Source organism: Alexandromys fortis, unplaced genomic scaffold (assembly GCF_014885135.2).
Source record: "Alexandromys fortis isolate MF-2015 unplaced genomic scaffold, M_Fortis_MF-2015_v1.1 scaffold_11, whole genome shotgun sequence".
NCBI classification, from domain to species: Eukaryota; Metazoa; Chordata; class Mammalia; order Rodentia; family Cricetidae; genus Alexandromys; species Alexandromys fortis.
In genome coordinates, this window is record NW_026067912.1 from 12712990 (window position 1) to 12785078 (window position 72089).

Genomic DNA, 72089 nt, shown 5'->3' on the forward strand with positions numbered 1-72089 from the left:
GAGTCTGGTCTCCCGTCCTGCCTGGTCTTCTTCCCGGCCGTCACTGTTCCTGTCAGTGGGCTGTCACCATCACGAGGTGACACAGACAGGCCGCTCCACAGCTCCAGCACCACGCCGTTTGTCCTGTGGCTTCCCGACTTGTGAACCAATGAGCCTTCGGAGTACCCAGTCTCTGGTGTTTTATTACAGTAACTGGGTTAGTAAGTGGTGCTTCCTCCCCTCAATGGCAAGTTGCTTGTCTCCAACCTTTTCTCTTATTTGAGAGCCCTTCAAGAGAGGTTCTTCTTCACTATGACGTATGCGTCCCAGGGGCCCAGAGCTGATGCGAGTAGATGTTGACCTAATGAAGAAACCGCATCTCACTCACAGAGCATTTTCACGGCTTGTGAGTTCTGGTTGTCAAGAAGGTTCACAACCTGGGAAGGGCACCCCACAGGCCGTCAGATGGGACAAGGCAGTCACTGTGGAGGAGTAAGCATAGAGCAATGTGAATGCTGTCTCCATGGGAGCCAACCTCAGGTAGGCTCCTGCTTCAGGGGCATCCCAGACTCTCGCGCCCTGAGGGCTGTCTGCAGGCTGTCTGATAAGCCCACAATGCCAGTGTCTTCCTAGTATGAAGGCTGGGAAGGGGGTGAGGTCAGCCCATGCCTCAGATTGGCATCTCCTTGGCTGTAGAGCACAGGAGGAGGGAGGGAACTGCCACTCTCTGCTCAGGGAACTGGCCCAGCTTTCTGGCCTCATGCCAGGTCTTTTCCCTAAAACTAGATGACTCACTTTCCCTAAAACCAGAGCTGAAAACCAAGAAGTGGCCAAACAGAAGTCCCTTCGGGGTGAGGTATGTGGCCCAAATGATTACAAAGCACAGGAGCCAAACAGAGGGGGAAGGAGGCTTACTCCGAATGACATGTTGGGACACTAGGCCTAACAACCTAACGCAGCACATCAAACAGGGCTCCATTGGTGCTCCTCAGAGTCACGCAACACCCAGCCCCTTCACACACACACACACACACACACACACACACACACCAACAGAGCAACTTATTCTCTCTGACCTCGGGCTCTCTGGTTCCAGGAGCCCTGGAGACGGATTGTCCGAGGTTCTCATCCGCCATTGCCATCCTGAGTGAAGCCTCAAGATGAATGGTTCCCACCACCAGCCCTGCCCACGTTCCCGGGTGGAGTAGCTGTCTGCAGACGTAAAGCAAAGGGAACCTAAGCCAATATCTACCATTCCCCTGGGGTCAACATACCTTCCCCAGACCCTTCCCATCCCCCAACCCACCTGTTTGCTGATCTAGCGACAAGGATTCTTTGCTTGTCTAACTTTAGTCAGGCTCCAGAACCTTCTCTGAGGGGCCTCTGTGAAACTCCTTGTGAAGCCCAGTTTCGACAGGAAACATCCACCCTTGATGTCAGATAACCCTAGATAACCACAGATTCCTCCCCTCCCCTTCCCCATGCCACAGGTGATGTCTGTTCAGCCTGGCTTGTCTTCAGCTAGAATCCTGTCTGGTCAGTTTTTCCAGCATCTTTCTTATTCCTGATGCTGTCTGTCTCTTAGGTATTTCACAGTCACGACCCCGTCATTCTGCCCCTTGGCTATAGACAACCCATTTGCCCATGCAGTGCTGGGAGCTGAGCCCAATCTAGCTTCTTCATTACAAAAACCCCATTGCCGCGGCCTCTGAATGAAGCTCCCCTTAACTTTCCCCCAGTGGGCAGCATCTAATAATTGCTTCTTTAACATTAAGACCCCTCTGCATAGAAGTGGGTTGAGGCTGGAGTCACTTACAGCATTCCCAAGTGCATTTACACCTTCGGAACCCACGTTTCACACCTGGGGCCACGCTTGTTCACCTCTAGATGCTGCTCTCTCAGCCACAGATTGGACCTCGGTGAGAGCCACTCACCTCGGTCACCTGTGTGAACCAGACGAATGAGCTGAACTTTGAGAGTGCTGCCCCACCTTACACGGGGACATTACCCCTTCCCAGTAAGTCGACCCGGCGCTGGGAATGTTATCAGTATAGATGCCTTTTCATTTCCTCTAAGCAAGTCACCTGGCTGCTTTTTGGTTTTCTAATTTCCTGACCCAGGGTCTGTGGGGGGAATGGGAATGAGCAGAGTGGAGAGAGGTAACGTAGGCGCGGGCTTTTATAGCTAATGAACGCCTATTAGCAAGAAGCCTCCAGTATTAAAGCAATGCACCCTGAGTAGCAGAGGGGTGCCAGGCCTGGCTTTCGGCTTCCACGTTTAATAACGCTCTCTGTCCACACTTCCTCTCCTTGACCCCTTCCTTGTTCAAGTACACCCCGAGGGGGAAGAGATCCACATTACTCAGGGAGCACGATGGCCAATTAAAAAGGCTTCCATTCGTTCAGTATCTATTGACCCCAAGCTAGACATTGGACTAGACTCTGGAGATTCAGGGACGATATGAAGAACTCCTGAACCCCTGACCCCGTGGTTGTCTCACCTGAGAGCTTCCTGTACAGGTAAGGATTACATGAGGAAGGTGAGCATATGTGGTCACAGCATGACGTGAACCCAGGAAACAGATGCAAGGGACGGTGCTGGGGTCCCCACTGAGAGGGTTAGGGTTACAGTGGGAGTGGCTGCTCACCAGGCTGGGGCAGATAAACCCAAGGAGCACACCTGGGCTGAGTGAGCTGTTTCCATGGAAACGGTCAGTCAATTTGGACCGCAGTGCTGAGAATCGGGGGAAGTAAACGGACAGACTCCAGAGAGGTGTGTGGTGTGGTACGGGGCACACCGACCCCAACACAGAGTGGGCCCCCAACCTTGATTCAGAGCCACCACTCAGAGTGATGACATCTAAGACTGCTGAGCTTCAGTGACTCCCAACCAGATACGTTCCAGAGATGCTTCTAGCGTGAGGGAGCAGATGGGCAAAGAGGCATTCGCATCTACAAAGTGGATGGCTAGTATTTACCCAAGCTCTCCTCTGGGATTGTGGGAAGGGTGAACTAAGACCGCAGAATTGGAAAGGTTCTGCCAAGGGTAGTGTGGTGTCCTAAGACGCGGACTACTGTGTCATCTGATACAGCTTATGGCCAAGATGACGGCCATCTGAGGAGGCAGCTGGTAATGGACCATAGAAGACTCCACCTTAGAGGGTAACATCAGCCCACTGTCACATTGCTAAGATGACTGTCGGAAAGACTGATATTATGGGGAGAACAAATGGACCAATGTTTTTAGGTGGTCAGAAACCACAACAAGACTAGATGTACACAGTGTCAGCAAACTTTTGTGCGGTAGCAGCATCCTTCCCTGTGAGTATAGCTCTGTTTTAGAGACAAGGAAGCAAGCCCAGGCAGGGTCTGCTGTCAAGATGCTCACCTGAATCAAGTAGCATCCCAGCAACTCACATTATAGAGTGAGCCTCCATCTGATCCACATAACCAGCCTGTGAGACCGGTGCTTCCATCATATCAAAACAGATACTCAAGTAAGTCAAGCAGCTTGCCTGGCCCCACACAGGTAGTAAGTGAGGGTTATGGTTGGCATTTTTCTGTTGTCGAGGTAACCAGAAGTAATTGACCTATCTTTGTAGGAAGACAAGTGTTGTTTTGTTTATTTGGAGATAGGAAAGTGACCGCTGATGTTGGACCCAAAATATGAGAAACCAATAATGACGTCCTTCACCTGGAACTGGAAGACTATTCAAGGACTCTCTCAGTTCAAGTCGGGCCCTGGAGGACGGCATTCAGTTAGGGTTGCCATGACTCCCGAGTACTCCCCTTCCTCTCCCATTAGTTGACACCATCAATTCAAGGTTAATGCATGCCATGTCTGGGAGCTAATTATTCTACTATTCAGACATAAATCTCCCCTAGAGAATGGCTAGAGATGAGAGCTGGAGAGAGAAGGAAGGGCTGAGGAGGGACAGAGGCCACCTGATTCTTACAAATGGGATAAGAATATGACACCCTCTGGGATGGGCTTCCCACCCCTGCTGCATGCTCTCCAGGAAATTTATTGGCTTTCTAGATAAGTCTCCAAGCTGACCACCACACCACACAGCAATTCTGCCTGGATTTCTCAGCCATCGGGCTTCTATCCCCATCTGTCAGTCACGGGGATTTCTAAAAGAGCTTGCAGAAAACCCTTCATCTCCACAACGTATTTACTCCCTGGAGCATGCAAGGAAAGGGAAAGGATGAACAACTCACAGCCCCTGACTCCAAGGAGCTTTCAATACTGGGGAAGAGAAGCGTGCACCCAACGGAGGAGCACCCGGCTATGTGGTACAAAACGGGGAATCATTTGAGTTAGGAGGTTCTGGAATAAAAGAGACATTTGAGGTTTCTCAGAGAATGAGGAGTCAGGACAGCCCTTCCTGTGCTCTTTTTTTGGCGATGGGACAGCCGGCTTCAGAAGCAGCTTGAAAGGAAACCCTGAAGTTCCCAAGAAGAACCAGCGACTCCTGGCTCAACTTGTCTGTGAGCAAAGAACAGACTAGGAGAGCGGACACGGGCTACTGAAATCTCACTTCTCCACCATGGCCAACTCCTAGATGAAGCCATGGCATTCCACAGTGTCCTTCCTATGGTCTTTGTGGAGTTCTCACTTTGATTATTGTGGTAGTTTGAATGAAATTGGTCCCCATAAGTCTACAGGGAGTGGCACTATTAGGAAGTGTGGCTTTGTTGGACTAGGTATGGCCTTGTTGGAAGAAGTGTGTCACTGTGAGGGTGGGCTTTGACATCTCTTTTGCTCAATCTCCCCTCAGTGTGACACCGAGTTTACTTCCTGTTGCCTGCAAGATGTAGGACTTTCAGCTCCAGCTCCAGCACCATGTCTGCCTGCATGCCGCCATAATCCACCATGATGATAATAGGTCGAACCTTTGAACTATAAGCCACCCCAATTAAAGGTTTTCCTTATTAAGAGTTGTCATGGTCATGGTGTCTTTTCACAGCAACAGAAACCCTAAGACAAACTTCTGCATGCTTCTTCCTTCCACATTGCTCCACAACCTGCTCTCTAAAATGCAGATGGGCTCACACCATTCCCTCCCTCAAAGGCCATCCATGACTTCTCACAGCCTCTAGCAGGACATCCTGTGTTCTGTTTCATGCCACCATGGGGCTTCCATGATCTCCTCCAACTTGGCTTCCCACGCTTTCATTCTAGCGCCAGCTCATTCCCAACAAGCCCTGTACATCATACATACCAGCAGACTCTGCTGCGTTTGCCTCACTTCGTAGCTTGGTCTTGCTGCCTTCGTCCCTCGGCTACCCTCACCTTTCCATTTATTCCAGGTGCCCCCAAGAGCTCAAGGAAGCAGAACACTACGGCTGGGACTAGAATGCTGGCATCAGCATGCTCTGCAGCTGTAAAGGAGTGCCACCCCTGCAAGGTCTGTGTGGGCAGTCCTGGCTCCAGAGCTGTGAGTGCTCAGTCAGGAGAAAGAAGAGAGGTAATGATTCCCGTTACCCCTCTCCTCTGGGCCTGAGTTAGAAACTGTCAGAGCACTGGATTCCCAAGGTCAGCAAAACAATCCCTTTCTAGAGTTTCTTGACACTTCCCTGTTCAAACAGGGATTAAAGCTTCCCCCAGGAGTTGTAACCAAAAGATGATCGTGAGGATCATGAAGAAAATTCCCGTTCTTCTCAGATCAGTACAGTGGAGCGTGGAGGCTGGGATCAGAAGTGTAAATGGGGCTGTAACATGAGATAAGGGACACGCGTGGGGATGCAGGATCAAACCTGGGACTGTGGGCTGGGTTCTGGAGCACACCTCGCTGGTGAGTTCACATCAGGAGCACACGCAGGAGGTGGGTGCAGACATGTTGAGAGATATGAATGTGACTCCAGAGGAGACAAGCCAGTTTCATCTTCTTCCTTTCAAACAAATCAGAGATGAGGACACAGGTGTGCATGAATGCACACACACACACATGTTTATACATATGTGTTCGTGCATACCATGTTCTATATTCACTCTGAGTTTTGTGTCTATTCAAAATGTCTGGTTTAAAGACGAAGAAGCAGTGTGGCTCACAGGGAGAAGTCCGGCAGAATAGGGACACTTCTGCAGCCAGGAGGTCCAGGCGATCCCAAGGGGAAAGTCTGGGAAGGTGGCTGTGGAGAAGGCGGGGCGTGTTTGTCTGGGGTCTATAGCTGGGGAAGGAGACCATTTATTGAGCATCTTCCTCTAGCCTGGTAACAGATGTTTTACTTCACTTTTCTCACAATATCCCTGCGACGTATGTTTAATCAACCCCTTCTGCAAACTAGAAAACAGGTTCAGAGGCAGGGGTCACATGACTAGGAAGTAGCAGAACTGATATTCACACACTTCCCAAAGCCCAGCTTCCCTTTTGTGCACCAGGGGTCTCTAACAGTGATGGTGTCAGCATTCCTGTGGATTACAGGGTGTGACAACATCCCTGGGCTCTACCCAATAGCATTCAGTCCTGACCATGGGACAACCAAGTGTCTCCAGATATTAATTGTAACATACTTACCGGGAAAGGGAGGCTTAAGGCTACCTTAAGAACCACAGCTCTCCACCATGCCATTTGTGATTCTACAGCACTGGCAGACTGACCCGACCTGCCCTCTTCTTGTCTGCTTAACTGTGCTCCCATGAGCCTGCAAAGTGTTCAGGCTCTGAGAGTCAGGCTCAGTTAACACAGGGCTCAAGGGCTGACCCTGCTGTTTGCATCCCTCTGGGTGGAGGCCTAGACCAGTGGTGCCTGACCAAGAGTGTAAGTAGACTCACCTAGGGAATTGCTTCATCCTTTTGTTTCTTTCCTGTCTGTTCCTTTGTGGTGTTCAAAGTAAACCTAGTTTTGTCCTCCCCACCCACCAGTCCTTCTGAGGCCCAGGGCAGCAGTGGTCCAGGTTTCAAAGAAAAAAAAATAGCCTAACATGACCAGAGCTCATCAGAACCCCTCCTTCTAGTCATGAAACCAACTCCCATTCACTTGCATGCAACTCCTCTCCAGAGCTGTCTGGGTACCAGGCACCATTCTAGGGACTGGGGTCCAGAGAGAAGTTTTCGTGAAGAATGAACATCAGGAAACAGATAGAGAATGACACAGAGCAGGACCTACTTAAAGACATTTTTGTCCATGCTCCTTGGAGCATGGAGTAGGAGTGAGCAATTGCTGAGTGAGCAATTGCTGAGTGATCGGAGAGGGCACAAAGAGGGTTGTGGAGGAGTAAATAGGTGTGGCAGGAGAGGGCAGCGAAGTTTCCGTGTATGTACAGATGGGAGGGTTTAGAGGGCATGCATGGGGAAGATGGCCTGGTATATATGTTCACATACTCTGTGTCTATTACATGAGAACAGTATACATGTCCAGCATACCTTCAAGTACACATCTGTGTGAAGAACCTAGTGGGTGTCTGTGTGTCCAGGCTATATGTATTTCTGTACTATAAGTATTATAATCTGTATTATTATCTGTATTATAAGCCAAAGAGGGGTATAGAATATCTGTGTGTTTGTGCATGTGCTTCTCCAAAAGAGGCCAGCTGAGGCATACTCTTAATTTAGAAGTAGTGGGAAACGAAGGATGGGCCTTCCAAGAATAAGGAAGAGGCAGAGTGGTGCACAGGCAGAGGTGTGGTTGGACAAGGCATGGCCTGGGTATAACAGCCTCAGGGTAGAAGGGAAAAGAGAGAGAGGAGGAGTCGGAGAAGGACCATGCTGGCACATCCTGGTTCGATGTGGCCTCTTGTAGGATCCGAGGCAAGCATACCAATTATTCAGAGGTAAGAAGGGTACCCCCGTGGGGCACAGCACTGACCACATCTGAAGCAGCTGTGTGCAGATGTTCATAAAAGAATGTCACTGAAGGCATCAGAACCATGTGCTCCCAGACTGCTTGCAACTTCATCTCTATTTGGCAAAAGCAGGCCCCACTCATTTCCCCAACCTCCTGGGACTGGATGATCTTGGAGGCGTCTCCTAAAGTGTCTGCACTGCTCAAGACAAGCCTCTTGGCCTGGAAGCCCAACCCTGACCCCTCCAACCACTTGAAGCCAGGTATCTCTAACCCATTTACATCCGAACACAAGAGGCTTCTACAAGACTCCAAATCATCTCCCTGCCACCAAGTCAAACTGCCTCTTCCTCCAGCCCCCTGAGTCCACAAAACCCTGAGAAGCACCCCAGGCTGGAAGCTCAGTGTGGCAGCCAGGAACTGGGTGGAGACACAGGCTTGGCAGTCAGTCTCACTGGATTTGTGTGCTTGGGCAAAGATTTTTTTTTCTCCCGGTCCTCTATTTCCTAAGGCAGGAATTGCAAAAATCCCAACAGCACAGAGGTGCAGTGATTTGTTCAACAAAATATGCATGCAGGTTGAGTATTCTTAATTTGAAATGCTTGGGGCCAGAAGTGTTTTGAATTTCAGGTATTTTCTGTTTGTTTGTTTGTCTCCTTTTCAGATTTTGAAGCATCAGATATCTTAAGGATGATTCCCACCTCGAAACACTGCAGTCATTTAGGTTTTAGAAATAACGATACAGAAAATTGTATTTTTTTGCATACCTATGTTTTTGCACAACTGTCTTTTGGCAGTGACCCATCACATGAAGCAAGGTGTAGAATTCTCCACATGTGACATCATGCCAACACTCTGATGTAATTTTGGAGCAATCCCGATTCAGATGATCACATTAGGAATGCCCGCCCCATCTAGGTATCTATTCTGCACCAGACACTGAACACAGCAGGGAGCAAAACAGATAGAGATCTTGCCTCCAAGTATTGTGGCTTCTAGAAAGTAGACAGGTGTGTGGGAAGTACGCTTAAATGCATGGGCACCAGAGACCACTTCCTAAATATAACCCCTGCAGCACAGACCCTGAGAGCAACAATTGATAAATGGGACCCCCTGAAACTGAGAAGCTTTTGTAAAGCAAAGGACACAGTCAACAAGACAAAATGGCAGCCCACAGAATGGGAAAACGTTTTCACCAACCCCACATCAGACAGAGAGCTGATCTCCAAAATATACAAAGAACTCAAGAAACTGGTCATCAAAAGAACAATAATCAAATAAAAAAAAATGAGGTACAGACCTAAACAGAGAACTCTCAACAGAGCAATCTCAAATAGCTGAAAGACACTTAAGGAAATGCTCAACATCCTTAGCCATCAGAGAAATGCAAGTCAAAACAACTCTGAGATTCCATCTTACACTTGTCAAAATGGCCAAGATCAAAAACACTGATGGCAACTAAAGCTGGAGAGGATATGGGGTAAAGCAAACACTCCTCCATTGGTGGTGGGAGTGTAAACTGGTACAGCCACTTTGGAAATCAGTATGATGATTTCTCAGAAAATCAGGAAACAACCTACTTCAAGGCCCAGCAATACCACTTTTGGGTATATACACAAAGGATGCTCAATTATACCACAAGAACATATATATGCTCAACTATGTTCATAGCAGCATTGTTTGTCATGGCCAGAACCTGGAAACAACCTAAATATTCCTTGACTGAAGAATGGATAAAGAAAATGTGGTACATTTACACGATGGAGTATTACTCAGCGGAAAAAAATAATGAAATCTTGAAATTTGCAGGCAAATGGATAGATCTAGAAAACACCATATTGAGTGAGGTAACTAAGACACAGAAAGACAAATATCATATGCACTCACTCATAAGTGGCTTTTGGATATAAAGCAAAGAAAAACCAGCCCACAATTCACAACCCGAGAGAACCTAGACAGTGAAGAAGACCCTAAGAGAGACATACATTGATCTACACAGGAAGGTGAAAAAGACAAAATCTCCTGAGTAAACTGAGAGTGTGGGATCACAGGAGAGGACAGAAGGCGGGGAGAAGGGAGGGAGCAGAAAAAATATATAGCTCAATTAAAACAATAAAAAAGAAAGCCCACAGATGACAAACAATAAACCTAATTAGTAACTCAAATACATAGGGTGATAAAATAGTAAGAAAGAAGCATCAGGGGAAGGGGGACAAAATGGCTAGGGTAGAGGATATTGGGGTACTTGATGTAGTTAGAGAAGGAGCAAGTAGAAAGAAATGGACACGGATCTGCCGTACAGCACTTTTCCTGCAGAGGTATGAGCAAATGTCTACTCGCCCCAGACAGGGAACCAACGGCAGAACAACAACTTGGTGAATCAACGAATGTTATTGGGGTTACTTACAGGAGCATGGGGAAGGGGTTCCTTACAGGAGCAGAAATGGCTCAAAGACAGCTGCATCACCAAAGTCCACCCCAGGATGAGTGACAGCTGCTCCTGGAAGGCAGACACCTGGAGCACACGATGCAACCTGTAGGTGACTGAACAGACAGGAGAGTATCTCTCACACAACTCGGATGCCTCTTCTAGACAGCTCATCTTCAGCTCTTACAGTTTATATAACCCTGAGGAGGGTGAGGCTTAGTGGATTGGGTCAGTGACAAGGACTTCCTGCTGCTTCTGAGCTGTTTCCCTATTAAGTTTAGCAAGTTTCTCTGCCTTTAGGACATCCTGTGTCTTGATGAGTTTCCCTCTAAGATGGAATATTTTGTCTCAGGGAATTGCCACACAACTAAACCAGGCAGAGACAGTGTAGTTCAACCAGAAGTGGTGCCTGTTCACTCTATGGGCAACTTTGGCACCCAGATTCAGAGGCATACAGAACAGCCACCACCATTTGGCTCAGGCCATCAGACTGGCTTGATGTCTTAGGGACACAGTCCAGATCCCTTGAGGTCCATTCCTCCCACGAGAACCTGTCCAATATCCCCAGCCACCTGCAGCCTTCCTGATGACTACTGTCCTCGTCATTTCCTGGCGCTACCCACCAAGCACATATCGTATCAGAAATAGGTGCCTAGTTTGGCACAGCAAACTCTCCAGAGATCAACAAATCCAGGTACCACTTCCAGTTAGAACAGCAAGGAAATCGTATCCACCAGTGTCCTGGGCACCCAACATACCAGCAGGTCCAAAACTGCTGGGGATAGCAGTTAGCCTTAGGGGTTGTCCCGAATCTGAATTTTCACCTAACACCCGCCACAGAATGTATGTCCCGCTTCTTCCTGCCAAATACCCAAGACAATGGTGTTAGGAGATAAGGTCTTTGGAAAGCTTTAGATGTAGATGAGGCCATGAAAGTGAGTCACATGATGGCGTTTTGGGTGTTCCAAGAAAAGGAAGAGAGACAAGTGTGCTCACCCTCCATGCCAATGTGAGGATACAGGAGGGCATGGATCTACAAAGAAGAAAGGCCTTCATCAGGTACCAGATCAGCCAGCATCATGAGCATGGAATTCCCAGCCTCGAGAAGTTTGTCAGTCAGTTAACGCACCCAGTCTGTAATATATTTTGTATTTTTATTTAAATAGCAGCCACTACATACGATGGCCTGATAACTAAAAGGCTGCACAAACAGAAAGCACAAAGGACGAAGGAGGCTGAGAAGCAGCAGAAAGAACATTGTGTGGGAATACACAAAACTAGTAAAGTGTAAGACCTTGTACAAGTAAGCCACCTTCTTAGGAGAACACTGACTTGGCTGGTGGTTTTTGAAGTCCTAAGGATACATGAAGATGTCTGAAGGAGAGCTTAGGAGACGTATGGCTCTCCCTACATCCTGTTCAACCGGAACCAGTTCTATGCTTGTCTGTCTTACATGCTGGATTCCCTGACAAGATTTATTTTTGAAAATTAAAAAATAAAGGAGAGGGGGCTGGAGAGATGGCTCAGCGGTTAAGAGCATTGTCTGCTCTTCCAAAGGTCCTGCGTTCAATTCCCGGCAACCACATGGTGGCCCACATCCATCTGTAATGACGTCTGGTGCCCCTCTTCTGGCCTGCAAGCATGCACACAGACAGAATATTGTATACACAATAAACAAATAAATAAATAAAAATAAAAAAAAAATAAAGGAGAATGAAATGGTTTCATTCTGGTATCTACCCAATAGAATCGGAACCAAAATGGAGTAGGATACGCTATTTAGCTTAAACCAATCAAGACACATCCCTCAAACCAGCAAAGGAGCCAAACCCATTCATACCAGGCTGGAAAGGAAAGGGCCACACTCCACAAAGTCTAACCACAGATGTTCCAAGGATGAACGAGGCCCTCAGAATGCACAAAAAACCACTGTCTAGTGCACTAGAGAGTGTAGATGCTCAGGGTTGACCAACCATTATTAGATGCGCACAATATGCCTGTGAAAGCAATGGACTGGACACTAAGCTGCCCCAGAGAGCTAGGGCTGTGCCGGGAGCCTGGGCCTCTTCCTCCTCGTCCAGTACTCACTCTAATGAGTATCTGGACAGTTAGTGATATTGCTTCCCATCTGTGGGGAGCTTAAAGAAGACATATGGGCTGGCGTCAAAAGTTAATGAGCTTCGAGTATCTACATCACCGAACATGAAGCACAAGTTACAAAGATAGCCGTGGACTGGTGTTCGGAGAGCCATTCTTCACACTAGCCAAAAGAGAGAAGCAACCCCGGGGGCCAGTTTTGTATACAAATAGATAAACAGAATGTAGAGTAGACATACAAGGTACTATCGTTCAGTCTTGAAGAGGAAGGTCATTGGTACAAGTTACAGTGTAGAAAGAAATAAACCAGACACACACAGAAAAAAATACCAACAACAAATAGGTGACCCCACTGATAAGATGCACCCACAACAGTCAGATCCCTAGAGACAGGAAGTAGAAGGTGGGTGCCAGGAGTTGAGCAGAAGAAGGAGAAGCGGAGTTCCAGATGAGAAAGCTCTGGGGGTGGTGCTGACTGTCACCCAAGTGAATGGACTTCAGGATGCTGCATTATACACCTCACATGGTCAGAGGTGATAAATTTTATATTATGCATGATCCCCCCATACTGGCTAGCTTATGTCACCTGAGGGACATAAGCTAGAGTCATCTAAGAAGAGGAAACCTCATTTAGGAAAACATCTCCAGAAGACTAGGCTGTACACAGAAAAACCTAAGGACATTAGTGATTGATGGGAGAGGGCCCAGCCCATTGTAGGCAGTGCTATCCCTGGGCAAGTGGTCCTGGGTTCTATTAAAAAGCAGGCTGAGCAAACCATGGAGTGCAAGCCAGTAAGCAGCACCCCTCCATGGCCTCTGCATCAGCTCCTGCATCCGGGTTCCTGCCCTGACTTCCCTCAGTGATGGACTGTGCTGTGGAAGTGTAAGCAGAATAAACTCTTTCTTCCTCCAGTTGCTTTTGACCATGATATTTCAACAACAGTAGCCTACCTAAGACACCCTACCTCTCTGTGTCTCTGTCTCTGTCTGCCTCTCTCTCTCTCTCTCTCTCTCTCTCTCTCTCTCTCTCTCTCTCTCTCTCTCTCTCTCTCTCTCTCACACACACACAAAACACAGTGATGCACCGTTGGTGAACATGAGCCTAGCTCAGCCAGACCAAGAGCCTGTTCAGCACGTCTGGATCCCAACAAGAGGGACCCTAAGAACAATGTGGTCTTAGCACATCAAACAAACCAATGTAGAAAATGGTGACCTTCATAATGGCATCTTGACTCACATACTCTTTGTATAATATACTTTGACCCAACTTCCCACCATTACCTTCTCCTGTTCCTCCTCTTACTAGTCCCCTTTCTCTCCCCAAATATCTCCCCTCTTCCTTCATGCCATGCATATGTATGTTATGTGTATGGATACCATCATTTCTACTCCTGATAGAAAATGCTTGATATTTGTCTGAACCTGGTTTGTCTCGCTCAGCCTAATGATCCCCAGTTCCATCCATTTCCTGCAAACGGCATGATGTCATGCTTCTTTATGACCAAACTCAATTGTGTCTATAGGCCACACTTTCTGCACCCACTCACCTGGTTGAAGGACATCGAGGTAGATTTCACAGCCAGGCTGTCGTGAATCATCCCGCAGTAAACATGCATGTACAGGAACCTCCTGTGGTGTGCTGACTCACAGGGCTTTGTGTACATTGCTAGCGGTGGTCAGCTGGGTCAGATGGTGGCTTCAGTCTTAGAGTCTGATGGAAGTTTCATCCTGAATTCCACGGTAGTTGTATACGTTTGCATTCCCACTGCGGGTTTATACAAGGGTTCCCTCACACCGTCCTTGCCAGCAGGTGTTATTTATTGCCGATTTGCATTACTCTGGAGGCTGAGGATGTTGAATTGTTGTTGTTGTTCTTGTTCTCATTTTCCATAGGTTCATTGGTCATTTGACTTTATTCTTGCTGGGCAGCGGTGGCACACAACTTTAATCCCAGCACTTGGGAGGCGGAAGCAGCCGATCTCTGTGAATCTGAAGCTAGCTTCATCTACAAAGTGAGGTTTCAGGACAGTCAGGGCTACACAGAGAAACCCTGTCATGAAAAGAAAAGGGGGGCGAGAAGGAGAGAGGGAGAGATGGAGGGAGAGAGAGGGAGGGGGACTTTCTCTACTTCGTCCTTGGGATGTGTAAGTTCATTTCTTCACTGGATGGAGTGTTGATATTTAATTATTTTCAGTTGTTTAATATATTCCTGATACTAACTCCAGCAGATAAACAGCTGCCAAGGATTTTGTTCCCTTCTGTAGGCTGTCTCTTCCCTCTCTGTTTTTCTTTGATGGTAAAAAGCAGATGGATGTTAAAATTGGTCTCACATGTTCAGAACTGAGTTATGGAATCAGGATTTTTTTTTTCTTTATTTGGCAGTATCAGAGCTGGTATCAAATTTGCAGTGGTAAACAAAAGAGGAAGCGAGAACTATTTTTTCTCTAGTTTAGTTATATGCCAAACAAGAAACACACCCAGCAATGGAAACCAACACCCTAAAATTACCGGGCTGAGGTTTATGTACAATACCTTGGTGAATAAGCACTGATGGGAACTCACTGGGCTCCTCCGCCTTGACAGCTGCCTGTTGTCCCTCCCCAGAGTCTTTTGATCTTAAGGGAAGGGGAACTCCACATAGGACCCTGGGAAAGGCAAACATGCTTTAGAGATTTTCTAATCTGACCCTCTTGTCCATATAAGGGACACGTGGAGGAAGTGACTGGCCCAAGGCCACATCCTCTACTTCAGGTCACATCAGAACTTGTCTGAATCGATGTCCTAATTATCCAACTGGACTTTCTTCTTCCCATTTCTCCCATTCAAGTCATTCTTTTAGGGATTCTGTCATTTCGACAGAATTAAGTGACCCTCCCTTCTGTGTGTCCCAAAGACTTCAGTTCTTTTTTTTAAGATGTATTTATTTATTTATTATGTATACAGTGTTCTGTCTACATGTATGCCTGCAGGCCAGAAGAAGGCACCAGATCTCATTACAGGTGGTTGTGAGCCACCATGTGGTTGCTGGGAATTGAACTCAGGACCTCTTGAAGAGTCGTCAGTGCTCTTAACCTCTGAGCCATCTCTCCAGCCCCAAGACTTCAGTTCTATCATTCAAATTTCTCAACTTGTCTTTTGTTAACCTAAGGGCTCAGTGGCCTCATTTTCTCACGTCTTCCTTTCTCATGTGTCTATGGTCACAGAACTGCAGTTTTTAAAACACAGGAGGATGAAGCGGTTGTATGTATAAAACAGTTGTAGCTGACTAACTGTGGCCAGTGGTCCATGCCTGACACTGCCTGCTTTTGTCAATAAAATGTGATTGGCAAGCTGGGCGATGGTGGTGCACGCCTTTGATCCCAGCACTCGGGAGGCAGAGGCAGGCGGATCTCTGTGAGTTCGAGACCAGCCTGGTCTACAGAGCTAGTTCCAGGACAGGCTCCAAAGCCACAGAGAAACCCTGTCTCAAAAAACCAAAAAAAATAAAAAATGTGGTTGGCATTCAGTCTTGCCCATGTGTTCATGTATCACCTATGGCTGCTTTTACAATTCGATGGCAGAGTTGAGAAACTGTAAGGCCGTGTGATCCACAAAGCTGAAAAAACCACCTGACTCTTCTCAAAGAATGTTTGTTGATCTGGAAGTTCAGAGAGGTGACTGTAGGGAAAAAGGGCCAGCCCTGATCCTGAAACCAGAGCCAAAGAAACACATTTTGGCCCTGGAACCATAGCCAGTGAAAGAAATACACCCTGGCTTGAAGTTAGAGCCAAAAGGCTAAAAAGGGCCAGTGAAAGAAACACACTTTGGTCTGAAGCCAGAACCAAATCTGTCCCTGACCAGCTAAGCAGAAAATCATCCAATCCCTGAGGAGAAAACCAACCAATCCCTGAGCAACAATATCTAGCCAAACAGAGCTCAAGAGACTGAAATCTGACCAATTCTCACCCTGAGAATCTTCTTTCTGGAAAAGCTCTGCCCCTAAGAAACCCTATATTAACCCTGTGCTTGTTCAGTTTGCTGCTGTCTTCTTCCACCCTGGCAGAGGCAGCTGCTCTCCTGGATTATTCCCTCCCAATAAAGCTCTTGAATGAGGTTTGGCTGAGACTGTCTTTCACAGGAATGGAGCCAGAGCAGTAGTGGAGCAGAGGGAGCAGAACTGTTAACACTTGCACTGAGTTGTTACACTCAGGGGGACTGAAGCAGAAATGTAACAACTTTCCCCTGCCTGGGCAGAGCTATTACATTGGGGGAAACTCTCCCTGGAGCAGGGTTGTAAACCGCTAGCTGACTGTGTGTGATCTGTGGTATTCCTTGGTTCCTGATTGCCAGAAGGCTTTTTCACCTGAGCTGTAACACTTAGTATTCCTTGGCTCCCGACTGCCAGGATCCCTTTCTAGCCAAGCTGCAATGTTTACATATCTGCTTTATATGTGGACCTTAAGAGGCACCAGTAATTACTTCTGGATGAAGGAGAAGGGAGAGAGAGAAGGAGGGAGGGAGGAATAATGTCCCTCCAGCAAAATTAGATTTAAAACTGAAAGAAAGGATGGTGTGAATGCAGAACAGAGGTCTGGATGCAGGTTTACAGGAAGGTGCTGCCAGGATTGGAAGCACACACTGTCAGGATGGAGACCATTATCAGCCCCAAGTTCAGTCTCTGATGCTTGCCTGGTGTGATAATTAATCTTCACTGTCAACATGACTAAATTTGGAATCACCCAGGATACACACACCTGGGTATGTCTGTGAGGATGCTTCCGGGGAGGTTTAGCTGAAAAAGGAAGACACACCCCAAATAGGGCAGCACCTTCTCACATGCTGGAGTCCTAAATTGAATAAAAAGAAGAAAGGCTGCTGTGTGCTAGCCTTCAGGTGTGAACAAGCTCTAATGGCCACAGCTGCTACCCACTGCTGCCAACAAGCATACACCACCATGGATGGACTGTACCCTCAAAAACCAACATCCAAAATACACCCTTCCTCTAAGTTTCTTGTTGTCAGTTAACTGGCACAAGGACAGTTGCTAACACATCTGACCTCAAAAAGGAACTGTGTCTCCATATAGTTAAGAAGGGAGTAATGGCCAGGCAGTGGTGGCACACGCCTTTAATCCCAGCACTCGGGAGGCAGAGGCCAGCCTGGTCCACAAGAGCTAGTTCCAGGACAGGCTCCAAAGCCACAGAGAAACCCTGTCTCAAAAATACAAACAAGAAGGAGAAGGAGGAGGAAGAGGAGGAGGAGGAGGAGGAGGAGGAGGAGGAGGAGGAGGAGGGAGTAATGCCTCCTCTTTACCTAAAGCAGATTTTGGGAGACAATTAATTTAGGGTGGGAAAAGGAATAGAAGCTAACTTGTAGAGCCCAGAAACTCCTAATTTTTCTCTTGTCCTGGAGCACCCGGACTTGTCTGTAACCCAGCCATGCGCATATTTGTCCCCAGAGGTCTGAACCCAAGCCAGGCCTTGAGTATTCCCAGGCTCTGAGAAAGCTGTTTAGGCTGCACCTTGAAAACACTGAAAGGTTAACCACATTGCTACACACACATCACATCGAAACCAATTCCCGCCCTGAGCCAAATTCCTGCCTCTGTCAGAATGACATGCCCCGCCCCCTTGTAGACACAGCAAAGTAGAAAAATCTCCTTTGTCTTTCTGTCTATCCCAAAGGCCACTGAGGGGCTCTAAGTGTATGGTTCCCTTACAAGTGCTTGGGGCTCATCTCTGGCCTGGGTGCACCTTTCTTTAGGACCCCAACTGATCCCTTTCAGGAATTCTGACACTGTTTTGGGAGTCAATGAGCAGAACAAGTCAGCAAGAATTTATCTATCTATCCATCAATCTCTCTATCACATATGGCTTTATAAATAGATAGATAGATATGCACACATATATGTATGCATATATGTGTATGTGCATATACATATGTGTGTACATATATATGCACATTGTATTGTATATTATGTATGCTATGGAAATAAAAAGAAGAAATGAGTGTTTCTTTGATGTGGAAAGTTATAGAAACCTGTCATGTTCAAAGCGCTGAACTTGAAAATGCCAGATGACCACAACGGCTCTAGGCACATGCTCAGCTCTGTGAGTCACTAACAGTCTCTAGCAGAGGTCAGAAAATGGCAGGTGTGAACCAAAGCCTGCTCAATGCCTGGTTCAAAAGTAAAATGTAATGAAACAGCCTCTCCTATTCACTTGCATATAACCTATGTCTGTTTGTATGCTACAGCAGAGAGACCACAGGGCCCCAAAACCTGAACTATTTATTTTCTGGCCCTCAATAGCAAATATTACTGGAACTTGATTTAGAGCCATGCAGGCAAAGTCTGACCTAAGCTAAGTGTGTTCACATGATGGAAAGTACCTGAATAAATGGTCTCTGGGGTTCAGAGCATGACCAGAGACCAGAGAGCCTGGCCTCCAGGTTTCAGTCAGCATGGTAAATCAAATAAATGCCAGTTAGAAAATTCAAGTTCAATAGAGCCACACCATATATTTAAGGCCACATCTAGGAAATTCCAAGGTAATGTCTGGACTCGAGCCTTTATGATCAGGCGAAATGGCCCTGTAGGACCTTGGGTCATGGAATACTGTAGAGCCACCTGCAAGTCAGCCCTGCTGGCTTACTGGATGGCTGTTAAGTTGTGGCCAACTGGAAGTTGCAGCCAATTTCAAGTTGGCGACCTCAGAGAGACGTCTAGATTTCTAGGAGAGAGACCTGAGTCAGCTGAGAGAAGTTTAATGGTGGAGCAACTGTGTGACCTCTTCTGTGAAAGAATGTTAGGAAAGGTGACAGTAAGCATGGACCAGAAGAAAAAAAGAGAATTAACATCCAAAGGAAACTCAAAAAGGCGGTAAGGAGACAGAGCATTGAAAGAAGGGAGACAAATACTATTTTCTCACTTGTAAGATAAGCCATGCTAGACAGGGCTCAATAAGCTGATAGAGAACAAACAGAATCCAGTTCTTCCTTTTTCCATCAATTCATTCAGCACTCTGTATATAATTCTGTGCTGTGCACCAAAGATGGGTGAAATTGAGCACAAGCTGTGCATGGTATAGTTTATCCTATGACAGATACTAAGAGATGTCAACATGGTGTGTGTGTGTGTGTGTGTGTGTGTGTGTGTGTGTGTGTGTGTTCGTGCGCTTGTGTACTGGGTAACAGAACAGGAGAGATCCTGAGAGTCTTGCTGGAGCTGGCCCAGACAATAAGAGGAAGAAGATAAAGAGTATTCCTGGCAGGGGAACAGTGTGTTCAAAGGTGGCAGGTGGTGACGAAGACATAGAAGGGAGGGATGGGGAGCTTTGGAGAGGCAGGCAATCAGCAAGTGTTTATGGCTGCAGGCCCCAATGCACACATTCATGCATGCGCGCATGCATACACACACACACACACACACACACACACACACACACACGAGATAAAAGAGAAGAAAATGACCCATCAAAGGACTTTAAGGAGGAAGGAGGTCTGCTGGGAGAGTTTCAGAAAGCTTGCTGGCCAGAGGAGAAAGAGACTGAGGGAAGCAGACAGAAGCAGGACTCCACCCATGCCTTGGGGGCCTCCGATAACGCCACCTCTTCAAAGAGACTTTCTGGTTTCCACCTCTCTAACATAACACCCCACCCCCCATCTCCCACCCTTCATTAGCTTAACATTTTTCCACAGCATGTATTCTTTCCCAACACTGCATCTCTGGATTTATTATGTTTATAGCCTGTCTGTCTGCGCTCACCAGAGACCATGCTTTTGTTGCTGTGACCTCAGAAGAACATCTGACACACAGGAGAATTCCAATTCTTGTTGACAAGACCAAAAGAATAACAAAATTCCTATCTTTTTTAAGAAATGAGAGCCTGGGGATGGAGAGATGACTCAGGGATTTAGAGAACTGGTTACTCTTGCGGGGGACCCAGGTTCGATTCCTAGCACTCACATGGTGGATCACAATCACCTGTGACTCCAGTTCCAATGGACCCAACACCCTCTCTGGCTTCTGCAGGCACCAGGCATGCACATGGTGCACAGACAGACATGCAGGAAAAGTACTCATATATAAAAAATAAAATCTATCTAAGCAAAAGACAAAAAGTTAATAGGAGGCTTGGTGCTGGGCTATCATTCTGAAGTGGTGAGCGGAATGGAGTTGAGCTTCTTGCAGCAGGCACTTGGGAGTCAGTCTTTGAATTTGGTGTAGCTCACTGTAGCGGGTGGACAGAGCTCTTTTCTGGGGAGGCACGGCCAAGAGTTAGAGGGTTCACCCTCACAAGCCACTCAGTCGGTACCTTCCTTCCCCGGCCCTCTGGCTCGCTGACCACGTTTGTGATTTATGGATGGTCTGTGAGGTCTGTAGTGCAGAAGAAAATAAAAAGACACCCTGGGCAGATCCCAGGGGGAACCTGTGTGGTTTTCCAGTATTTGGTGATATTGGTATGAAAGGTTCTTTTTCTCTAGTCCCTTAAGTACATAGATTCAGAATATTTATGTTTGGTACTAAAGGTATTAACAGAAAGGTATGTATATATGTATGTACTACTATTTATTATTATTATTATTATTAATTAGAATTAGTTGTAGCTATATAGCTCGGTGGTACCATCTTGATGGCTGAGTTCAAATGAATTATCAAAAAGGGAGAAGAAAAATAAGGAGGAGGAGGGAGCAAGGAATGAATGAATAAGCAGATATTTAGATAAAAATATAAATATCAAATAATACTCTACTGTTGTCCAGGTTCACCTGCATGGCTTGACTACATTCATTCATTGCTTCACTGGCTCTGTAGACTGGTTGGGTGGGTGGGTGGGTGGGTGGGTGGTTGGTTGGTTGGTTGGTCGGTGCTACTGGGGATTGAACCCACAGCCTTGCCAGGCAAGTGTTCTACCACCGAGATACATCCCCAGTCTTAGCCTAATGGCTCACATATGGCCAAGGAGTTGACTTCAGCACGAGAGACATACCAGTTAGTAAGATGTGACTTCAAACAGCACTCAGTTTGGTAACAGAGCTGAGAAAGTAATAGAGATGGGCAAACCTGTGACTGTTGAGTTCAACCATTGCTGGCAGGAGCAATCGGTATATTCATAATGCAGTTGATTCAACCCCTAAGACCAAGTTCCAGACAGTTCTGGCTATCTCTACCAATCCCTAGCTGGGTGGCTGTGATCCACAAAATGAGAATAAAGAAATAAGCTAGGGCTGATGAAATGACTACGTGGGTAAGCCCCAAGCCACCAAGCATGCGGGCCTGAATTTAATCCACATGGTGGAAAGAGGTTGTCCTCTTACCTCCACATGCTCGCTGTAACACACATGCCACCCTGCCCCCACATGCAAAACAAATCAAAATGTAATTTGAAAGAAGGAACCAAGGCCCACGTGCCTCACAAGACTGTGACACCGCTCAAGAAAGATGTTGTGTGCAGAGTGAAAGCCCGGAGAACAGCAGCGATCCATCCGAATGCACGGTGTTCAGGTGAGTTATCAGTGTTCTGAATGCATGTGGGTACCAAGTTCACAAGATACAGGCTGACTCACCCCGCCCTTTGTTTTTCTGGGACACATTCTAGGAGGGTGTGTGGCCTCGAGGAATGGGAGGTGGGTACTGAGAACTGGAACCTGTGAGCAGTCAGTCTGCATAGCTGGCCATCCTGAAATACCACTGACCTCAGGGATCCTGAGACTGGAGGTCACAGTCTGAACTAGGTGGCTGTCAAGGGTTCTAGAGACCCAGGGACAAGGCCGCCTGTTTGGGAACACTGGAAATCAATGTAATTTCCCTGCAAGCTCCACCCATTTCTTCAGTCAATCTAAAGGAAATCCAAGGTGAAGCCGGCACTACACTGAAGCTGTTTTGAAACTGAAGATTAGATTTTATCTTGTCGCACACACTTTGTTAACTTCAAACCGGATTTTCCTTGGCTCCCAGGTAAAATCAGTTCATTAATATACTTTCTGATTATTTGCATATACACTTACAAAACTAAGCAATGAAAGCATCAATAACCTGACCGGAAGATTGGTCATTAGACAGATGATAAGCAGATAGATAATAAATGATTAGATAATAGATAGCAGGAAGATGCTAAAGATACATACACAGATACATACAAACACACATAGACAGCAGCACACATGATAAGCAGGGGTAGACAGATGTAAGCTTGAATGGATAAGAGCTAAGCAGGATGGAGTTTATCGTCAATTTGGTATAACATAGAGTCACCTGGAAAGAAGGGACATCAATTGAGGGACTGCCCAGACTAGATATTTATGAGGAGCTGTCGTTGTTATTGACTGATGGGAGAGAACCCAGCCCACTGTGGGTGGATCTCTTCCTTAGGCAGGTGGTCCTGGGCTATATAAAAAAGGCTAGGTAGGCTAGAGAAGAAGCTTATAAACATTGTTTCTCCATAGTCCATGCTCCAGCTTCCTGCTTTGACTTCCTTCAGTGGTGGACTGCAATCTGTAAACTGAGACAAACCTTTTCCTCCCCAAGTAGCTCTTGGTCATGGTGTTTACCACAGCAACAGAAGGCGAAAAAAGGCAAACACAAACGGAGAAGAAGCAGTCAGAGAAGACCAGTTTCCTGAGCACCTCATGCGCCGGGGCTTCAGAGCCCTAGACTTTCCAATGCCACACCACAGCTGTCGCTGCACAGCTCTTTCTGCAACCCCAGGGATGGACCCCACTTCCCACCTAAGATGCAGCTCCAGAGAATGAAGCAACTGTCCCAAAGCTGCTCACTAGCCCAACAGGTTATTTCATCAAACCCTTGTTCCCAGTTACCTCCCCCCGCCCCACAATGCCTCCCAGCTCTGAGCTGTCTTTGTGGTTCTCAGGCCTCTGGTTATGTGAGAACATCTTAGAAATTCTGAGAATTAGCCCCCAAACCACGGGTCATTCAGGTAGAACTTGAAATCCCTGTTCAGCCAATCCTCTTCTGGCCACCTTAAGGCTGCCAGGTGAAAGTGGGGTCACCCTGGAGATGTGAAAGGGCTTTCTCTTCAGTATCCACTCCCTCCCCGCCAGCACAGAGATGTTTGGGGGGGGGGGGGTGCTGGCCAGACTCCAGAGGAGCGATAAAGCAAGTTGGTCGAGGGCCAGAGGCATCTATGGTACATTGTACCCTAAGATCCGCCCCTTCTGCCCACTTCCTTCTGCTTCCCGCAGCACAGCACAGCTAGCTCCTGCACCCTGTGAATGCTCCTCCCTCTCTCTGTTTATCTTACCTCTCAGGACAGGGTCTGCCAAGCAGGTTGACCCAGGGTGACCTTGACATCTCCAAGAAGGAAGAAAGTACCTCTGATCATCCTGCTACAACTTCAGCTCTCCCCCTGCCCCTGCCTCTGGCTCCCAGGCCTCTGAGGGTACCAGACTGACTTCCAGAGATTTCTCCCTTGAGGACAGATCCAAAAGCGATATCCTTGACCATTGGCTACAATATGGAGAGAGACTGAGGGACAGTGAGAAAGCACGCATGCCCACAAGCTTAGCTGGCCTTGGAAGAGGAAAACCTCGGTGGTCTCTGCAAGCTCCCTAAGCAAATTTGCTAGAGACTTAAAGGATACCCTGTAAGGATTTGGGAGACAGGAAAGGAGACAAGAAAGCCCCAGAATTGTTCCCACCTCTTCTGAGCTTCACTTCCCCAATCTTTTGTAGTTTTTGTGTCTTTGCAACTAGACAGTTTGTAGAGTCTCTAACAACACAGAACCGAGTCTCTGCCAATCCCAAACAAACCCAGTCAGAGCCAGGACTATGGCTTTCAGACATGAATTGAGTTGTTTTGCAGGTGTGAACCTGGCAATCAGAATCAAGTGGAATGCCCAAGTTAAATAACTCCCATCCCTTTGCACCATAGTGAAGGGCTGTCCTCTGAAAGCAGAGCTTGTCGTAGGGGTGGGGGCCACGCACTCATCTCTCCAGGTGTCTTTCTCAGCTGAGGTTTGGATCATGGCTGAAATGTGAACTCAGAATCAAACTTCTGGGGTCCCATAGCCATCGCAAGAGCTGACTGATTCTCACAAACAACCCAGGACCAGTCAGAGTTCCACAAAGGGAGGAGCTGGAGGAGTCCCCGCCCACCTATACCTGGTTCCACAGCTCTGTCTTCTCCAGAGAGAGAGCCACTCCATCAGAGCGTGGATGCACACCTACATCTAAGGGGTCAGGGCTGAGGTGGAAAGGACCCAGGGGACCCAAAAGAGTATGCCTTGCATGCGAATCCTGCTTGGGATCCTGGAGAGCCTGCCATAACAGAGCCGCAACAGCTGTCTGGTAAGCAAACTGCTGCCCCTAGGACTTGGAGAGAGGGCAGGAAGAAGCTCCAGATGTAGGTCCTGCTGGGATGGATGGGGGCGGGGGAGACAGCCTGGAATTTTCTGAGCCCTAACTCTGCCTCAGGTCTTAAAGGATGATACTCCCTGTTAGAGTGCAGGAAGGAACTAAAACCGCCCAGGAACAAGTGAGGGGCCCAGATTAGAGCTCCCCCTGCCTGGTACTGGAGCTGCCATTGTTTTCCTCTCTGCTGCCAGGCAAGACCAACAGGCACAGTGATTTTCTTGGGGAGGACCCAGGGCACTATGACCTTTCCTCACCTCACGCGTGCCTCCCTGCCCATGACTCTAAGCATGCTGAAGTGACTGAGGGCAAAGGAGCACTGTGAGTGTGGAGGAGGCTATAAGGTGACACACTCGGGCTTCATAGTGTTCATGGAATGGAGGTGGGAATCCCCATCAGGCTCATCTCTGCTTCTCAGAGCCAGTCCAGAAAAAAATGTAATGGGCCTCCCAGGTGACACTCATGTCCTGCGTCTGACCTGTTCTTCCTGAAGAGTGCCAAGCAGGTTGCTTTCAGGGATGAGAGCAAGAGCTTCTGACAGGCATGGTTTTCATCCTGGCGATATTACTGGATCTTCAATGGAAGACATAGAACAGAGGAGGGTGGGAAGCAGGGTTTATTATTTGTGTTTATACCCCTTTGTCAGGTGAGAAAACTGAGGCTGAGAAGTTAGCTATGACTAACTTCTGTCTAACACCAAAGCCCAGACTCTCCTCTACAAACAGAGATGAGGTTTCAGCCAGGGAGGTCCAGTTACGGCAAGAGTACATAGGCTGCCCCAACTCAAGCAACTCCCACCCACTTCCTGGGTGCAACTGATGAAGGCTGGAGGGAGCCCTGCTCAGAGCCTCCAGCTGCCCCCTAATGGTCTGTGAGCACCTCTAAGTGCAGGCTCCAATATCTGTATCCAAGAGGAAGGCCTGAGCCTCCTGCAAGACAAGACGACAAATAGAGTAACTCAAAGATTGGCTCATCAGCCACAGGGGCTAGTACCCCCCACTGGACTTTCAGTACCCCATTCCCAATGTGGGTTTGATATAAGGAGCAGAATCACATGTGATCCCATTTCGTCTGGGGAACTGGGGACTTGCATCCTCATAAAGTGTGTCCAAGCGTGTCACACCCTAGCCTCCTTCCAACTCACTCCTGCTTTCTTGGGTTCGGTTCTTTCAGTGAATTCTGAGCTCTCTGTGTCAGGCTGAAATGAGCAAAGGTGTCAGCGGTGTGCACCCTCCTCCAGAACACCATGACAGTAAAGTGGAGCCAGATATGACCGTGGTCAAGATTAAAGGCTTAAGAAATGCTGGTTCAAACAGTGCCCACTTCATTGCTGTGTGATCTAAGCCGAATTTCATCGTAAATCTGAGACTCCTCTCCTGAACCAGATAGGACTGGGTGACACACGTGGCCTGTCACTGCTGTTCCATTCTGTAATGAGGCATGCTCGGCCCTAGCAGAGCCAGCAGACAGAATTCGAGTCTGGCATTCCTTGGAGGAGATTCAGAGGCCCATGATGCAAATATTGTCTTCCTAATAGAGGACTGGCCACTAGGAGAGATGGCTATTTCAAAGCAAGCTTGAAACTAAAGACTACTTGGTTCCCAGATATACTTGATCAAAGCTGGTTTCTTATAGAAGGTGGGAAAACAATGAAGAATCTCCCTAAATGAGAACAGAGCCAGTTCAGGCCACACTAGGAAAAACCTGCAGATACCAAGGCTAAGTTCGAGTGGTTTCCACTGGCCATGGGTAAACCTCCATTTCTTTAACAGCTTCTAGAGGTCACAGTCTCCAAAGTCCACACTCTGCCAGAATCAAATGAATGTCTGCCATCCCCACCCTGGCCCTGTACCATCCCCTCGAGGGGAGTCGGTGACTCACTTTCTAGTTACACCAGACATTCTGCTGCCTGGGCTCCTGATGTGGGTAGGAACAGGACAGGATTTACAACTTGCACCCTTCTGATGGAGCATGCACATTTTCTGCTGGCGCACCTCAATCCCCTCCAGGCAGGACCTCTGCTGGTCATGTGTTTGGCTTATAAGAGGAGCCCATTCACCCTTTAAAATGTTCGATAAAGGGATGGAAGGTGTGCGAGCCAGTCCATGAACCCTCTGAAACCTGATGCTGGGAGCATGGAGAGAAATAGGGACCAGAGAGGAACACTAGAGAAAGTACAAATACAGTCACAGAAATTTAATAACATTGATTTTATAGCTGGCAATTTTGGTGAGGGGGTAGATTCCAATGGTCACGAGCAAGCCTCTATTCCTTTATCAGCCTTTAGAGCCCCTGCCCCCAGCCTCCTACATTCCACAGTGAAAAGGAAGAGGAGAGTCTATAAGAACTTATATAGGCCAAAGCAGTGAGTGCCGACTTTATAACAGCAAAAACTTGGGAAGTAACTTGATATCCATAGGCAGAACACAAGGCGTGCCAATGTTTGTGTATTCAGGGTATGAGCCACCTTGTATCTTAAGGGCTGGGGAGGCGGGGCTACAGAAGCTGCCGCGGAAAGGCGTGGCCAACACAGAGACAAGCAAGTCCCATGCTGCTGTGGTTGAGGGAAGGAGTTGGGTCAGTTATTTACATTCAAGCTGACCCTAACTTGCTGTGTCATTCCTTGGTAAGTGAGAATATTCTTAATTACTTCAAACACATGTGAAGAAAGTGGAGGTGCTTATTTAGCTTAGGCAAATTAGTAGTAAGTAATCAATGGATAGCAGCTATTACACTTATATGGGGAAAACAATAGCAAAAGGACAAAAACACCCCAATTTTCCTTTTTCAATTTTTATGAAAAAAAGATGTGTGCATTTGTAAATATAGGTATATGTGGGGATAAAAACAATTAATAATGGAGACATCTGATGTATAAGACTAATAAGAAGAAACAACAGAGGGACTAAATACTTCCTTGGTTTTTTGAAATAGTTCTTTAGGGTTATAGTATGATTGAGCCCCCTACACATATACAACTACCTTGACTCAACAACCCTCACCAAAGGGCACATCTGTTCCCATCTATAAATCTGCAGGGGGCTGAGGTGGGGCTCAGTGGTTGAGAGCACTGACGGCTCTTCCAGAGGTCCTGGGCTTTATTTCCAACACCCACATGCAGCTAACAGTTAACTCCAACTCCAGTTCCAAGATAATCCCATCCCTTCTGGCCTCCATGGGCACTGTGTGCCCATGGTGCATAGACACACATGAAGACAAAACACCCCTACACTTCATAAAACTGTAAATCTGCACTGGTGTATGCTGTGACATACACTTCTGACTCAGTGAACTTCTGTCCATTTTCATTTCTCTAATAAGGGGATACTGCTTGGTAAACAGCATATTATTTAATAAATAAATGGCTGGCTCTGAGCCACAGCTCTAAATTGCTTAGGTTCTAGAAAGTGGGAAGACTCACCACGGTTAGCACTAAGTAGGTAGCCCACTCTGGGAAGGGGCCTGAACTTGAGGCAACCACTCTGCCATGTCACCAGCATGGCAGGTCCGAGGATGCTCTGCTAGCTGCCACTGAACTCTGAGAGATGTCTGACTGCAGGTGCCCCACCCGAGGAAACCAGGCCTCTGGAGCAGGCTGTCCAATAGCCCTCTTGTGAACACCGGCACAGGGAAGCTTCAGAACTCTGTGATCAGGTGTGGGAGATGATGAGGATGGTGAGCATCTTCAGGCCAAAGAAAGCATGAGCTGTTGCTAGTCTTGGAGGAAAGGGATGAAGCAGCCAGCTCCAGCTCAAACTCACCTCTGGCATTCACAAGTACTGTGTGCTTTCCCACAAAGCTGTTTCCTCATTATAAGACAGGGATAAGCCTGCCCACTATAGATGGGAAAGATTAGGTAAGAACACAACCTGCCTGAAAGGCCTGGGCCCTGAACTAAAAAGGACAGTGACTGGTTTAGCCAGCATGAATGTAGAGCTGGAGGGGTCAGGGAGGCCTGGGGCTCCTCAAATATACAGGCAAATGTGCACCCCCAGACTGGATATGGGCACTAGTTCTGAAAAACCACCTTATTAACAAGGACTCTACCTATATCTGGGGTGGATTAAAAAATATTAGTTCCCAAATGACAGTGTATCTGGATGACGCTCGAGGAGCCGGTGCTAGAAGAAAAGATGTACAAAGAGGCTGCTCCCATTTTGCTGGGAAAATACCGGGTCTGGAGACCCCTGAAGACAGTGGGACTGGAGGTAGTGAACCTTTGGACTGCCCCCTCACCTTGCTCCTTGTCTCTCCAGGTCATTCCTCCTTCAGGCTCTCTCTGTGTGTGAATAGCTCCTTCAACATGAGCCACAACTTCTACCTGGCCTTTGTGTGTCTGAGTCTCCTCTCTCAAAGGTAAGTTGTGCTACCCCAGAATGGCCCAGTGAGGGCTACTCTGATGTGGTCCTGATGGAAGGGCTTGCAGCAGTTTTTATTTAACTTACGGCAAAAACTCAGTCCCTTCATCTCCCTGAAACATCAGAACAAGAACATTTCTGTGGCTCGTTCTATTTTAGAGAACAGAAGTTTCTAAAATGGTTGCAGACCAGTGGACTTGAGTTTTGTTGTTGTTTTGTTTTGACTTGGGTTTTTCATAAGACACTTGGTGAAAGGAAGTTGGGGAAGTGGCTCAGTGGTTAACAATGCTTACTGTGTAACCATGAGGACCAGAGTCCCACAAATGCAAGTAAATTTTGGAGCTTCCAAGTGGGAAGGAGATAAGGAGATCTTTGAGGGTTTCTTGAGCCCCAAATTGAAGGAGAGACCCTGCCTCAAAGGAATAGAAAGAGAGAAACAGAGGAGACATTTGATGCACAGGTACACATGCCTGTGCATACACTCATACAACACACACAATCAATCAATAAATAAATAAAAAGGAAAAGATGCATGGAGGGTGGCCAAATTATCATGACAGTTTCATCTATAGCAAGTGGGTAAGAAAATGGAAAGGCTAACTCAATAGCTAGAAAGTAAGATTTGTCTCCTCAGGAAAGCCACCATGTGCGTGTGTGTGCACAACATATATACGTGCACAAACACAAACACGCACACAGGGGATGTCAATCAAATTCATGTCTAACTATGTTCATCAATTTTTGGACATAACCACAAAAGCAATTCTCCCTTCCAGGACGTGCATCCAGGGGAACCAGTTCAATGTGGAGGTCAGCAGAAGTGACAAGCTTTCCTTGCCTGGCTTTGAGAACCTCACCGCAGGATATAACAAATTCCTCAGGCCCAATTTTGGTGGTAGGTTCTCCTTTGTGACAAGGATATCAGTTCAAGAGGATAGGAACAGAGGCAAAATGCAGCAGCGGGCTTCAGAGGCTTTGCTGACTCCACCTCCCGACTGGTCGCTGCTTTAGGAACTGGGAAGGATGGATAAGAACACGAGCTTGTGATTTTTTTGTACTACCTCAATGAAAGCACTCTGCTCTCCACTTCGAAGTTAAAGTTGTTCTCTCTTTAGCACTGTGGGGTGAAGTGCTGGATGTAGGAGCCTCTGGCAACCTCTGCCAAACACTCTTCCTTCTCCCTACCTCTGTGGTCACTTTGCCAGGAACTCGCCATGTGCCATCAGCACCGCTCCATCTGGCCTTTCTGCCTGTAGTCTGCCACCTACAATGATCACCCCTCATTTCTATCTAAATCACCTCCTGGGCCATCTGCCTGCTAAGAACATAGGCACGTGACCCAGTAGCCTAGCCTGAAGTGCAGGCATTCCAAGCCCTTCTCTGCCTGCCTCTGTCTGCCTGTCATTTTCACCCTTCCACAGTGTCCCGTAATATGGCCCCCAAATGCCCAGTAGCATCCCTAGCCTCTGGCTTCCGTGCCAGTGCAGAGGCTGCTCATCTGCCTTGAGTTACTCCACCAACTTTCCTCTCTAGGAACACAATTTCCCATTGTGTCTCTGAGAAAGGCTGCCCTCCTCTGAAAGGCTCTCCCTGATTCCTCCACAGCCCACCCCTGAATCATTGCATTTCCTGTAATACCATAACTAGCTAATGTTATGTCCTTGTCCTTCCTGCTTCTAGCTTGTGATGGTGACAGTCTCTAGTCAGATCTAGGATCTAATAAGTCCAGTTCCACTGGTGGTCAGACACAGGCTAGGGTGCAGGGGTGGGAAACTTTGCCTTTTCAAGGTATTTGTTGGACTGCAAAGAGTGAGAGCAGCAAGAGAGAAGCCGGAAGGGCCCTCGGGCCACGAGGTGAAGAGAGAAAGGCAAGGAAGTCTAGACAGAGGTGTCTAGACAGAAGCACTGACGAAACGTGGAAGGGAGGGCCGCTGGGGAGTTCCGGAGCAAAGTCACCCAGCAGAGGAGGCCTCTCTCTGTCTCTGCTCCTGTTGGATCCTTCCTGCCTTAGCGTGCTGTTTTGCGCAGGTTTCTGGGCAGCTGACATCTATGGTACCACTTATGTGTGGGGCGTTAGAGCAAGGCTGCTGATCTGCTCTCACCACCAGGACCCTCAGGCAGTCTCGCCGGCTCAGCTGAAGATCTGGGCAATGTCTGGTCCCGTGGCTAGGCTCTGTTCTCCATGCCGAGGGTCTAGCAAGCCACCACATGCTCTGGGTTTCCAGGCTTTACCACACACTAGCAATAAGCACGTGAATCTGAAGAGCTTGCTCACATCCATTTGTCTTGCCTCCCAAATCTCAAACAACTAAGTCAGGACATTACTCTTCAAGTTTGCACAATAACGGGCCAACCAGAAGCAGGGATGTTGGGCAGGGAGGTTGTTCAGAGAACAGAGCACTGAGGATGAACTTAAGGGAGTGTGAGGCCCGGTTGCACCTTGCTTAAAAGGAGAGGAAGCACAACACGGGGGCCTAATGACTTTATGCACTCCATGTCCTCAAGGAACCTGTCCTGCTGGACACCCTGTAGGTTAGTGGATGCACCCTTGCTTCCTGATGCGCTTCTTGGCCACCATGGGTCCTTGGAAGACAAAAACCTCCATAGTACTTTCCAGGGCCTAAGCTGGGTAAAGCAAAGGTTGTCAAGGGGGCACTACAGACACTGCCCACGCCGTCTACCTTTTTCCTAGGAGAGAGGTGCCCTCTGGTGGCACAGCTCACTTGCATAGTTTCCGGACACGAAAGCAAGTTCCGGTCCATAAAACAGTCAAGACTGGCTGGGCTGCACTAGATAGCGGGGAAACTAAGCAAAACCCATGGTGGGACTAGAGCTTGTGTGTGCGCTCCACTCTGCCCTCCCCAGCGAGGCAGAGCGAGGGGACCCATCGCTTTCCTGTCCACGCTCTCCCACCCAGTCCTCTGTGCTGGCTGGCGCTTGCCTCAGCCTGTCTTGTGCAGCTATCACGTAATGCCTGGCCTTGAGCAACCTAAACAAACCCAGACTCACGGACTTAGAGAGTTCAGTATTGCGACGCCAGGGCTTTTGCCTCGGCCCTGTTGTTTTGTCATCACGTGGTAGAGGTGGGGGAAGGGTTGAGGGAGATAAGAGAGGGCTGGACACACCCTCTCCAAGCAGCACCCACCCCGCTCACGAGGCTGGAACTCTCACGGCCTAATCCCTTCTGAAAGCTCCACCTCTTAGTACTGTCACAGCCATTTCTACGTGAGTTTGGGAGGGGACAAACATTGGGAACTGTGACAGTGGGTTGCACACCATTTAACAAGGGAGGAAGCAGCACAGAGAAGTTTAGCAATGAACTTGAGGTCACACCACTGCATGACGTGCAACCATTGCTCTCTGACTCCAGACTCTTCTGGCAGCCACCTAGCACCATGCCCTGCCACTCTGTCCTCAAAGATTTCCCACCAACCATTAACCCTTACCTTTCCTTCACACTGTCTCGAAAACACCATTTCCAGTTTCCTCCCTACGTTCTGTAGCTTGGTTTTCCTGGGTTACCAACCCTTTAATTGTTAGGTTGCTTTGACTAATTCTGACCAATCAGATGATTAGATATTTTTCTAATTTCTTTAGAATTCCATCTCCTCTCTTCCTAGTTCATTGCCACAGTCCCCTGAGGCTCTCTCAGCTCTTTAATGCAAGTGAGACCTGCTTTATCCTTCATGCTGGTGAGCAAAATTGGTCCTTCCCCCAACCTTAGCTAGGATCACGGAAGAGAGCGAGAGAGATTGGGGGGACCCTACGGATGGGGCATGTGCCAAAGCACGGCAGGTATGATACCAGAAGCGGTGTGCAGGGAACCATCTCTGAGATTCTCAGAAGGAATAAGCGGGCACTTTGAATACATTCCCTCTTGCTGCCCCTGGCTAAAACACTGTCACACCTCTGATGTCGTTGAGCCTCTGTCTCTATTCTGTAACTTATCCCCAATGGCAGAGCGAGGGGAGTTCAGAGCTGAGATCTGAATTCACACAGCTCACAGTCCAGAGCCCTTCTTCCCCATCTCCATCTAAAGAGATGGGCCTGGCCTGGCCTGGTTGGCTTCCAAAAACGATGGCCCTTACACTCCAGTCTTCAGAAGAAACACGATTTTCAGCAGTGTCTTTCAGTGTCCCTAAACTCCAGGACTGAGGCTTACGTAAGATCAACCATGGTAAAACATTGTAAAACTTTAGAGCTCCAAAGAGGAAAGGAAGAAAGTGTCTGGGGTCAGCAGGAACTTGGCCGCCATCAGTCTTTGATGTCATCTTTTGGTAAATTTCCTTAATCAAAAAAAAGGAAAGTTATTTGTGTACAATCAGGCGAGCAAATCTCTGCCCCACCCTACACAACAAGCCCCCTGCAGGCGCCACAGGAAGAACCTTCCACATAAGAGTGGACAGGTGCTTTGCCATCAGCCTCTTTAAAACACACATTATGGGACAGGGAGATGGCTCGGCAGGTGAAAGTTCTTGCCACACACACAGCCTGACTCTCTGAGTTCTGTTCCTTGACTCAACATAAAAGCTGGATCTAGTGACACCCACCTGTAATCCTAACATTTTTTGGGCAAGATGGGGGGGTGGGGGTAGACGAATATGCAGGAACGTTCAGACCAGACAGCCTTAGGCTTGGTGTGCATGGCCAAAATAATGAGAGATCCTGCCTTAAAGGCAGAGGTGAACAATTCCCACAGAGTCGGTGGCACACATCACCCCCCTTCCTTCCTCTCTCTCTCTCTCTCTCTCTCTCTCTCTCTCTCTCTCTCTCTCCCTCCCTCCCTTCCCGGTCTCTCTCTCCCTTTCTCTCTCTTTCTCACACACACACACACACACCAAAATAAGTAAATTAATCTTAAAATATTTTTAAATACCCATTAATTAATAATCGTGTGGCCTCTCTTATGAATCATGATGTCCCTGTGTATTTGTGTATATTTTTCATACTGAATGGTTGCTCCTGGGAAGATAAAATTAATTTTCTTATTTTTATAGTTCAGATTATTTAAATATTTCTAATACATGAATATTGCTTTTATAATTTTTAATAGTTTTGTTTCCAACCTACGAAGTAGGGCAGGGGGTGGAAATGGGTGGTGGGAAGAAGGATTTGTGTTTGTGTTTCTATGTAAGTCTCTCTGGTTTTTCTGCATTCTCAGGTGACCCAGTTCGGATAGCACTGACTCTGGACATCGCAAGCATCTCTAGCATTTCAGAGAGCAACATGGTAATTGTTGCCCAGTGGCATCCCACCATGGGCCCTCTCCTTGCTTTCAGTGGTGATGTTAGCAGATTACTCAGAAACAGAATGGCAGATGCCAGAGTTCTGTCTCCTAAGTGAAGATGTTTCCACAGTGGGTTTTCTGGGTATCAGGAAGGAAACAGACTCAAAGGCTAGGAAGAGAGAAAATAGAAAAAGAAGTGAGTGCATTTACTGAGAAATAAAAATTGAGGAAAAGAAGAGAAAACATGGTTGAGAGACCTGGCCTTCACATGGTCTTTCAGAGAAAGGACCACTGATGAAAACTAACGATCTAATGACCAATTTGAGAGGACACCAGAAAGATAAAGCCAGGAGGAAGGCAGTTTTCCAAGAGGGCCCTTGAGGCATGATGGGTAAATCCTGGGTAACCCAGGCATTTTTCCCAATAAAGCCTTTATCAGTTTAATGCCAACTGTGTTCTTAAGCAGTGTGAGGTTTTATGTCAAGTAGGCCCAAGCCCTGAAAGTGGGCTTTGACAGTAGGAGTTATTATCTAAAATACATAATGCACTTGGTTCTTTCATTGCTGAGGATAAGCACCACACCAATAATTTAAACACACACAGAGCCATACATACATATCATATCATATAAGGGAGAGTTATATGGGTTTTTTTTCGGGGGGGGGGTCTTCCTTCCTGCTTCTTTCCTGCCCATCATTTCCGTTTCTGACTTTCCTCTTAGGACTACACAGCCACCATTTACCTCCGGCAGCGCTGGACAGACCCACGGCTAGTGTTCGAAGGCAACAAGAGCTTCACTCTAGATGCCCGTCTTGTGGAGTTCCTCTGGGTACCAGACACTTATATTGTGGAGTCCAAGAAGTCCTTCCTCCATGAAGTCACAGTGGGAAACAGGCTCATCCGCCTCTTCTCCAATGGCACAGTCCTGTACGCACTCAGGTGAGCAGGCATCGGGGACTCTGGGGTTGGAGGAAAAGACACATATATCCTGGGTACTTTGGACCAGTACCAAAGGGCCAGTCTGAACCCCCATTCATCACAAATTCCTCTGTGTTATACCCCCACACCACCATTCAGAAGGGATTCTCTCAGTATAGATGCTGGGACTAGTCACATATGAGCAACTGCTGTGTGCCAGGTCTCATGCAGTATGCTCAGGAAAATGGAGTAAGATAGACCCACTTGGGTGCCAGGACCCCAGTTGGGGAGTAGGTTAATGGTTAGGGGCAGTGATAGACTATGTTTTCATAGGGTTATGAGCTGGGCCTTTGAGAGTGAGGAAAGTTAGCAGACAAAGAAGAAAAGGGACTAGAGAGACAGCATGGGGACCGAGATCTGAATCCCAGTGCTGGTGTAAAAGCTGAGCCTAGTGGCATTCACCTAAAACCCCAGTGCTGACAGATACAGACAGGTAGATCTTAGGACTTACTAAGCACCCAGTCTGGCCCTAAGCTGCAAATTCCCAGGTTCAATGAGAGACCAATGGCTCAGAGGTTAAGAGCATTGCCTGCTCTTCCGAAGGTTGTGAGGTCAGTTCCCAGCAACCACATGGTGGCTCATAACCATCTGTAATGGGGTCTGGTGCCCTCTTCTGGCCTGCAGGCATATACACAGACAGAATATTGTATACATAATAAATAAATAAATAAATAAATAAATAAATAAATAAATAGTCCAAGTCTCAAAAGAAAAGACTAATAGGGTGAGGTCCAATGGCTTCCTGAATAAAATGCTTGCTGCCCAGGTGTAAAGATTAGAGTTCTAAGCCCTACCACTCGCTTAATAACAAGAGGGCATGGCAGGCCACCTGTGCATTTGGCCTTTGAGAGACAGAGATCTCCAGGGAAAGATGTCTGGCTACACTACCCAAATCCGTGAAGTCCAGGTTCACTAAGAAACCCCACCTCAATGTTTAAGGTGACGAGTGATTGAGGCAGTCACTCAGCCTCTGGCCTTCACGTGTACACAGCACATACAGGTGCCTGCACACCCTTTCACATGTCTACCCACGCATGTGAATATAAACATAAACAAATATACAGGTACATATATACAAATAAATAAAATTGAAAAGTCACCGAGGAAGGTATCCCAACACGAGCCCCAACATGCACACAAACACACATAGCACACACAGAGAAGGAGAGAGAATGAGGGAGAAGAGGAGGAGGGAAGGAGGGCAAGTAAGAGTAAAGACATGAACAAACAAAGAGGTCTATATAAGGAACTTGTCTTCCACAGGGTTCAGTAGAGCAGGATATCTCTACATCTGTTTGTCTGAGACATGTTTATACAAACACGCAAGGTGTGGATCCCAAAGACTACCTGCCGCTACAGGCCACCACCCCAAATTGCCAGGGCCTAAAGTTCCTTCTGTCTCATGCAGCCCTCTCAGTGACTGGAAAGGAAGAGGAATCCCTGAGTACTGAGTGAGGCAGCCTACACGGAGGTTTGCCCTGTGCAAGGGCTGTGCACACTTGGGCTCCCTGAGTGCTGCGTGAGGCAGCCTACACAGAGGTTTAGTCTGTGCAAGGGCTGTCCACACTTGGGCTCCCTGAGTTCCTGGGGAGCAGATCAAATAGTAAATATGAATAGACTAACCTTTAATCACAAGAAAGACCTGAAGTTATAAAGCAAGGCCTGGACTAAGCAATAAATAGCATTTCTGGGCATGCCTCAGCAACACTGAGTTTTACTGAGACCAGTACAAATCCTAACTCCTCTTTTAAGAAGTCTAACTCTCCATTGATTGGGAATTCTACATATTTCCATGTTTCCATGGGAACCTGTTCACACAGGTGTGTTCATATACACTTGTGTAGCTGGGGGTGTGCATCTGTTCTGTGTTACAGCATGCAGTGCCATCAGCCTGGGTAAGAATGTAAGAATTACCAATGAATCATAGTTTATGAATGATTTGCCCCTAAGCTCCTTTTTATTATTGTTTTGTTTTGCTTTTCAAGACAGGGCTTCTCTGTGTTCATTCTAATTCATTTTTTTCATACACTCTATTGTATGGCAAGCATGGCTGTCCTGGAACTCTCTCTGTAGGCCAGGCTGGCCTCAAACAAACAGAGATCCACCTGTCTCTGCCTCCCAGGTGCTGGAATTAAAGGCGTGCACCACCACCGATATCTGCTACTAGACTCTTGTCCTAAACAGCTCTGTGAACTTGAGCAAGTTACTGGCCCTCTGAGCCTCAGTTTCCTCAAAAACAAAATAAAGATAATAGCAGTTCTTATATCATAGAGCTATTCAAAGGGTTAATGTATGTGACATCCTTAGCGCAGAAACTGCCTTGCACTAAGCAACCAGTAACCAGTGGTTGTTTTTCTCTGTCTCCCTTAAGGAGATGTAAAGCTCCATTAAGTTGGATACTATGCCATGAGCAAACACATCTGCCTCCTAGGTGTACCCAGCACTGTACTTCATAAATGAGGGACCTAGTAAAAATGTGTGAATGTAAGAAAGGAAGATAAAGAGAGAGAGAACATGAAGTTGAGTGGGTAGGAAGTGAGGATTATCTGGGAACAGTTGGGGTAAAGGAAAGAATATGGTCAAAATAATTTGCATGAAAAAATAAATTAGAATTTTTAAAAGGCACCTCCAGAGGCTGGAGAGATGACTCGGCCCTTACTTAAGAGCACTGGCTGCTCTTGCAGAGGACCTGGGTTTGGTTCCCAGACCCACACAGTGACTCACCACCATTCCTGACTCCAGTTCCAAAGGACCCAATGCCCTTAAACACTTAAAAGAAGTTGAATGAAGTTTAAAATATGTTTATAAGACATCTTCAGCACACTGGAGAATGTGTCTGTTTGGTAATAGTGTGGGTGTTTGCCTCTGAGTTGCCAGCATCCCAGCTTCTTCCACTCTGGATCCAGCTTGAACTGGGTCGGATGAGTGTCACTGAGCCCAGAAAACCTCAGGAATGCTTGGGTGTAGACTACCAGCCACACACCCCCATAAGAGTCTGAGAAAAAGTCCTCTTGGAGCAGCCCTGGGGAAGAAATGCCATCTCTTCCTCATAGCACCCTTTCTGAGTCCATTTCTTTTCTTTTTCCCGTTAGGATCACAACAACCGTGACATGCAACATGGACCTGTCTAAATACCCCATGGACACACAGACCTGCAAGCTGCAGCTAGAGAGTTGTGAGTACACACCCTCGGGGCCCCAGGGGGCCTTTCCTGGAAGACCTCCATCTCTGCTTTGCAGAGCACCCCCATGTCCTTGCACCCTTCTTCCTTTATGTTGATCCACAATAGATCCACAACGGATTGAGCTATTCACCCTAACTTCCAGATAAATCCAGCTGCTTCTCAAGGGCAAACTGTGTAACGTTGTATCTTTGGGGGAAAACCATTCTATGCTAATATCAAATACCTTCACCCATGCGCAGAGAGATGGCTGAAGAAAATACTGATGTGTAGACCATGGCCAGTAAACCGGATTTATCTGCCAAGTCTGGCCCATCACCTGTTTCTGGAAGTAGTGATGTTATAGCAGAGTGATGGCCACTCACTTGCAGATTGTCTATGGTCACACTGTAATAACAGGATGGAGTATTTATGATAGAGACTGTACTGTCCACAAAGCCTAAAATAATAACACTCTCCATTGCTACAGAACTTTTAGGAGCCTCCAAGAGCTAATTCCATGAATTCCAAGGAGTGTATCCTTTCCCAGACTTATAAAACCATGGAATTGTGTTTCATGAGTATTTCTGGTTTAAAGAAAACATCTTGATGAATGTAGACCTCAGCTAGCTCCTGATACTTAGAACTTAACGTATTTTCTTCATGCCGGCACTCGGGGTACTCATCCTCAGGGGTCTGTGATTCCAGGTGAGCTCTTGGTAACCATTCCATGGCTATGATTTTTTTTTTAATTTTTTTTTATTTTATTGAGAATGGGAAAAAAAAAGTTTCCGCCTCCTCCCAGCCTCCCATTTCCCTCCCCCTCCCCCCACTCCTCTCCCCCTCCCTCTCCAATCCAAAGAGCAGTCATGGTTCCCTGCCCTGTGGAAAGTCCAAGGACCTCCCCTCTCCGTCCATGTCTAGGAAGGTGAACATTCAAACTGGCTAGGCTCACACCAAGCCGGAACATGAAGTAGGATCAAAACCCCTTGCCATTGACCTTGGCTTCTCATCATCCACACATCCACTCTTGCTCTACCAAAACCAAATCAACCCCAGATGCAGACAGCCTGGGCTTCATCAACCCCATTTGCATTTGTTACTAAACATGCCACAGGCTACCCTTTGAAGCCCAGAAGTCCTCAAAAGGTTTCTTTTTCTTTTTCCTAATAAAAATGCACTGGCTTCTAGCCAAACCTTGCTATGCAACTACAGAGGAAGGAGGCAGCTAGTTGGAAAATGACTATAGAAGGGACAGCTAACAATATGATCTCAGTCTGCCTTCGCCGTGGTCACCTTGCCCGAACCATTTTTCCATCAGCAACCATGAAAATAATAATTAATATTGGAGCTCTTTTCCTAATAAATAGTGTTGCATTCACATGCCACACACGCAGATACCTTCTAAACAACCCGTAAGTGTTGTTCTCCCCACCTTATGATGATAGAAATTGAGGTTCATCACAACTTAGCATTTTTCTAAAGGGATCTGAAAAATAGGAACAGTGGGACTGGAGCCCAGGAAGAGGGGTTGACAGTTCCTAGAGCTCTTTCACTGGCCAGAAGGCCCATGAAGATTCCCACCCAGTGGCTTGCTTGTATGTGGTCCGGGGGCTATCCACTTCTCCCTAGTATACTCTAATAAGGTTTTAAGCAAGTGTATGGGATTTCTAGGTTCTCTAGCACCAACTGATATTCACTGATTTTCCCCAAACCGAGAGACCACATCGTGCTTGTGGGATTCCCAAATCCTGCCAAATGTTACGCCGAAATCCAGCATGACTATCAGGCGGCAGTCTGAAGCTTCTTTCACGCCAGCTCTTTTCGGTTACTTAGGAGCAAGGCCAGTGTTTTTCCTTTCCCCTGCGTCTTAAGGAAAATATTTTGACTCGGTCTAATACTTCAGTTCTACATATTTTCCCACCGAAGCCTCCAGCTAGTCTGGCTGGCTGGTTGGGTTCCATCTGCCTACTCCTCAGTCAGTTCACCCATGCAACAACCACATGCCTGTTCTGTGTTAGACGCTGTGGCAAATGTTTGCGCTGCAAAAATAAAACGATTTGCCCGTCTTCGAGAGGTGGACCAGCTGACAGACAGCACAGGACTTAAAACAATTATGAAAGAATAAAAGACAAGCAATAAAAAGTTACGGCACCATGAAAGCCTGTTAAAGGGTCAGAGGTGTCCAGAGGATATTGCCACCTGAAATCAGAGGATGGACAGGTTTCAGTTGGCTAAGAGGACAAAAAAAAAAAAAAAGCAGGGCACAGTACCACAGAAACAAGAAGGAACAGAGCAAAGGTTAAAGGTTAGTAAGGAGCAAGGAGGAGTGGGGGCGTGTGGTGGGTGGGGGCACAATGCTTGCCCAGCATGGGAAAAGCCCTGGAGGAGAAAACCCAAATACTCAAATCGCTCACTGCTGTTTGTGATGCAGCTGCCTCCAACACGTAAGGGATCTTATTTGGTATATGGGAAAGTGTTGTACAGTGCTGTGGGTAACTGAGCATCTAAATTATAACCTGGGAATTTCCTAGGATGGAAAATGAGGGTTCGCTCTAAATGGATGTGGGTCAAATCAGTTCCTTGGGATGGTTAAACAATCTCCGTTGTTCCTTTGTATGCATCTCCGAACATCTCCAAATTTGGGCACCTGTGATAGGGAAATAACGCCACAGATATGAGTCATTAGGGCGTCAAAGTGGAAAATAACTGTAGACAAGCCTTGGGGACCACTGGGTACTCTGTGCTTAAGGGAACAAGTAGGCAAAGCCAGGAGAGAAGAACCATTATGAGGAGAAGCCATTTTTAGAAGTACACATTTAGTTACAGACCTAAGCAGATTAATTATCCTATTGAATCGGCACGTGAAAACCCTTCTTGAAGCAATGCAGCTGTTTGGTAGAAGAATGCAACTTGGGGTTATCAAACAGAGAAGCAATTCGAGTGTAGCACAAAAGAAATAATTGCCCTCCATGTGTCATGGCTGGGCTCATCCCAAATCCCAGGAGCAAGATTCACCAAGAAACTTCAGCACTCTGTGTACATAGACACCATCCCCGAGGGGCAGAGGAAGCTTCCACAGAATGCTTATTAGCAGGCATTCAGGTAATAAAACCTCACTCAGGTTTGGGTTTTTTCCAAATATACTATCATTAAAAAAAGGAACTGATATTATCTTAATCACCCACATTCACCCAGGGACAGAGGACGGTAGCAAATAAAAACTGTGAGCCAGCCTCTACTAGGGCTGAAACCAAGTACCCAGGTAGGAACCTGCTCTCCTCATTTTCAGAGAGAAGTCTTCTTCACTAGTTCCGATGGCCGGCTTCCACTCACTTTTGGAGGATTCCAAGGGAACACCCACAGTGTTATCTGGAGCTCAAGGAGCTCAGGCATCATAAGATGAAGCCTACTAGATATCAACTTCCATAATTATGCCTCATAGCACAATATCAGTCCTAACATCAGCACCACAGTCTCAGCAGCCTCTGAAGCAATGACAAGATTGCAACCACAGGGACTGGAATCATGGGGCAACATCACTATCTGTATGACTTTGGCTAACAAACCTCTTTGAGTCTCAGATTCCTACCCCCTTGAAATGGAAAAAGTAAGCACACCAGGCTCAATGAGTTGCCTTCTATATAAGTTGGGTTTATTGAGCTATAATGTATGAATCAGAAAATTCATCCATTTTTAAGTATGTGTTTCAAGGTGTTTGTAGCCATTGGCAGGTTGCATTGTTGGAATATTCCCATCACCTACCCCCAAAGAGATCCCCTGTCTTTATTGTCATCACCCCAATTTCCTGCCACAAACCCCCAGGTGCCTCTAGCTTACTTTCTGCGGCTGTAAATTTGTCTCTCCTGAACATTTTATATAAGTAAGAGCAATACGATCTGTTCCCTTCTGCATCTGGCTTTTTCCACAGAATGATGTGGCATGTTATCAGGACTTCATTCCTTTTGTTTGTTCAGGACTATTCTTTCCAGCTTTTCCAAAAGGTTAACACGCTTTTGGTTTAGCTTCACATCTGGTCACTGTACATAAAGCTGCCGCGGATAGTTCTATACAAGTCTTTCTGTGAGTAGCGCTTCATTCCTCTTAAGTAAATACCTCGGAATAGAATTCTGATTCAAATGATACACTTACTATTTAGGTTTTTAGTTAGTCATTTTGTTTCCAAAAGTGGTTGTATATTTGCATTCCCACCAATGAAGTTCCAGCTTGTCAATATCTTTATTGCTTTTCTCATCTCGTCCTTATTATTACTATCTTAACAAGTATGAAGCAGCGTGTGGTTTTGCTTTGTATTTTCCCAGTGACTGATGAAATTGTGTCTATTGTCTGTGTTTATTAACTATGAACACATCTTATCTGCAAGGATTGGAGGAGATGATAATGTCGCAAGGCACTTAGAAATTGCCTCCTAAGTAATAGATGCTCCATTATTATCAACACCATCTACAGACTTTGAGATTAAGCTTTCCAGAGAGAGGCACAGGGTTGGCTTTTGTCTCTTACTTACCTAAATCCTGAGACAGTTAAGATCGGGGGGAGGGGGAGGGAAATGGGAGGCAGTGGTGGGGAGGAGGCAGAAATCTTTAATAAATAAATAAATTTAAAAAAGAAAAAAAGGAAACTCTTTAGAATCTGAGTGTTTTCACATATAATTGGCGAATAATTCCTCAAGTCTAAGGTACAGTATCTAGAGAATAAGCACATTTTAGGAGAAAATGCTACTTCACCTACATAAATCAATGGTGAGATCCATCACAATTTCAGAAATGTAAAGACAAAAGTCCACCTTAAAATCAAGGAAACACAGAGATGTTTACTTCCTTGGCCTGTGAGAGCATTAAAGATATGTGTTGTGTAAAGGACAACATAAAAGGTTCATAAAAGGTAATTGTTATCACTACCATCAACTGATATTAGTAAAGCTAACATTTATCAAAAGCACATATTGACAGAGCGTCATAAGGTGGCTGGTTAAAGGATTTTTTATTTTTGCATTGATACCAGTGAGAAATATGAATAGAGAGAGTCCTTCCAAAGTCTCAGACAACATCATCCAAGCTTAGACTGCTCGGAAAAACAGAATCCGGCATGGGTCCCTTTGTGGCAGCACACTTAATAAATGCCACTCAGTAATAAAGAAAGCCATTTTTATCACCTACCAGGCTTGGACAGTCTCAACCAGTCAAACATGGACCTAGCAAAAGATTTCATTCTGCTGCACATGAGAAACCTAGCCAACTTTTGCATGGCGTACTCCTGTAGGCTTAATACCATCAGGATAGAGCTCTCGCTCACTCTGTAGCATTTCCCAAACCAGCTGCGTCTGCAGTATCCTTGCACTGACCAAGGCTCGCTTTCATTTGCCAGGGGGATATGACGGCAACGATGTGGAGTTCACCTGGCTGAGAGGAAACGATTCTGTGCGTGGACTTGAAAGCCTACGCCTTGCTCAGTACACCATCCAGCAGTATTTCACCTTGGTAACCGTATCCCAGCAGGAGACAGGTAACTCTTGTGACCCATCCCACAGAATAAAAATACTTAAGGGAAAGGTCGCAACCTGAATCCTAAGCAGCATGGCCTCCACCTCTACTCCCAGGGAGTGTAAGCATTCTGCACTGGTGTGGAGCAGGAAAAGGAAGACAGGCACAGAACCTGGGCTTCTGTGCACGCTGCACTCAGGTGGACATGCTCAACTGGAGAGCAACCCTCTGGGCCAACATTGAATTTTAGTTAGTCCCTTCCGAGGTTCTCTAATGACTGTTCAAATGCAGCACTCCCTTGTGCACGAAAAGTCACTCGTGTTTCTAGTGAGTGCACTGGTCAAAGAATGAAGTACAAAAAAGAAAGCACTCACAGGTAAAGAAGACAGTAGCAATACTACATGATCACCTCGTTAGTGCAATTATCAAATTGTCATGTACAGAACTAGATCTCTGGGAGTTGGTGGTTTTAGGGTTTTGTTGTTTTGGTTTGGTTTTGCTGTTTCAAGGTAGGGTTTCTCTGTAAAGCCTTGGCTGACCTGAAATTTGCTCTGTGGACAAACTGGCTTCAAAAGCATGTAGATCCGCTGTCTCTGCCTTTCTAGTGTTGGGACTAAAGGTGTGTGCCAACATGCCTGGCTTAAATAGGTATTTTCTAAATGATTTTACATACAAACAGTGATATTTTCTTCTCAGTTCCTTATGGTCAAGTTAGGAATGCTTTGTCTTATCAATATTTCTACTCTTTAAAACATTATCATGTGTTCTAGTTGAGTCTAGATGACTTTAAAAATTAAATGTACACCTAGAAAAAAGACAGGGAGCAAATATGGCAGCTCTCTATTGTTTATATGCCACATAGATAACATGTGTGCTTGGGTAATTCCCTAAGCATGATCCTGAAATGATACCTCTGAAATCAACAAAAAAATAAATGATTGAGCCTGAATGGACAACCCAATATGCTTACCTTGCGAGCATGAGGACTTGACTTCAATCCCCATAACTCATTGGGAGAAAAAAAAATCAGGGCATGCCACTTGTAATTCTGGTGCCAGAGAGGCAAAGACAGTGTCACTCTGAGGCTCTCTGGCTAGCACCTAGCCTGCTTTGCAAGCTTCAGGCCAATAAGAAATCCTGTCTCAAACAAAAAGGTAGATGATTCGTGAACAACAACTTCTAAGACTGCACTCTGGTCTCCACAAACATTTGCACACAAATACAGAAATACACACACACACATATGCATCTACACAAAAATTAAATTACATTTAATAGGCCTACTCTACAGTAATGTTGAAAACAATGGGCTGTCTTAAGTAATCTTCATTAGACGGGTATTTATTAACAGCTTACCATGTGAGTGCAAGGTTGAGAGATGCAGATTTTGCCCCCTTGTGGTTCACAGTCTGGTGAGCTAGAGTTTTAGAATACTGGCGGTCACAATACCGAAGCAATGCCTTGGTAAAGGAAGGCATAAAAAGAAAAACACGAGTGTGGGGGTTAGGTAAGAGCACCACTGTAAATCCCATGCCAGGCAACACTGAGGTCCTCTGTGGTAACCAGAGTGCAGTTCATAGCTGACTAAATTTTGGTAACAGAAGGCTAAACATGATTGTGGTTCATGGGGCAACTCCTCTCCTGTGTGAGCAGATGCAGTTTCTTACCTCATGTTTGCACTCTCAGGAAACTATACTCGATTGGTTTTGCAATTTGAGCTTCGGAGGAACGTCCTGTATTTCATTCTGGAAACCTACGTTCCTTCCACCTTCCTGGTGGTGCTATCCTGGGTTTCGTTTTGGATCTCTCTCGATTCTGTTCCTGCGAGAACTTGCATTGGTAAGAAGTTCCCCTGGACGAGTTCTAAGAACTAGGTGAATCAAGGGCTTTTGAAAATTCTATCTTTATGTTCACTGATGTTTGCTGAGTCATTGTAAAAGTTGGTATCTTGATAAATTCTTTTACACAGAGAGAAAAATGGGTGCAGAGATGGAGAGAAAGATAGCATCAGAAGGACTGTATTTTTTTTAATTTGTTTTATGGTGGCAGATGAGGTGAGCTTGTGTAAACAATCCACTGCCCATAACTTTATTACTGACTGTCCATCTCTAAAAGAAGACAGAAGATGACCTATTTGGAAAACTATGTCACTTACATCTGTTGGAGATGAATAAAACAACTGTATTCCAGTAGGTCACAGACTCTGAAATAGATCTGTACTGTTCATGAGTCCTGTCCTCATCTTGTGGCCTCCTGGGTGGAGTCACCCAGCCAGATGATAGAGAGGGATAGGGGTGGGTGGGGACAGCCGCATGGAACAGCTCCTACTTGTTTCCCAAGGAGTGACAACTGTGTTGTCCATGACCACACTGATGATCGGTTCCCGAACATCCCTACCCAACACCAACTGCTTCATCAAGGCCATCGATGTGTACCTGGGGATCTGCTTCAGCTTCGTGTTTGGGGCCTTGCTGGAGTACGCAGTTGCTCACTACAGCTCCTTACAGCAGATGGCAGTCAAAGATAGGGTAAGGATTTGGAGGGGGTTGTCTACCATCCATCACCCGGCCATGCACCACTCTGAAGAGGGGATCAGGGCTTAGTTCCCATCCCCAGAGTAATCCACTTTGTTCTAATGCATTGTACCCCTACCAAGGCGGGCACATTTGGAAATCATGGTGCCCCTTAACCGGTGCTGTTCTTTTCACCAGATAAAACAGGATATCAAAATTGAATTTTCTAGCAAAAAAAACTATTATTCATCTGCAACATGAAAGGGTGATCATAAGAACAAGTATCTAAAAAAAAAGCCCAATGTCAAACTAGACAGGCTTAGCTGTTCACACATTTCAGATTAATTTGTGGTTATTACTTAATTTTGATGCAATTATATATTCTTAAATTATACAAGAAACAGTTTATCCAAAAAAATGTATAGAAGAAATTGACTTGTAACAAAATTCCTGGGATTCTAACTTAAAACTTAGTTTTAACTTAACTTTGCTCCAGTGTGATACATTGTTTTCCCTTCACCCAAGGTTATTTCAAAACTAGATTTGATGGGCATTAGCACACTGATGCTCAAACAAACAAATAATAAGGATCTGATTTAGGAAAGTGGCACCCTAAGCAGTGTGCTGTCAGACCACAGGGACCTAATAGTGAGGATATGGGCAACCAGAAGAGCCAGTGCCTTCATCATTGTGTTTGGTTGTTGTGGTCAATCCAAGCACTAAAGTCAAAAGAGCATGTGTGCTCGTCAGAGGAGAATATGGATTTCATGCGTTCTCTTCCATGAAGGCTTCCCTAATAGCACACACAAATTCAGATTCCTTAGAATGATAGACGAGGGTTGGAGAATTCCCAAGGTCTTCTACTGAAGACTCCAGTGCTCACCTCCACGCCATGGACATAACAAGAGAATCACTGTGAAGTGTGTGCTGTATCCTCTACATGTCTCAGGGTATCCCAAAACTCAATGATATCAAGCCATCATCCTCCTTATTTTATTACTGAGAAATCTGCCCTCCGAGTGGTGAAGGAACTCAGCCAAGACCCCACTTTCTGTGTCATCAGCACCTTGTTGGATAGTGGAAATTCCCTGGATTTGCAGGGAGCACAGTCCTGTTCCTATGTTTGTAGCAAAGACCACAGAACACAATGGATTTATTTTCTCTCTTCACCCTAAAACAGACTAGAACTTTACCAAGTATCTACTAGATGCTTTACTCAATGTATGCCACTTAATCTTCCCTTTAGTCTCATGAAGAAACAATTCCTATCGTTACCATGTTGCAGATGAGGCAATCACATCCTAAAGGGATTTAAATCACAAGTTTCCAGTAGTAAAAGACCTGTCATTTGAGATTTAAGCCCAGGTCTGGTACCACCACAGCACCCTGCTCTTCACAATATCACCCATGTACGTTACTGTCCCTGTCTTACAAGCTAACTTATTTTCTATGAACCAGGGGACAGCAAAGGAACCAGAAGATGTCAATATCACCAACATCATCAACAGCTCCATCTCCAGCTTTAGACGGAAGATCAGCTTTGCCAGCATTGAAATTTCTGGTGACAACGTCAACTATAGCGACTTGACGATGAAAGCCAGTGACAAATTCAAGTTTGTCTTCCGAGAAAAAATTGGCAGAATTATCGATTATTTCACAATTCAAAATCCCAGCAACGTGGATCGATATTCCAAACTACTGTTTCCTTTGATTTTTATGCTAGCCAATGTATTTTACTGGGCATACTACATGTATTTTTGAGATGACATTGGACTTTTGCATGCCATGTCTTTAACAGAACGACATAATGATGTTAAAGATATTCTAGGACCTGTGTACACACTTCAGCCCGGAAAGCTACAAATGGGCTAAATAGAGATTATTCTAAGTTGTGTAGAAGTCCTAGCCTGGCAGGATCTGCTATAGAATCATTATAAAGCAAACTTTCTCTTCCTCAGTTTTGGACAGACATCCCTACGGAGCTCAAGATCACAGACCTACTTAGGGCTCTTTGCTCTTGAGGTCCCTGGTCTGCATTCACTGAATAAAAATATGTATTAAGGGATTTATCTTTTTAGAGAATTTATAGTGACATTTACTAAATCCCTGCCAATACTTATAAGATGAATGCTTGCCAATTTAGCGAACAACGTTTTCTAATTTTTGTTTTTCCTTGAAGTGAAATTTGGGTTTATGTCAGTTCACTGGTGGTCACCATACTGCACCAACTCAATACCAGAGTTACTAATACCACAGAAGAATTCTCTCCAAATTCCAGGAAGTCCTACTATTGAGAAATCAAATGTTAAAGTATAAAATTACTGGATCAATAAACTAAAACATAAATCCTTTAGTATGGTTCCCAGGCTTGAGGGGCTCCTGGGATTTATGCCACTGTTACACGCACTGTGTTATTTTATTGTTATACACCTTTAGTCCTAAACTGTATAAAAGCTTTTTTCCCTGGCTCTTTTCCCACGCCAGGGAAACAGGAGGCAGTTTTGGAACTTATTTTAGGATTCTTAATACAGAATGCTGCCATGAAGACTTGCTGGGTCAAGTTTCTCTTCTGACCACCTTTGCTCACATAATGATGAGGTGCAAAGTAGACCAGGGAGCGCTCTGTCGACCTTTCATTTGTGTTGACGTCACACTGGGGAACATTTTGTCGTGGCAGATTCCCTGTATCCTTCCTGGAGGAGCACTCATCCCCGTGCACCAGTGACCAGGCAGGAGTGAGACCAAGTAGATAAGGAGTCGTATTACCCAGATATAAGAAGCTTCTTTGCCCCAATCCTTCTAGCTGGATGATTTTTTTATTTGTTGTCCATGTATCTTTACTTGCAAATGTTCGTTGCAAAGAGTCATTGGTCTGGTTTGAGGCCTCTGGGCTCTGCTACACTGTGGATACTGAGCCCTCACTGAGCCTCCTCTTGGATATCTTGTTGCCCTGTGTTATGCAGATCCTATAGCTTTGGATCTGCAGAACCAGTTCCTTCATGTGCTCCAGGAGATCACAGACAGCCACAGATGGGGCAGATATCGGAGTGGGCCAAACCTACCCCTGGTTCTGAGTCTGGATAGTTGCAGTATTGGCCATCCGGCCAGTTCCTCACCCCTCAGCCAACTCCACCGCTATCACCACCAGGGTGAGCTCTCCAGTAGCTGGACTACTTAGTGGCTTATTTTGCATGCTCAGGAGACCACTGGCCCTGAGTCTTGAATACTCTGAGCGATGATAAGACATGTTGAACGGTCCTCATGGGTTGTGTTTTCTTAGTTCAGCCAGTGTTACCCTGACCTAGGAACTCATGTGTGCCTCTCCCTTTGCTCCTGGGGACTCAGCTTTACCTGGTTCTGGTTCAGCCTCAATTATTTCAAAGACTCTCACCATCTTCAGCCCTTTACCCCCCCCCCCTTTCTAATGAACGTGGAGCTTTAACTGTCCTTTCTCACACCAGAACTCCAGTAGGTGTTTCTTTCCACTTCCTGTACCCATGGGCTCTCCTTTGTATTGTTATGGTATTTCTCATGATTCCGTTCCTACAAGCTTGATTGCCTGGCACTTAACCAATGTTTCTTCTTTAGAACTCTCTTTGCTCACTGGAATAGACTTTGAAACTATATAGCTGCACTATTAGAGTTCTTAGTAAAATTTCTTCCTATTTTATATCTGTCATACACATCTTTAAGGGGAGGGGTTAGGAGACAGGAAATGTGGTTGAAGGACTCAATCATATTGGTAATTTTTTTTTAATAAAAATGTTTGAAATACAAGTTCACTAAGGACTCATGTCAGCTGTTGAGTAATGACATTTGTAAATATGTGAAACTATAAAATAAACGCATCATATGGACCACAGAGTGGTAATTGGAGAGCAATGTAAATGTGTCCTATGTACAAAAGATGTGTACTAGAGTGTTAACTCAGGAGCCTCACATTCCTCCATGCTCGTGGCCCCTCCCACTCCAGATAGCACATGTACATAGTCACACAGGAGGAGAAGAATTTCTATAGTACGAGGGTCCACTTTGGGAGAAAAACAACCTTTAGATTTTAGAACCACTGTGCCCTTTGGGTAGTAGGTGATAAACATTAAAATTCCTAATTAAAGCTGCTAATTCCTTGCATCTATCCCAGATATTCTGCCTGTCCTGAGTATTACCCATATGGACTTTATTCAAAATACTTAGTTTTAGATGAAAATATCAAGAAGAATTTCATCAACTATCTAGCTGAATGCTAACTAGATGGGATAAGAAATATTCTAAGTCATGGAAATCCTATCTTTTACTGTCTTGTTATTGAGAATGTCAAAAGTCTCCAAGAAGGGTGTCTGTAAATATAGGAAGGCATTCTATAGCAAGTAAATGTCATAAGGTTCATTTCAGAAGGAGGCAGGGAGAAATGAAGACACGAAACAGCAGAACAGAGTTGGAAAATGCTGCAGACCACAAGCTGGAAAGGAGTAACCTTGCAGGGGAGTCCTGGGGAGAAGAGTGTGGTGTGGGCCTTCAGTACCAGGCAAGGACTGTGACCTAGTGTCAGGGACAGTTTGATGTCTAGGGTTGAGATGTAACCTTTTTTCAATGCTAGGCATTAGTCTTTTCAGGGTTGTTCTCAGCTGCTGGTCCATAGTGAATTTTCATTAGTCCATGATATATTTTGTTGCAAAAGATCTTTAATTCTTAAAACGTACTTGTTATTGGAAGGGGGATTGTTTTGTTTTGTTTTGTTTTTGTTTTGTTTTGTTTTGTTTGTTTATTTGTTGAGACAGGGTTTCTCTGTGTAGCTTTGGAACCTGTCCTGGAACTCTCTCTGTAGACTAGACTAGCCTCAAACGCACCTGTTTCTGCCTCCCAAGTGCTGGGATTAAAGGCATGTACCACCACCGCCCAGCTAAAACATATTTTTTTTAAAATTGACTTTTAAGGTACAGGTAACATGATTGTCTTAGTTAGGGTTTTTATTGCTGTGACCTAACACTATGATCAAAAGCAAGTTGGGGAGGAAAGGGTTTGCTTGACTTACTCTTCCATATTGCCATCCATCACTGAAGGAAGTCAGGGCAGGAACTCTAACAGGGTAGGGACCTGGAGGCAGGAACTGATGCAGAGGTCATGGAAGGGTGCTGTTTACTGGCTAACTTCCCACGGCTTTCTCAGCCCGCTTTCTTATAGAACCCAGGGCCACCAGCCCAGGGATGGCATCACCCACCATTGACTGGGCCCTCCCTCACTGATCCCTTAATGAGAAAGTGCCTTACAGCTGGATCTCAAGGAGGAACTTCCTCGACTAAGGCTCCTTCCTTTGATGACTCTAGCTTGTGTCAAGTTGACACACAAAACCAGCCAGTACAATGATCCAACATATGGTTGATAGGATTTCTGCATCATACCAAGGACTTAAAAAGAAAAACTTGAAATGAATAAGTTTCATCTATTATTAATTTAAAAATGTAAATAGTAAGGAGTTGGAAATGGCTTCTCGTTGTTCTTGTTCTTGCAGAGGATTCCATTTCCACCGTCCACGTGGTGGCTCACAACTGGCTGTAAATCCCAGTCCCAGGGCATCTGATGCCTTTTCCTGGCCTCCACAAGCACTGTAGAAATGTGATGCACAGTTAAACACTCGTAAAACACCCATATACATCCAATAAAAATAATTTTAAAACCGGAAGAAGTGGCACACACCTTTAATCCCAACAATCAGGAGGCAGAGGTAGGCAGGTCTCTGAGTTTGAAGCCATCCTAGTCTACAGAGTGAGTTTCAGGACAGCCAGGGCTACACAGAGAAACACTGTCTCAATAATAATAATTTCTTTTTCTGAGACAGGTTTTTCTGTGTTGCCTTAGCTGTCCTAGAACTCTCTCTGTAGACCAGTCTGGCCTCAAACTCACAGAGAATCTGCCTGTGTCTGCCTCTGGAGTGCTGGGACTAATTGCCACCTGGCAATAATAATAATTTTTAACAATGTGTATATTAGGGTCTAAAGAGATGGTTCAGCTGTTAAGAGCACTTGCTGCTCTTGCAGGGGACCTAGGATTGGGTTCCAGCACCAAAATGGTGCCTTGTAACTGTCTGAAACTCCAGTTTCAGGGGATCTGATGCTCACTTATGACTCCTGGAAGTACCAGGCACCACATGGTACACATGGACACATGCAGGCAAAACTCTCATACACATAAAATAAAAATAAATTTTAATAAAAGCATATGCATATTAAGCCAAGCATAGTGGTGCATGCTGGATATCGGTAAGCTGGAGGCCAACCTGGTGTATATATCAAGTTCCAGGTCAACCAGGGCTGCATAATGAGACCCTGTCTCAAAAAATGGATATCCATCTTTTTGTAGAGAATATAGATATATTATATAGTGTGTATATATAAATACAATATATATATATCAGATATGTATGCATGTGTGTATCTGTGTGTTTGATTTAAAAACCATCTAAAAACTATTGAGTCCAATTCTGGCCCACACTTTTAAAAGCAATGTNTTACTAGACCTGGATGGAGGTGGGTGGTCCTTGGACTTCCCACAGGGCAGAGAACCCTGATTGCTCTTCGGGCTGATGAGGGAGGGGGACTTGATTGGGGGATGGGGAGGGAAATGGGAGGCGGTGGCAGGGAGCAGGCAGAAATCTTTAATAAATAAATAAAAATAAATAAATAATTTTTAAAAATGTATAGGACTAAGAAAAGTAAAAAAAAAAATGTCAGAGCTGATTAAAATTGTGAAAATCAAGTCCGGGGGTTTTGCCCCTTAAAATGCAAGGAGGAGTGGTTGTGTCTGTCAGGCTTGGGTTTTCTAGAGTGGTTTTGTAAGGGATAGGCTGCTCTACTGCTCGCCTGAGTCAGTGAACTAGATACAAACAAATAGGCATAAATAAATGTATGAGAAAGTCTAATTGTTTAGAAGCAAGAAAACTTGCTAGTTAGATGACAAAATACTCAGACTCGCCATCTGGAAACTTCCTTGGGAATAAACAATAAATAATAATAAACAATCGTCTCTTCCCTTTGATTTTGCCATCAGCCCGCCATAAGCAGATGGCTTACTCTACCAGGTAATCTTGGGAGGTTTGTAGATGCAGAAAGATACTTCTCGGTGATGAAGATTAAAGTCTCAAAGCATGACTAACACAGGAGCAAATACTTATTAATATTCATGGAAGCCCAAGAGGTTGAGCATCACGACTCTAGTTTATTTGGGCAGATGTAAGTGTGGTGGCATGGCTCACAGCTTTCAGTGACCATCCACCCAATCTTTATAATGGTGCCTTTCCAGAAACTGGAGAAAGGACTATTCTATTTGAAAAAATAAAAAGAATTTTTTTAAAAAGTCTATAGCTGAATGTTTGTCTACATCCCTATAACAATTAAGAGCATGTGAATTTGTAAGCATGCTGAAGAACATATAGAAGAACAGATTCATTGGCCAAGATCAAAACCACTGATGACAACTTATGCTGGAGAGGTTGTGGGGAAAAGGGAACACTCCAGCATTGCTGATGGGAATACAAGCTGGTACACCCCTTTGGATGTCAGTGTGGCAATTTCTCAGAAAATTAGGAAACAACCTTCCTCAAGACCCAGTAATACCATTTTTGGGTATATATCCAAAAGATGCTCAATCGTGCCACAAGGGCATGTGCTCAACTGTGTTCATACCAGCATTGTTTGTCATAGCCAGAACCTGGAAACAACCTAAATGCCCTTTGACTGAATAGTGGATAAGAAAAATGTGGTACATTTACCCAATGGAGTACTACACAACAGAAAAAAAATAACAACATCTTGAATTCTGTAGGCAAATGGATGGAGCTAGAAAATATCATTTTGAGTGAGGTAACCCAGACCCAGAAAGACAATTATCACATGTACTCACTCATAAGTGGTTTTTAAACATAAAGCAAAGAAAACCAGCTCACAAACACAATCCCAGAGAACCTAGACAACAATGAGGATTCTAAGAGAGACATACATAGAACTAATCTACATAGGTAGTAGAAAAAGACAAGATCTCCTGAGTAAATTGGCAGTATGGGGAACTTGGGAGAGGATTGAAGGGGAAGGGGGAGGCAGAGAGGGTAGCAGAGAAAAATGTAGAGCTCAATAAAAATCAATAAAAAAAGAACAGATTCTTCTATAAGTGAAGATAAGCCAATAGCCTAGAGGTCTTGGAGGTTGGGTGGTTCCCATCTTTTTTTTTTCGTGGCCTGCTTCCTTTTCAAATGCAGGCGGGTGGATGTTGTTATTAAGATCCTCAAGAAGGTCTGGAGAGATGTTACCATACAGACATAAGGATGCATATTCAATCCCCAGAACCCTCACAAAAGGCCTGGCATGGCCACATACTCTTATAAACCCACTTCTGTAAAGCATAGTGTAGAAATAAGAAGATTTCTGGAGCTTCCTGGCTACCAGCCAGCTCCTAGTTGAGGGAAAGACCGTGTTTCAAGGGACTAAGACAAAATGACAGCAAGATACTACACACACACACACACACACACACACACACACATGCATACACACTATACACCATACACTACAACTACACATAGACACTCACCTACATGTACACACATACACACATGACAAGAGGGATGGTTGCAATCCTAGTACTGGGCAAGGGAAGACAGAAGCCAGTCTAGCTGAATCAGCAAACTCTGGGTTTTCAGTGAGAGACCCTGTCTCAAAAAAGTAAGGTCTTGGAAAACAATTGAGGGAGACTCCCAACATTGAATCTCTGGCCGCATGTGTACACATGCAAACATATTTACACTCCCACACAAATTAATGCATATATACACATAAACATATGCACATATACACACATACAAACCAAAAAAATTCCCAAAGAAATAAGATTTCATACTTCATTGCTAGAATCTCCTTCTTCATCTAGTCTCTCTTTCTACTTTTTAAGGTTTGAATCTGAAATATACCCCTCCCCCCAAAGGCTCATGTTTTGAACATTTTTTTCCTACTTTGAGAGGCTGGGAAACCTTTAGGAAGTGGGACTTAACTGGAAGAAGTGGGTCCCTGGGGGTGGCCTTTTAAAGGTTATAATTGCCCCAAGTTGCAACCTGCTATCTACTTTTTGTTTTGGAGTTTTTTTTTTTAATGTGTTTGGATGTTTTGCGTGTGTGTGTGTGTGTGTGTGTGTGTGTGTGTGTGTGTGTGTGCACGTGCATGTACCATGGAGGCCAGAAGAGGTCATCATATCCCCCAGAAGCTGGAGTTACAGACAGTTGTGAGCTACCACAAGGATGCTGAGAATTGAGCCTAGCTCCTCCTGAAGAGCAGCCAATGTTCTCTACTGCTAAGCCATCCTCCAGCACCTGCTCTCTACCTCTTGGTACGCTGTCGTACTTGAAGCTCTGGCACATGCACTGACCACCATCACCTCTGCCTTGTCTTCTCAACCATGAGCCCTCTAAAACCATGAACAAAAATAAATCCTTTCCCTCTTAAAAGGTTTCCGTTAGTTATTATAGACTCAGCCCCACAAAAGTAACTAATATACTACCATTAGTTAACATACTTGGAAACTTTCTTTTATCTCTTTTCTATACAATTGTGTAGAAAAAAGTGTAGTAAGTTGGCCCTGCTATCCTGAGAATGCTGTTTGTAGGGCGAGCCCTTGGCTGACATTGGAGAACCTGGGTTTGGGGAAGTTTCCATCATCCTCTAGGGGATGAAGCAGTTTAAAGTACCTAAGTCATCTGCCAAAGCCATGAGTTACTCTCAGGAGACCAGAATGTTGGTGCGTGGTAGTCAGAAGCGCTATGTTCCTAACATCTGTCACAAGTCAGGGCCACTAAGTCTAATGAGCATCACAGGGGACACCATCTCCTAGTTGCCAGAATTCTTCATCAGAGAAATTAAGCAGGTACTGGCTGATTCTACTGGTGCTCCATGGTCCTGTTCCCTTTGCTGGCTTTCCTCTGAATCCTCTTGCTTTAAAAAAATTTATACCCATGCATGCAACCATATACTGAGTATTATGGGTCCTCCCTGAAAATCCTTCACCCTGGAGGTGGTGTTGAGGACTTGGGCACACATGCTTTGATGCTGTGCTTCCCAACTGTAAAAGCCCACCAGTGCAGCTTTATATGCAACAGATCCCAGATTCTTAACCTAGACATGTTGGCTCAAGACCTATATAGTTCAAAGCTTTCAGAATGTGTGTGTGTGTGTGTGTGTGTGTGTGTGTGTGTGTGTGTGTGTGTGTGTGTGTAAACCTCTGTATGAAAGGAAAACAGCTGGAAGAGAAATATTTCCAGAGAACTTTTCAGGGAAGGATCATGCAGTCTGCCTGTCACATAGAAGTGTCTAGCTGAATATATGAATAATGTATAGAGCAGGTGGGAAGCAGGGTTTTTGTTTTCCTTTGTCTCAACGAATCTTCTATGTCAGTGTCAAGAAGGAGCAGGTAAATGTCTGTTTCTGAAAAGGCAACAATCCGACAAAATGGCATCCGATGACAAAACTGTGTGAAGAGTGAGGCAGGTAGGTATACAAGGGCGCAGCCGCTGTTCATTGTGATCTCCAGTGTTTGAAAGTCAAGCAAAGGAAGGCAAACATCCCAGGTGAGCAGAAGTTAGACTCCATGCAACCAGTTTGGCTCTTACAGTGGGTGGGAACGGCAGTTAGCTAGGATACCTTGTAGATTCCTCTTGAGGAGGTCAAGTGTACAATTCCAAAGCCGCCTTTAGTGTGGCTGAGAAACATGCATCCTTCAGATCTGAGACAGACGAGGGAATCTTCGAACACTGATTCTATCCTCATTCTTATGGAGTCTGGTAGTCTGACCTCAGTTCACTCTGTACTTCACCAAAGGCAAAGGGCTCGCAGTCTGAATTGTATTGTGTAGGTCATCTTGTGAATTTAGATATTTGTTTAATTTCTCAGATATTACAGGATGCTTTCAAGCTGGTCTTTGGGGTTGAACACTTTCATAGACAACTTTAACAAACAAAAAGTATGGATCTGTCCTCATAAAATCCAGGGCTGAGGTACTGGTGATGAATAAACAGATTCTAAGAGAGAGTTCTTTGAGAAGTAGGCAGATATGCCCCTGATGGATTTTGCTTTTCAATAACAAGTTATTGAACCAATTCGCCAAAAATGTATCTTGAAGAATCAAAAAAAGCTCTCATTCATAAATCAAATCGCATCCATGGAGCAGAACAAAGGAAGCGGAGAGGATGACAGCGGAGACCAATAACCACAGGTGTCACCAATAACAGTTAGACTCGGATGCCGTGGCATTTAAAGCCACAATCTTTAGAATGCAATAATAAAGTGAATTTTCCGAAAGTAAAGAAGTCCCGGGAGAAATTATCCATTTAGAAGGATATGAGATGTGTACCTTTTCTGGATTTGTACATTGCTTACATCCTAACAAAACGTTCTAATCCATTTCACAGTGGGATTCAAAGGCAAATTCTCCACAAGGGAAATAGAAGTTTGTTTTTTATCTACTGTAGTAATTTAATATAATTTATCAAGTTATTTTTTTTCCACAAAGAATTCAGCTGCATACCCTTTCACACGTATCCCAAAAGACTAATCCAAGCCTAATTTAGTACAGAAGCCCAGAAATGAGAGTCAGGAGACCTGGACTCTGCCATTAACTTAATCTCCATTTGCCTAAGTTTCCTAATACGTCAAATGAGACGAAAGCATTCCCCGGTCCTATTTCACAGGTTTGTGGTAGGGTGAAAAACGAGATTCAAAATATGAAGGTGGTTTGGAAACGTGGCATAAATCATATAAATTGGTCCTAATTAATTGGACACGTGATCACGCACATTGTACAACTCTAGAACGTTAGACTTCAGAGATAGCTTGGACATCATGGAGTGCAGCTTACTGGCCGTATGAATAAACGAGGGTCTGAGGTCAAGAGATACATCCCAGACCAAATGCCATACAATCAGGTCAAGAAACGGTGTCACCTAAACCCAGTGTTCTTTCTATTAATTCCCATCACCTCCCCCAAACGATTCCCTGCATGCAACACATGCTCTGCCTACAAAGAACCAGGGTGGTAAGACTGGCTGCAGTAAATCAGTGTGAGGAGGAGCTACAACCCCATGGAGGCTGTGCAATTATCCATTACCTGTGGCTCCACAGTCTCTTTAAATCTGCCAGAGCCATCCTACCCCAGAAGCCAGAGATATCTCTGGACTCTTGGCCATCAAACACATCATTCTTCTTCCCAAAGGAATCTTAAAGACATTTTTTTTAGCATAGAGGATCCAGCTTTTCACCCTTTGCCTCTAAAGGAACGTGCACAGAGATCACAAAGATATCTTAAGCCTGGCTCCAAAACTACAGTTTGCAAGAACATCCTATTTCATTACCGCAGAGGGGAAAGCCTAGGAATGATCAGCACCGTGCAGGTGATTGTTTCAAAGATGTGTTTGTTGTCTGCCCAACACCAGCAATGAATCGTTTGCATTCTTAAAGGTAAGTTGCATGTTCTGACACTGCAAATGGTGGAAAAGGTATTTCAAATTATCTCCCATTTGCTTACTGTATTAAACAAGAGAGTACATAAAAGGCAATAAAGTTATATCTCTATCAGAAAAAGCATATGGTGCTTTGGCAAGCACTGTACTAACGTGCCATTGTCTGCTCAAAGTTTTATAATGTTTTCCAGATAGAACACAGGCATAAAACAACCCGGATGCAGTTTGCTGAGGGAAAATATTAAGAATGATCACCATGATGTAGTCCATCAGCGCTTTCTCATTTTGCTTCTTCTCCAATATTTTGGATAGACTTGACGTTATTAGTTACATAAAACAACAGTCCAGCGTGCAAAGGCACTAGTCAACAACAATTTTTTAAAAGTCAACCACATACCCGATGCCTCCTATCTCTTGTTCTGACTCTAACCCTCTAAGATAGACACCATTAACACATTTGGCAAACAGGGAAGCAGGAGCAGAAGGTTATATAAATCGGGAAGTGACCATGCTGGGATTAGAACCTCGTCTGTTAGGACTAGGATTCTATCCGGACGTTTATGTACCTAATTCTTGCAAGTTGTTAGAAGTCCCCCAAATATGCATCTGAGTTAGACAATAATAAGAACGAAAGGGAGGCAAACAATAGGAGCACATCTCCTCCTCCCTCTCTTTCCTTAGACATGCTCCCTGAACTTAAAGGACCCAAGCAGTAGTTCATCGGTTGACATGAAAAAACAAAGAGACTGAGAAACTCAAACCGTGGACTGGAGCCATTGATCTGAGTCCATTTGGGTTTAAGTCCGGGTCCTGCCCTTCATCAAAAAGTTGTGCGGCCTGATTTTACCTCTTTTAGCTTTATTTCCTTCTCTGTAAAGAAGGGGACACACCCTCACGGGCTTCAGTGCTACAACGCGTCTGATGTGAAATGTTTGGGACCCTCCGAACTTGCTGCTCTGAGGCTCCGAGCAGGCTGCTCCGCGGCTCCGAGCATGCTGCTGGGTGCGCGGTAAACGATGGCTCTTTTATTGGGACTTTTGCTGTATAAAAATAAAAGACACATTATGGTAAAACAAAACAAAGCTCACAGGTTCCGGTTTAACTGTTTTTTTGTTGGCATCTAAGGGCTCCACTCCTCTTAATTTAAGAGCATCTTAAAAACAAAAAGTGGGTGTCAAGCACCAGGTTCCTATTTTCAAAACCAGATGCTCCCTGTTTTTGAGGCTCAGCAAACACTAAAGTCGGTCTGACGGCTTAAAATAAAACCCATTTGTGTTCTCTTGACAGCTGAAGTAGAGAATTAGTGCCACTCACAGTGAGAAGAGTTCCCAGAATTTCTAATTAGTATGTCAGTCTCAAAACTGCACATCCCACGCCTTTGTATTTTTACATAATAATCTTTTAACCCTCATTCACAGCATTCCCAAACTCTTCTAAAACAAACAGATGACATCAACGGCAACAACAAAAGTATTTACTAGCTCTACTGAAAATAAAACAGCAGCCTCGCTACGTGCAAAGTTGAAATGGGGTCCAATTCGCGAGAACTTTTTGCCCAAGGAACTCTAGGAGACTTGTAATCTTTTTGTTTGATTTTTTGTTTTTTGAGATAGTGTCTCTTTATGAAGTCCTGACTGTCCTAGAACTTGCTATGTAGGGACTGGCTTAAACTCACAGAGATCCTCCTGCCTCTGCCTCCTAAGTGATGGGGTTAAAGACATGCTCCGCCCTATCTGTCCAATCTTTTTGCTTGCACCTCGCTGCAGGAGAAAAATGCAGATGTCCTTAGGAAGAAAGCACTTGTGTTAGTTTGGTTTTGGGTTACTGTAGTAAAATACCCAAAGCAGGCAAGCATTCTGGAGAAATGAGGTTTATAATCAAGGGTGCTGGAAGTCCAAACAGCAAGGTGAGGCTCTGGCAAGGTCCCCACCTTGTATCATGTCATGGTAGAGGGCTAGGGTGGGAGCACTTTTAAGGAACTAGATCACATCACAAAGCAGGAAGCACCAAACTGTGGTAGCACAGGGCTTTAATTCCAGCACTCAGGAGGCAGAGGCAGGAGGATATCTGTAAATTCAAGGCCAACCTGGATTACAGGGCTGGCTCCAGGACAGTCAAGTCTGTACAAAGAAATTCTATATCAAAGCAAAGCAAAGCAAAAAAAAAAAAAAATGACTTTGCTTGGCCTTACTCTTATTAAAACCTGTTCTCATTCCAGCATAAGACTCCTTACTAGTCTCCAAGAGCAGTTTCCCCAGTTTATCCAAGGACTTCCTGTCAGGCTCTTCTGTGCAAAGATCCCACCTTCCAATACAGTCACACTGAGGTCTTGCTTCCAATACATGGTCTTTATGTAGGGTCAAAGGGTCAACTGGAGCAGGGAGCCAACCAATCACTGAGCACCCTGACTCTGAACCCAGAGCCAGTGAAAGAAACACACCCTGGATCTGAGGCCTGAGCCAGTGAAAGAAACACACCCTGGATCTGAGACCTGAGCCAGGGAAAGAACCCAGGACCAAAGAAACACTCTGAAACCAGTGGCAAAGACACACACTTTTGTCCTTAGAATCAGAGCCAGTGAAAGAAATACGCCCTGGCCCTAAGATTAGAGTCAAAAGGCTAAAAAAGACCAGTGAAAGAAACAGTTTGGCCCTGAAATCAGAGCCATCTCTGCTTCTGACCAACTAAACTAACCAATTACTGAGCAGGGAAAACTAACTAATCCCTCTTCTCTCTGGGAAAACTCTACCCCTAAGAGGCCCTATATAAGCCTCCCTGTCTGTTCAGTTGGAAAAGTTTCTTATTTTGTTTTCAGGATGGTGTCTGTTCAGTTGGAGATTGTCTTTTATCCCTCTGACAGAGACAGCCACTCTCCTGGACTCATCCTTCCCAAATAAATCTCTTTCTCAAAAGAATCTTGGGTGACGAGCTTCACTTTAGTGGCCACACTTAACCCATATACAAACCATAGCACTTTAAAAACCCTGTGTAAATGAAGAAGGGATGACATTTGGGCAGGGAGGTAGGAAAAGGAAATGAGGCTGCTGGCTGACAAGAACCAATGTAAAGTTTTGCACTGAATGTTCAAACCTATAGTTTACAATAAGCCAAACAAATCGTTATGAAAGGTTTTGCTAAATATCACCTACCAAAACTGGGTCCTGAGAGAAATAGTTCTTGTTCAATTTTTCAGTTTTCAGGAAAGCCTTTTTATATGTCCTTTGCAGTTCATGTCTTCTGTTTCATAAACCACAGTGATGTAGGAGCACAAGAGAATTCTATTAGAACCACCTTGGGACTGTAATGAAACATGCTTTGGGTAGTACTGAAACACAGTCTTTCCTAAAAAATGTATTTGGGACCAGAGGTTTTTTGAATGTCTAGATACTAAAGAGATACTGACAAGTAAGTCTTTCTTAAAACATAATAAGACAAAAGGTACACGAAAGCTACAGTCTGACTCTAAGTCTTTGACCCCTAACCTCTCACCTGGCATGAGGTGCTGGACTTGGTTGCATCAGAGGATGGAGCTTGCAGGTGACCCTGATGCAGCCTGTAGAAGACTCCAAGCCCACGGCGTGGTAGGGCTGGACACCTAGTTCTGCTTTGACAAGTGGTACCATGGAATGGAGAGATGCTCAGCAGGTCAGAGCATGTCTTGCTCTTCCAGAGAATCGACTTTCAGTTCCCAGCACCTACACAAGACTGCCCAGAAGCCACCTATAACTCCGGTTCCAAGGAGGTCTAACTCTTCTGACCTCCACAGGCACCCACACTCAGAGGCACATGGTACCTCCCAACACACATACACATTACCTAAAAATAAATCTTTCTTTAAGCAGAACCACCTGTATTTTGGTGATTTGCACAGTTGTAAATTAGACTCTCCCCTTCTTCCTCGAAATGAATAAAATAAAGGTTCTTTGCTTTTAGACACGGGACTCGGTTTCCTTGGTGGTTTGGGGAGGGGGGGTTACCTTGCGGATCTGGGCATAACAGTCCTCTAGGATGGGGCAGTATTTGTCAGCATAGGCCTCTACCTAACACAGCCAGGGCTATTGTCCTTAAACTATGAATAATGGACTTTGGCAGCAGCTTTCCTCAGAACTGGGTCCTGGCTGGAGGGCCTGGTAAGGTTCTTAGTTTCTATGAGAAAAAGCAAGAGACTTTACCCTGCCTTTTAAATTACTTGGTTATGGGATAGAAATCGTAAAGTTAAAAACCAGTATGGAAAGTTGCTCTTTTATGTATCTGACCTTCTTGGAGCCTACGTGTTTTAGGGACAGATAACCTCCCAATGAGACCTTTTATAATAGAGCTTTCATTGCTTTCAAAAATATTAGCTTTCAGTGTTCTTCCGGGGAAATCTAAAGGACCCCTCAGTTACAGTTCCAATATCCTAAAGATTTAGCTTCTCCATAATAATAGGTAAGAGCCTTAGCATTGCCATGGGCCAAAACTATATTATTTGAAATGAAAGCTCTCATAAATATCCAACTATGAAGCCACTATCTATCAAGTGCTGTTATATAAACAGGATGGAGCTATGTCTCCCATGTGTCGATATTGGAGCTGCCACAAAGAATGGTTTTGTGTTCGAAACTCACAAATGATGTTCCATCAGCCAGTTTTGGGAAGCCAAGTTTGGTTTGGATAGTCACAGAGGAAGACGATCCAAGTAAGGAGGCCTGGTAGGACCCAAGTTCTTTACACATTTCTATTTTGCCAAAATGGTGGACCTTCGTTGGCCTGCACAGCTTCCCCTGGGCAATAGACTAAATCCTTTGAAAGAGCACTGCAGTATCCCACAGCCCACTGCTTCCTTCTGCTTTCTGAGTTTCTCCATTTGCCTGGACAGAGAAAAGCCTGGGATGTCCAGGGCCAAACACGCTAACACGCTTGCCTTCCCTGAACAGCCTTTTTGGAGCCGCTCTCACAGCACAGACACTTCTCCGAGTACTCAGGCGCTTGGTGTAACAGTTTGCTCAGAGCAGAAACGCCAGTTGGAGACAGGTGAAGCATTCTTCAAGGAACACTGCTCCAAGCAATGGGAAAACATCAACAGATGCACTTCTAGGAGCAATGGTTACAATAATAACTTCTCCCATTTCCCATTCCGGATCCTGGAGCACAATAGCCATATGTGTGTGATAATCTGTGCTCAAATCATAATTCCCCTTTTTCAAGTCTGAGATTTTTAAGTAGGGAGGTACCAAGATATTGACTTTAGAAAGTGAAAGCTTCTCTGTGAGTGGAAAAAAGGAGGTGAAAAGGAATGACTGCTTCTAGGTATGGTAGAGGCAACGGTTTACTGTTGATCACAACCAGGGACGACGAGGACATCTGGGAGAGTCCAGAGTGAGCACAACCTTTAGCAAGACAGTATGGGGGAGCTGGGCGGGGGGGGCGGGGAAGAGGAGAGCCAGAAGAGTAAAGGGTAAATAAAATAGGCTGGGTAATCAAAATTGCTTACAATAGTGAAGGGCAACTCCAGCAAGAGCAGCCCAGCCCCGGGGCTGGAGAAGTTTAGGGTAGGGAGTAGGGCATTCTGGCTGTACCCGGTAACTCTTACAGTGTAATAAGTGGATACTGAAGAATACTGGGAGAACCTAGTGACCAGATCCACTTGGATCTTTTAAATGGGCACCTCAGCTGTTTGCCCTGGGTTTGAGACCTGACACTCTGCAAGATATGTGACAAGACTTGCAGAAGATGCCTGGAATCATGGCTAATGCTAAACCTATACAAACTATTTTCTTCCGATATATACCTGTGACAAAATTGATTTTACAAGTTAAGTTTAAGAATAACCACAATAAAATGGAACAATTATTGTTAGCATTGCAGCGTGGGTGGAAAGGTATCCTGGCAGTCAGGAGCCGAGGCACACTACAGTCACTGGCAGTGCACTGGCAGAAATGCTCCAGCTCTGTTGGGCCCTGGGATAGGTGGGGGTGGGGCGCAGGGGTGGGGATTGCTTCCCAAGGCAAGTGTAACAACTCTGCTCCTGCCTATTCCTCAGGGGGAGGGTTTCCCCGGTGAAAGTGAAAAGGACAGACAGTTCACACAGAGGGCAAAAGTGTGATTTGTCTTGAGTATGGCTGGACTGAGTGTGCAAGGGGTGGGGAAAGGGAGGGCACATGGAATCTGGAAGGGGTGGGTTTGTTGTTCTTAGATGTAGTTGTCTTTATTTCCTTAAATGGATGTATTATTTATTTCCTTAAGTGGATGTATCTGCCATTATTCAGCTACATGTTCATTTTTCTATGGTCTGTCTTGATGGCAAGACCTGCTCAGAGTCTCCAAACAAAGGAAAGGTGCCACAACATCCAGTTCCGAATTCTTGGTGAACATTGCAACTTCCTCCCCTGATGCCTCCAGTCACCCAAGTCCCCTACCTAAGCCTTCAGCTTTTGACCATACTTGGACACAAACCCAGCTTGTGGTGGACACATCATCACCTACAATCTATAAAACCTTCCTGTCCTGGATCACACAACTTCTCTGGCCACGTTCTCTGTGGACTCCCCCAGGAGTTGCTTTGTTCAATAAACCTACTGTTAGACTTTTTTCAGTTTGGCTTGATCTGGCTGGCCTTGGCAGAGAAACTTACCTGGGAGAGAGAAACAGAAAAATCTATAACTTATGTGAAGAGAAGATCTAGACACAGATCCACACAGTGGAAAGATCAAACAAAGACACAAGGAAAAGATAGTCATCAGAAAGCTAGGGACGACGCCTTTAATCCCAGCACTCGGGAGGCAGAGGCAGGCGGATCTCTGTGAGTTTGAGACCAGCCTGGTCTACAGAGCTAGTGCCAGGACAGGCTCCAAAGCCACAGAGAAACCCTGTCTCGAAAACAAAACAAAACAAAACAAAAAAAGAAAGCTAGGGACGGAAGCCTCAGGAGAGCCTTGGTCTTGGGCTCTTCAGTCTCCAGAGTTGTGAAAGTGACTTTCTGTCAAGTCACCTGACCTGTGTGCTACATTATGAAGGCAAGTCTGGTGAGCTAATATCCTTAACGTCCTACATAAGTCTGGGTGATCGACTTATCCCTGGGCTCAAGTCAAATAACACCTTTCTCCTTTGCATCTCTGTCCCTCTAATGTTGAGCTCAAAGCTGAGCTTCCAGTATAGCCTCAGTGTGTTTGCTGAATGCCTGGAGGAATGAATGAACCATTTACTCCCCTCATGCAGAGGGCATCTTCTAGACATTACTTCCAGAAACTGGAAAGCAGGCCGGGACAGAGTAACCATGCCCGGGGGAGTTTAGCGCTATCCAAGGGAAAAGAAAGGGAAACCCATGGTACAGTTCCCTCTGCAGCAGTCAGGATTTAGAAAACTGAAGCAGTTCCCCTTAGCACAGATCCGTGGTTCTTTCAAATACATTTAATTCTGCACATGGAAAATAATGGCATCATTATTTAATCCAGAGTACAATAACCACAATAGATTGTTCATGCGGGTGCACCAGTTCCCTGCAGAGAATTTAATGTGCATGTTGCCTTTACCCACATGTACAGCCAAGGCAGTGTGAGTGGGGGGCCAGTCCATTTGTGTGGCCTGCAAAGAGAATGTGGATGCCATTGGCTGTTATAACAGCAAAAGGGGGAAACAAAGGAAGCCCAGGGGTATTGCTGTAACTCCACCTAAAATGAATGCACACCTGTATCCTCGCCCTCTGCAATCGTCCGAAGAAATATCTGATACCGCCGAAAGACTGCTGCCATCCCTGGTAGATACCCATCAATTATTATTAAGTATTGCATGGTTCAGGTCAAGATATAATATGTCTGAGGAAAACCATGGCACCTCCTTTTAATCTTGCGTAGAAAACAATTAAAGTATATAAAGCACATTATTAAAATATGTAAAATTTATAATTTAATTATAAGATTGCATGGCTTTATGATCTAATAGTTCTGCTGTATTTTGCATATTAGTGAACAATTGCTTTCTTAAAGCACACAGTAGAATCATTTACTTGATGCTGGAGAATAAGTTAATTATGGATTCCCAGTATATGACTAATGGATTTAATAATCACTTTACTGTAGAATTAACTTATACTTCCCTGTGCTTATAGCACTAATGATGATATTCATAAAAGTTATATTTTTTTAAAATGTAAGATTGGCACAAAAAGGGAAACCAGCGTATAGCTTGGCTGTAGATCGAGCAGTTCTAAATAGGTAGTTCTGAGGCGTCAAGGCCCCCTCCTCGCCCTGACATAAATCATTCCTGTCCTCTTTACCCCTCACCCCCGCCACCAACTCTGCCTCCATTGGCTTTATTAAGGGAATTTATTTTATTTAAGGGAAGACGAAATGCTTGCCAGATGCAGTCAGTGAAACTCCTGGGTGTTTTTGCAACCTCGGTTGTGAGTTGCAATGTGGATTTTTTTCCTTCCATCCTCTGTATGGCACACTGAGGAGACCCAAAGATGCCAAGAGCACATTGGGATGACCCAGGCCCTCTCTTTGTCCTAGCTTTATTGGTTGAAGTCACTCAGCCTTCTCCTTCATCCAGAACAAATTACTCTAGCAAAAAAGAGAGCAGGGGTGGGCTTTGTTTAAGGGAGAAAGTCCCTACTCTGTCTTTCCCGTCTTTTATCCTTTGTTAGCATTACTGTGAGCACCCCCGGTGCCATCATCACCCTCAGGATCACCCTTACCACCACCATCATAGTGCCATCACGATCATCTGATTACTCGCCCTCACAGAACTTAGCTGATTCAATTCCTAACTCTGCCAGCTTACTAGCGGGGTGAACTTAGGTGTGTCATTGAACCTCTCCAAACCATTTCCATACTTCTAAAATAAGAAAACTGATTCCTCCACGCCCCATCCCAGCTCTGGATAGAAGTGTCCACTGTGAAGTTCTCATTGCAGGCAGTGTGTTGCTATGATGCTTTCTCCTACCCCAGCAATGGATGAGTCTCACAGTTCCCCTATATAATATCCTACTGTCCCTGCCATTTACATTACCTTCAGATTTTAAAAATCCTGAAAGCAACGTAATTAAGGCTTGTATTTTGGTTTATTGCGCAGGACAGTTCACAAAGCACATACTTGCTAAACACAAGCTGATAGGTTGATTGAAAAGTATAGATTCCTGATTTTACAGCAGAAGTGTTTGTTCTTGCTGTGGGATGGCTCAGGGTCAGATGGGCTTTAGCCAGGAGCTTGCTGGAAAAGCACAGTCGATGCTTACCTGAGCCAGGATGGGCCTTGACAGTGGCTCATTGGGTGACGTGCATGCATGCAGCGTTTTACCTGGTTGTAGGCTATTAATAAAAAAAAAAAAAAAGCTAAAGGTTACAGATGAAGAGAAAAAGGGCACAAAGTTGTGTTGTCATGGTAAAAGCTAAGGCAGTATCTGGGACACTTAGTTTGAATCTAAGAAAAATCACGCTATGCTCATACAATTTTGTAATGGAGAAAACAAATGCTTAAAACCAGCAATTTCTAGTGCCAAGAAAGAATATTACTATATGCTTTTCTCTTGAAATACCAAGACTCACCCCCTCCCATTTGTCTCCACTTCTCTCCACTCCAGCCCCATATTCCCTTTGTCTGTCCAACCTGTCCCACCAGCAGAAAGCAAACTAAATGCATTTAGCGTTGCCTGACTTTCACTGCTCCTCTGACTTCTAAGTGTCTTTTGGTTTTCAAATGTGATATAATACCTAAAATGTCTTAGATTTATACACTCCATTATGCCTTACAAAAGATTGCATGCACTTATTTCATAAAGATGAATCATGTCCTGGGAAAGAGAGAGTGAAAGAACAGGAAAAGGAGATGGACTTGGAAGCAAGGCTCACCTGGGCACAAATCTTGGCTCTGCTAAGATTTCAACCACGGGCATATCATTATTTAGCCTCTCTGCTTGTATTTCCTCATTTGTCAAATGAGGCCTTAAACAGTTACATCATAAGCCAGCTATTTGGGTTAGGGTTGAGGCTGTGAGGCATTGAAGGAAGCTGACTAGCCAGGGCTTGGATGTCGGTGCGTGTCCTCAACTGTTCTCCCTCATCCTAATTCATTCTGCACCCCATTGTGTCATAGCTGTTCTTCTCCAGGCTGGCAACGGGTGGCAAGAGCAACCTCTTCCTTTCCTCCCTAGCTCTGAACCTTTCAAATCCCTCTGCAAAACCTGCTACTTTTATGAAGTATGCAGTGGTATTTGATACCTAGATCCCAAGTGATCAAACAAGACATGATGCCAAATCTAAGAAAAATGACACTCACCCGCTGAAGAAAACCAAAGTCAATTCCCCTCCCTTCTGCTTCCTGAGCGTCCCTCTTTTTCTCTGTATTATCTTACCTCATCTATCACACTTAGGCAGAAATCCATATGTCTAGCTTAAATCACTGTTTCTCAGGCAACAGCTAGGCCACTTAGTAAGAGTCTAAAGCAAGCCAATATAATATTCTCAGAGTAATATTCGGCCAAAGGTTACTGGGCCAGAGTAACTTAATTATTCCAAGAGGACTCACTTTTACTATAATTATCGATTGCCATGAACTAATGAAAAAAAGATGCTATTTATTAAGTGTCTCTAACTCCCTTAGAAGCTTTTACATATGGATCTCATTTCATCTTCATCACAACTCTACACTCAGTTTTCTAATTTAAAGGAAATTTCAAGATCAGGTTGGTGAGATTACCTGAGGTCACCTGCTGGGGCTGTCAGAGTCACGCTTCAAACAAAGCCAGAAGTGATGGTGTTTTCTTGCTATTACCTGCAGTGTAGAATTTATGTTGAGCCAGGTGATGTGTGTGCTCTCTGAAGGTTGTAGGTTCCAGATAGGTCAGTGTTTCCACAGAAGGAGCCCTCCCTTTGCTACTCAGGGGATGAAACTTGACTACCTGCCTCCCGGGATTCCAGAAAGAAAAGGAGGCTGAGTTGGCCCTGGTTAGGACCCTCAAACTTTTGATATATTCTGCTGAAAAGGCACATTATCCTGAAACACCTCCAACTTTTTGCTTTTCCTCCTTTTCATCTCGGGATGTGCTACCTGCAAAGGGCTCTTACTTGTCTGTATTGTTGTTTTCAAAACATCTTATTCATCTAATATCATAATCCTATCTCCAGATAGTTACATCGCTTTCAAGTCTTTTTATTCAGGTAAAATAATGAATCTAAACATCTGGTGTATTTATTTCTCTGTCCCTTTAACAAAGTGTGTGTGTGTGTGTGTGTGTGTGTGTGTGTGTGTGTGTTTATTCATCTACCTAGTAGCTTTTAGATGTCTATGGTACAATGTGGCTGGCCTCATGGCATACCCGTCCCAAGATCTAGGCATCTGTGTGTCCCCATCCCTCCTTCTCAGTTGCTGCTTGGTTTGCTGTTGCTTCCCCGCTTCCAGAGCTGCGCGAGTTCTCCCATTGGCGATGGAAAGGAACTGTCACCTCTTCTCTTTGTCCCGGTTAGTTTTCATAATTCCTTCAGTGTCATTTTCATGGGGTTTGAGGAGAGGACAGGAAGGCATGTGAGAACTCTTTACCAAAATCCTTATCTTTTATTGTTTAGCGGTTCACTTAGCACCATGGCGTGTTCAATAAAGTCCCAGGTCCTCAGACTGAACAGAGGCCAATTAGGCAGGACCACAGATAGACTCTGGTATTTCATAAGATATATTATATACGCTAGTCTTTTGGCTAAGACAGAGGGAAGGAGGGAGGGAAGGAGGAAAAATGGAAATTCATTCCCTATGATAATTTTTTAATCATATATGATAATAAACTTTATACTTTAAGTAATTTTTCTTCATTAATATGTCCGAGGCTTCACTATTAGGTGGTAAAACAATTCTGTTCTCATACAATAACTGTCTTGGGATTTGGCTTCCAAAGCCACCCAGGAGGCAAAATTCACAATTGCACTGTCAAGAGCATAGTCTGTTTTAGACCCAAAAGCTGTCCCTATGAAATTTGCATCCCAGAAGAGCATTTATAAATTTTTAAAGTATCCAATGTCTCTTCCCGAGACTTGGAATCTGATACCAACATTGGCTTCAGTGCAACTATGTCAGATCTATAAACGTGTTAGAGGGAAAGGGGGCGGCAGAAGAGCGCGCATGGGTGTCTTTTTTCTCTGAGAAGCAGAGATTCAGGGCTGTCATCCATTGCCTTGGAAAAGAAGGCCTTGACAAGGCAGTGGAGTTCAAAGCCGGGTGATGCGCTTTGTTAAGTCTCTGCTGTGAACACTGGCTGAGATTATTTGGGGTGGGGGCAGGGTGATGACTTGTAAAGTATGACTTAGAATTCTTTTCTGGCCTCCAAACTCTCTGTCTGAAGTGTGACCAGGAAACATCTGTGCCCATCCTACCCCCACCAAAACAGCAGCAGCAGCAGCAGCAGCAGCAGCGACACAAAAACTGTGAGAACGTCTGGACGATCAAGGAGGCAGGCGTGCAGGTGAGAACTAGCAATAGCATGAAACACAGAGACTCTGGGAGTCAGCTACACACAGGCCCCTCGTCATTAAACACAAACACAGAGATCTTTCCTATGCTCCTAACATCGACCATGAGTGATGGGGAGATAAAAGCCCGCTACCAGTGGGGCCGTGGTGGCGCACACCTTTAATTCCAGCACTCGGGGGGGGGGGGGGGGAAGAGACCAGCCTGATCTACAGAGTGAGTTCCAGGACAGCCAGGACAGGACTGTTACACAGAGAAACCCTGTCTCGAAAATTAAAATCACCACCAACAAAAAACAGAAAACCTGAAGACATAGTACATAATTAAACGGGTGAAAGTTGGCTTCGGTGCTGATAGTTGGAAATGGATATCCTTTGAAATAAGCACGTGTGTGTAGGTTGTAACGACTCATTGCTTGATAGCATACAGAGGGGAATCCTACGTCAGATAAGTGAGTAGAAGAGAGATCATACATCAGTGAGAAATCATTTACACTAATTTGTGTCCACTAAAAAGTCTTAAGGAGACCAAACAAAGTTCTCCATAAGGCCAGATTTTCCTTAAAAGGATAAAGAAGGCAAAGCAAACATAAACTTCGGAACTCATCAGGAAGGATGAAGAAAAATAAAGCGATGAGAGCAGCAAATTTCACAGAGAGGCTTTTACAGCCCTGTTAGAGTATCATCCATTCTTCAGAACCAGGGCGCTCCAATCTGCTTCAGGTTCGCCAGGGCCTAGCACTTACCCTGTGCCATTCTAGAGAGCTCACCAAATACTTCAGCATGGAGT

At 45.2% G+C, this 72089-nt stretch overlaps 1 protein-coding gene across 2 annotated transcripts; it reads left to right on the forward strand.

The window, feature by feature from the left end:
- Positions 1-24274: 24274 nt before the first annotated feature.
- Gabrp (gamma-aminobutyric acid type A receptor subunit pi) lies at positions 24275-50160 on the forward strand. Of its 2 annotated transcripts, XM_050138761.1 has the most exons (10): positions 24275-24575; positions 28895-28994; positions 29773-29891; positions 34158-34225; positions 34945-35162; positions 38294-38376; positions 43750-43887; positions 45552-45704; positions 46206-46393; positions 47837-50160. In XM_050138761.1, exons 2-10 carry the CDS (start codon positions 28942-28944, stop codon positions 48137-48139), a joined length of 1323 nt encoding a protein of 440 aa, XP_049994718.1. In that variant the 5' UTR covers positions 24275-24575; positions 28895-28941; the 3' UTR covers positions 48140-50160. The 2 variants fall into 2 exon arrangements, with proteins under 2 accessions (XP_049994718.1, XP_049994719.1); XM_050138762.1 differs by lacking the exons at positions 46206-46393; positions 47837-50160 and adding an exon at positions 45835-46197.
- The last annotated feature ends 21929 nt before the right edge of the window (positions 50161-72089 follow it).

Coding starts and splice junctions, on each gene's coding strand:
- Gabrp (XM_050138761.1), top strand. CDS start 28,942: ATGAGCCACAACTTCTACCTGGCCTTTGTGTGTCTGAGTCTCCTCTCT. Junction 29,892..34,157: donor CCTCAGGCCCAATTTTGGTG/GTAGGTTCTCCT, acceptor CTGCATTCTCAG/GTGACCCAGTTCGGATAGCA. Junction 43,888..45,551: donor CGTATCCCAGCAGGAGACAG/GTAACTCTTGTG, acceptor TTGCACTCTCAG/GAAACTATACTCGATTGGTT.